This window comes from Ceratotherium simum, chromosome 27 (genome assembly GCF_057802395.1).
Source record: "Ceratotherium simum simum isolate JZ-2026a chromosome 27, ASM5780239v1, whole genome shotgun sequence".
NCBI classification, from domain to species: domain Eukaryota; kingdom Metazoa; phylum Chordata; class Mammalia; order Perissodactyla; family Rhinocerotidae; genus Ceratotherium; species Ceratotherium simum.
In genome coordinates, this window is record NC_141926.1 from 11,646,805 (window position 1) to 11,718,478 (window position 71,674).

Below are 71,674 nucleotides of genomic sequence, written 5' to 3' on the forward strand. Positions count from 1 at the left end.
GAGAGTTATACATGCGTTATCTCACCTGCCTGTTGCCCATCCTCTGTACCCCCACATCTTATGCTGCTTCTATGCTGACACCCACAAACTAAGGCAAGACAAACCACACAGTCATTTGAACAGAGGAAGTTTCATATAAAGAATTACTAAATTGTGACAGGGAAGAAACTACAAAGATATAAAGAGAACTCTAAAGCGTATTCCGGGGCTGAGGGAGAGTGTCCAGGGAAGGACAGACTTGGAAGGGGGTCCCCTCCCCAAGGCTGGGGTTCAGACATGGTTGGAGGAGGTGTGGTTGCAGCCAAAGGATGGTGGAGAAGTTTGCGGGGTTGCCCGGGCCAGACCTGAGCCACAGTCTCCGGGCAGCAAGAAACAATTTCCCAGGGCACAGGAGAGCTGAGGCTGGTGGGCAGGGGCGCAGAGAGAGTCAGAGAGTAGGGGGCCCACTCACTGGCAGGGTGACGCGTAGTCTGGTGTGCACTGCACCCATGATGAAAACTGTTCAGGACAGAGGCCAGTGAGGCTGGTGGACGTCAGGTAGGGGAATCAGGGTGCTGGTAGTGTTCTATGGACTGAAGGTTTGTGTCCCCCCCGAAATTCATATGTTGAAGCCCTAGTTCCCATTGTAGTGGTATTTGGAGGGGAGATCTTTGGGAGGGATTAGGTTTGGATGAGATTGTGAGGGTGGAGCCCCCATGATGGGATGAGTGTCTTCATTGGAAGAAAGACACCAGAGCCCTCTCTCCGCCACGCGAAGATACATCAAGAAGGCGCCAGACCAGGAAGAGTCCTCATCAGACACTGAGCGTGTCCGCTCCTTCATCTTGGGCTTCCCAGCCTCCACAACTGTGAGAAATGAACGTCTGTTGTGTAAGCCCACTGTCTATGGTATTTTGTTATGGCAGCCCCAGCTGACTAAGACAAAGTGTCGAAGAAAAACCAGCACTGGACACTCAATAAAGGTGGCAAGACAGATCGTATTCAGACGAGGGCAGTAGGGGAGGGAGACTCCAGTGTAGACTGAGCTCCACTCCACCTGGGACAAAGCTGACTGAGGTTTGTAAAAAGAGAAAAGAGAAGGAACAATAAGGAACTTCGGGCTATGTGGAAGAGGAAGATTCTAGAGGAAGGTAGGTGGAGAATTATTGAAAATGGTTTGGCAAGGTGGGTTGTATACAAGGTGTATGTTGTGAGACAATGTACATTTCGTGGTTTGGTAGAATTGTGTTTTCTTGAGGAAAGACTCAGCATGGGTCTAGGGTCACCTTTATGGACACGGCCTAGTGCAGGTGGAAGCCAGGCTACAGTTTGGCCAAGCCTCTCGGCACAGAGTTCAGGCGAGTCCTTTGTGCCTCGTGGAGTTCAGAGTTCACAGGATCCCGCTCACTGGCAGGTGAAGCCAGGCCTGGGCTCTACTGTGTCCAGATCAGGCAGGCATGTGGGGCCACTGGGGCATTGGGAGCCTGCTAGCTGGCAGGGCAGCATGCAGGCTCAGGTGCATGGTATCCCCATCAGGAAGGCCATGAGAAACAGCCTTCCTGGCCTCACAGGGACAGCGGTATCCCTGTTCCCCCTGCCCTCAACCATCAACCTTGGCTCTCCTGTGCCCTGGGAAATTGTTTCCCACTGTCGGAAGACTGTGGCCCAGCTCTCACTCAGGCAGCCCCACGAACTTCCGCTCCACCCAGTGGCTGCAACCACACCTCCTCCAACCAGGTCTGAACCCCAGCCCTAGGGAGGGGACCCCCTTCAGAGTTTGTCCTTCGCTGGGCACTCTCCTTCAGCCCTGGGCACCTGTAGCATTCTCTTTACATCTTTATAGCTTCTTCCCTCTCATAGTTTAGCACTTCTGTACATTAGACATCTGCGGCTTATTGTGGGGTGTCTGTCTCCTGATTGCACCCGGAATGATATAAGGTCTGACTTAAAGAATGAAAGTTCTCAGCCAAGCAAGCTTGGGCAATGGTGGACGAAAGGAAGTCCAACAGGCTTCTGGACACCCAGGTTACCGGAAGCTTTTAATATAATGTGCAGCATTCACCAGACGACGGGCCACTTCTTTCATTGAGCCTGGTGAGGGATTAATGCTCAGTGTGGGATGGGCTCCACCACAATAAAACATTGTCACAGAAACCAAGAGACAGAGCTTACATGTTTGTGAGCCTTTCACTTCTTTTTCATTTTCTATAACTCTAGTTAAATCAATCAGTAAGCTAACGTACTCACCACCTACTTTGTGCACAATGTTTTGCTACATAAAGCTAAGACAGCTTCCTCTCAGGTAGCTTAGACATAAATTGTACAAGGTTAACTACAAATACAAAAGTTAGGCAAGAGATGCTATATGACAGTATATTCATAACTACAGAATGGGTGGTGGTGAGTGCTCAAAGGTGAGGAGGGGAAAAAGCCACACATTTAGTTGTATTGACAATGCTTCCCAAGCGCCGACTTATAACCCCTTTTTCTTTCCCTCCTTCTCTTCTCTGCTCTTTGTCTTGACCTCATCTTTTTGTAGCAGCCCTATCAAAGTAACACTTTATATTGGCAGAGTGCACATAGTTCTTCTCTTGAGCTCATATGATTCCCCAGACACTTTTTAAGGGCATTCTGAGCTGTTTTTACTCACACTTGTGACACCAAATATGTGGATTTTCCATACCAGCAATCAATCCCCCAACTTTCCAGACCCCAGCTGGGTGGCCTACAATTCAGTTCCGTTCTGACACTAACTGCCCAGAGTGAGTGCAGAGACCACAGCTTAAGGGCTCAGTGCCATGAGACTACCTCCACCTCAGATGCCAGTCTCAAGTCCCAGGTTGTCACTGCACTCCTGACCAATTGACTATAAATCGGGGGTTCCCCTGAACCCCTCCTCGGGTTCAATAATTTGCTTGAACGGCTTACAGAACTCAGGAAAACACTTTACTTACTAGATTACCAGTTTATTATAAAGAACACAACTCAGGAACAGCCAGATGGAAGAGATCTATGGGGGAAGGAGATGGAGTTTCCATGCCTTCTCTGGGGTCACCACCCACCACAAGAACCTCCACGTGTCCACCAACTCAGAAGCTTTCCGAATCCCATTTTTTTAGGGATTTTCATGGAGCCTTCATTATGTAGGCATATTAAATCATTGGCCATTGGCGATTAACTCAATCTCCTGCCCCTCACCCTTCCTTGGAGATTGGGGGATGGGGCTGAAAGTTCCAACCGTCTAATCACAGGGTTGGCTCCTCTGGCAACCAGTCCCCATCCTACAGCTATCTAGGGGACCACCAAGAGTCACCTTATTAGCGTAAACTCAGGTGTGGTTGAAAGGAGCGCATGAATAATAAAAGATGCTCCTATCACTCAGGAAATTCTAGGCATTTTAGAAGCTCTGTGCTAGGAACCAAGGACAAAGACTAAATATACATTGCTTATTCTGTCAGACATGCAAAGCCGCATGCACTGTGCTAGGGCCAGAGATACAGAGAAACACAGTCTCCTGGTGAAGACAATGTCAAGGGATGACTTACAGGGCAGGACAATAAGAGCAAAGCTGGGGGTAGCCAGGGTCTTGTAGGAGCAGGGAGAGAGGCAGGTAATCCCGGCCAGACATAGTGTGGTAGGGGATGAAGTAAGGGTGGGATCCAGGAGAAGGACTGCCCATCAGGGACATGGCATGTGATAAATGCTTCCTGCAGAGGGAGAGATTCAGGGCAGATCACTTTCAGAAGGAGCCATGGTCTCTCTTGGGCTCTGCATGGCATATGGACATCCCTTCCAATTAGACTCCTCCTCCCAGACCTGGCGGGGTGACCACATGAATGAGAGAGAGAAGGAAAATCTTCCATGGCCTATGACCCCTTTGTAAGAAAAGCATGCATAAAGTGTTGGTAATTCGGGACAATACGTTACAACAGAACTGAAAAATTGATGGATAAACCTCAGGTTGGGGCAGAAAAAGAGATTTATGTCATCCACCATCAGCATGAGCAACATAATTCGACACACTGGCAAATTTAATGAAGTGAAACCAACCAGCAGGATTATGTTGATGAGTCTCCAATAAAAGTCACAAATGTCAACATAAGCCACATCATTTTGATGACATGGATTTCTGCATTGCCTTCATGTGAGCACAAATCCTGAAGTTCTTTGGAGAGTATTATTATTGTAATTATAACTTTCCAGGGAGATGCTGAGGTGTCTGACCCCCAGTCACGTTCTTCCTGGTTGTTTGAAACCCTGATTATCTCGTGCCTTCTGCTGTAAGCTGCCGCCAAGGCCCAGACAAGCACGGTCACGCACGTGTCTCTTTTTTAGTACGAAGTGCACTGGGGACTGCCACCTCTCCAAGCCAGGCAGGCCCCTTATCCCACACGCCCTGCCTTGCAAACCCACTTAGCGTGGAGTTTTATTAGGAAGTTTAATTAGCAGAAAACAAATAAGTGGGGATCCCCCCTGGAGCCCAGGCTGCGTCCCCTGCTGGGGTCGGATGTGTCTGAACAAGTGTTGGCTGGTGAGGCTTTTTGCATGAAGGACAGAGGACAGATCTCCTCCTAAAAAGAGATGCAGGGAAGTAAGTTTGGCTCCCTCTCGGAGCCTGAGTGCCCAGAAGCCCGAGCAACAATCCTGAGGTTGACTGGGGACTGTTTATGTCACAAGCACAGCCCAAACCATGCGATGGGCCCAGCAGTGGAATGTGTTGACCGGCTGAAGTCTGGGGCAGGAGTTGTCACGGCTTCCTCCAAGAGAACCTGAGCTTTGTGGGCGACAGGTGAACAGCTGAACCAAACTCAAGATACTGTCATGAAGGGGGGCAGGAAAATGGAAGCAGGGTAGGCAACCACGTGTCCATTAAAAGTGCAAAAGGAAGACAAGAAAACCAACTTTTAACGAACGCTATCAAAGCCGGGTGCTTTGACGTATGCTAGGCTGGTGATCCATTATAAACTCCACAAGGTGGGTACTATTAGGGAACTGAGGCTCAGAGAAGTTAAGAAACCTATATACTGTCACACAGCTGGCAAGAGGTTCAAAGCTAGGTCTATCAGATTCCAAAGTCCATGTGATGTTTCCATTGAGTCTTTGTCTAAAATATACTTTTACTTTCATTCAAGGTGAGGGATGGGAAGGCTACAAGTTTGGGCTAGGCTTATTTCTCTCACGCCATGTGCACACAGCAGGTCAGCTGAGGCTCTGTGCCATGTCATTGCTGTCCTCACTCTGAGACCCAGGATTCTGGAGCAGTCACTCTCAGAAATATCGCTGGTCTCAGTGCTGGAGGGAGAAGCTCTGGAGGGTCTCACCTGGACGATCAAATTCTCCAGCCTGGAAGGGACACCATGACTTCCACCCGCCACTCAAGGGCTAGAACTAGCCCATCGCTACTCTCAACCACAAGTCATCCTACCTACCTACGCCTAGAAGGCCAAGAGCCAAAAAGTCTGGGGAACAGTACTAACAGCTACCAGATTTGAACCAGATATGAGGTTCTCAAACCAAGTGCTATGGACTGAATGTGTCCCCTCACATTCAGATACTGAAATCCTAACCACTAATGTGATGGTGTTGGGAGGCGAGAACTTTGAGGGGTAATTAGTTCATGAGGGTGGAGCCCTCATGATGGGATTAGTGCCCTTACAAGAAGAGACTTGAGAGCTTGCCTCCCCCCTCTCTGCTCTCCCCCAGGTGAGGATACAACAAGAAGATGGCCGTCTGCAAACCAGAGAGAGGGCTCTCGCCAGACACCGCATCCATGGGCACTTTGATCTTGGACTTGCAGCCCCCAGAGCTGTGAGAAATAAATGTCTGTTGGTTAAGCCCCCATCTATGGAAACTTGTAACAGCAGCCAGACTTGACTAAGAGACCATGTTCCATGGAGGTTCCTCAGGCCACCATAGGGAGCAAGGAGAAGCCCCATCTCATTCCCTACGTTCCATCTTTATTTATATAAAACTCAAATTTTTCTATTAAAAAGCCCATATATGTTTACATGAGGAAGGTTTTTGTTCTATTCCTTTTAAGACTAACTCTGGGGTCCCTGCAGCTCTAACGTTCTGCACCCACAGGTCCCCACCAGGCCCTGATTAGCCTTGTGCTAAGATAGAGGTTCTCACCTTGACTTCATCTTAGAATCACATAGAAGCTTGTAAAAATCTCAATGATGCCCAGGCCTCACCCCAGACCAATTCAATCAGAACCTCTGAGCTTGGAGCCCAGAGACAAGCAATGTGGTAAAGCCCCCCAGACGATTCCTGGACGTACCGGAGTTGAGAGTGGCTGTTCCAGGCAGAGCCCAGAGGAAGCCCTGAGCTCTGTGGGCTGGTCCTTGTCTCCCCGGGGAGGGCTATAGGAGAAGCCAGGATGGAGTCTTGCCTCAGCGAAGGAAGACAAGACGTGAGCTGAGGGAGGTTGCAGAGAATGGGTAATTACGCTGACTAATGGTTCCAGCTCCTTCCCAGGGGCGGGGAGTGGGCGTGGGAGGAGTGTCCAGCGGGAAGTGCTGTCATGCTGGGCCAGGCCTCAGGAGGGGTTCTCTGTGAGCTCGGCTGCTGAGGAAACAGGAAGCTCGTCTGGAGCTGGATCGCCTCCCACAGGTCCCAGGTACTCACACAGGCACACACCCGCACACTCACACACACAACACAGGCCACACACACTCACACACAGATGCATACGTACATACACACGTTCACACACACATTTGCACACCCCCTACAAACATACAAACTCACATACACATAGACAACATCCCACACACATACACACAAACACACACACTCATGAATCTGCACACATACATACACTCACATATGTAAATATAAAAATACACCTTTATGTATAGATGCACACATACATACTTCCACACACATACTCTCCACACACACACACTCACTCTTACATCCACACTTACACACATCTTTTTTGTTCCACAAGAAAGAGAAAAATCAAATTTTACGATAAATGAACCTCAGCCCTTGCCTGGTCCAATTCTGACATCTTACATGTGAGGAAACGAAGCTCTGGAGAGGGTCAAGGAGTGTAAGACGCTTTCTTGGTCCTGGTCAACTCTCCTTAGCTCTAGAAGGTATATTAGAAGGATTTTTTTTTTTTTTTAAAGAATCTCTTTCGCCAAAAAAATGTTACTGAGGACTTTTCTCTTGGTTGCCAAGAGAGAAGGGGCACTTATGCCCTCTCTTCCTAAGCAACTTGTCCAGCAAATGGGGTGATAATCCTTCCAACTCCCTGGGTCCCAGTGAGGATTAACTAAGATGCTTTGTGCAAAGGGGCCAGGGCCTTTCCCAGAGGTTCTAGAGGAAGCACAGCTGGCCAATTCAAAGGTTTCTCTGTTGAGGGGGATGGATGGGCTGAACAGAGACACAGAGATGTGAAGGCAGAGCAGGGGAAGGGAGGAGGGACCCCTGGCTGTGTGGCAGAATGGCATTTGAGAGTGAGGTCACCGGGAACACTCTGTTTATATGCTGTCTGTGCACTTCATGTTTGCTATGTGACCTGCTAATTAAACCTCCACACGCACCTGGGTGGTGAGAGTACTGCTGGTATTTCAGGTGCCCCCAGGAGGGCTGGGAAGGGGGTGGGCAGTGGGGAAAGCGAGGACCTGTTAACCTGTCAGAACTGAAATTAAAAAAATCTGTCTCATTACCCTTTAAGTTATAAACGCAACGCATGTGTGTTGCGAATAATTTCCAGTCATACAGAAGTCACTCGCTCTTCCTCCATCCTTACCTCTGTTTCACTCAGCAGAGGGAACACTGTTAGAATTGTTGTGTCATCCAGACACTTTTCTACCTGGATCTGCAAGTGTAGATATAAATCCATAAATAGATGTTTGATTTTTAAAAAATGAATCATACTCTAGGTCCTGTAACTTGCTTTTGTAAACCTAACAATAAATCATGGACATTTTTCCATGTCATTGACACCCATTTCTGAAATAGAATCCACACCAGGAAAGGCAAGGTAAGCATTTAATCATGGACATTTTTCCATGTCATGCGTATCCACTCTGAAATAGAATCCACACAAGGAAAGGCAAGAAAGGCATTTAATCATGGACATTTTTCCATGTCATCGATACCCACTCTGAAATAGAATCCACGAAAGGAAAGGCAAGATAGGCATTTGATTCTTTTACTTATTAATTGGCAAAATAATGTGATGGTGCCCTCCATAGGCACCTCCAAAGGCAATCAATGGGTTTTTCGAGTATTTTTTTGTTCGTTTGTTTGAGTACCATTTTGAACTCAAAGATTTTTATACATTCATTCTGCTTCCATTTATTGCAATCATTGTTTATTGATTGGTTCATTGATTGATGCTCAAATTCTTCCACCTTTGGCCACAGGAGCCTGCTTTTTTTTTTTTTTTTAAGATTTTATTTATTTATTTTCCCCCCAAAGCCCCAGTAGATAGTTGTATGTCGTAGTTGCACGTCCTTCTAGTTGCTGTATGTGGGATGTGGCCTCAGCCTGGCCGGAGAAGCGGTGCATCGGTGCGCGCCCGGGATCCGAACCCAGGCCGCCAGTAGCAGAGCGCGCGCACCCAACCGCTAAGCCACGGGGCCGGCCCGGGAGCCTTCTTTAGTTGACTCTCGGGTCCTTTCAACAGACCTGGTAGTCTTTGATGGCTTCCTTGCTTTAAGGCTGGACAAGATGTCCCAAGCTAATCTTGTACATTTCCTTCTCCAGACCTAGAATCAAAGATCCCTGATTCCCTTAGTAGCAAATAATATTTAGAGACCCCGATCTAGGGGGTAGGTGTACACATTGCTACTGGGTTGGTTTTTTTCGTTACTGACATGATAAGCATTTAGGTTCATTAGTTTCAGTTTTATTTGTATATTTTAGAGATCATTTTGTGTTATTTTTCTTTTTTTGCTTTTGTTTTTTAAAAAAATGTAAAATGTTTACATTTTCTGGTCAAAACTACAAAACAAGATACATTCAGACAAGTCTAGATTTCTTGCTTTTTTCATCCCTCCTGTTCTATCCCTTCTCTTATAGGGAAGCATTTTTAATTAATGTTTGGTTTATTCTTCTGTTATTTATATTTGAAAATATAGCAAATATGCATATGTATTTATCATTTACACACACATATATAATTTTTTGTGTGTGTGTGAGGAAGATCAGCCCCGAGCTAACATCCACGCCAATCCTCCTCTTTTTGCTGAGGAAGACCAGCTCTGAGCTAACATCTATTGCCAATCCTTCTCCTTTTTTTTTCCTCTTTTCTCCCCAAAGCCCCAGTAGATAGCTGTATGTCATAGTTGCACAGCCTTCTAGTTGCTGTATGTGGGACACTGCCTCAGCATGGCCGGACAAGTGGTGCGTTGGTGCGCACCCGGGATCCGAGCCCGGGGCGCCAGCAGCGGAGCGCACTCACTTGACTGCTAAGCCACAGGGCCAGCCCCTCACACACGTATATATTTACACAAAAGATAACATATTGTACATTCTCTTCTGTACGGAGAAAGGTGGTAGCTGAGCAAAGGGACTCTGGGACCACCTTACCACTTCAGCCAGAGCAGCCACACTTCTGTTCTACATATTTGGCATCCATATCAAATTTGGTCTGAAAAATGGTTCCCACTACTAAAAGAAAAATCCCAAGAGAAAATGGCCACAAGTTAACCCAAACCCACTGATCTGAGAGAGGCAGTTTGGATGGCACATGCTTCATGTTAACTTTGCTAGGCTGGGGAAGTCTTACTGCTTGGGGTTGCCTCAGCTTGAGTCCCAAGAAAACCCTTGTGGGAGGAAAAATCCTCATCCATTCAACAGTTGGGCAAAGGATCTGATCAGTCATTTTTTTCCATGCCTTCATTTGAGGGAATCTATTATGCACATTTATGAAACATCTTTAACTCTGAGTAAGGGGACAAGAAAATACAAACAAAGGAAACTGAAGCAGCTGCTAGAGTTTGAAGCAAGCTGACATTTTGCATTGCGTATGTAAAATTAAACGTGTTTTCCAGATGGGGTATTGAATTAGCTCAAGAACTGGCAGCCCAAGGGAAAGGAGGTATGCAGGCTGACTTTCTTTTGCTATTTGCCATACCCTCTTCTGCCACCTGGAAAATTACTCTTGCTTGTGAAAGTGCACAGGCAGCTGGCATGAATTCTGTGCATACAAAGACTTATGCCATGCACACGTGCAGGCCTCACTGGACCTGTCATGGCTGTACGTCTGGTGCCTGGTTCTTAGTAAGTGCTCAGTAAATATGTTTAGAATGGATGGATGAATGCAAATATTCCTCTCCATCCTCATGAACCAAATGGAAAGGGGTCAGAAACTTAGGTCATCACTCTGAAAAGATTTTGTTATGGGCTGGATTGTGCCCCCCCCCACCCAATCATATGTTGAAGGGGTAAACCCCCCAGGACCTAAGAATGTGTCTGTATTTGGAGAGAGAGTCTCTAAAGAGCTGATTAAGGTAAAATGATGTCATACGGGTTGGCCCTAATCCAATAGGACTGGTGTCCTTGTAAGAAGAGATTAGGACAGAGACCTGCATGCGCACAGAGGAAAGGCCGTGTGAGGAACACAGGGAGCAGACAGCCATCTACAAGCCAAGGAGAGAGACCTCAGAAGAAACCAGACCTGCTGACACCTGGATCTTGGACTTCCAGCCTCTAGAACTGTGAGAAAAGAAAATTCTGTTGTTTAAGTAACCTACCCTGTGGTATTTTGTTATGGCAGCCCTAGAAAACTAACACAATTGCAATCTAGGCGATATCAAAGAAACATTTTATATGGATAGCATTTCCATTCTCACATCATATAAGCCACAAGGGAATCGTTCTGAGTATGTGTTCCATGATGCTGGGAAATCCAAAGTGTATCTCTGGGACTGGCCCCGCTGTAAGAAAGCCCTTTATGAGGTCATCATGCCACTCTGGCCAGATCTCCGCAGAGCGAGACATGCAAGCTTCTAAAGACACTTGAGGAGCCACCATGCCTCACTTTGCAAACCCTCTTTTAAGAAACATCATTGGCAGAAATCTATTTGACAGCATCAAGAGGAAGCAATGCCTCCAATATTTGAAAACCCTGAGAACACTGCAATATGATGGATTTAAGACCGTGTATTTTGGGGAAACCGACATCCCTGAAAGTCTTGTAACTGGGGAAGATTTCAGTGATGGATATTTCATGCAGACTCCAACGTGGTGTATTGTGCATGCTGGTGGTCGTCAAGGATGGGTGCCTTGGAAATATCGAATGTTCCTAAGAGATGAGTTATGCATCAAACAAGAAGACAGCCTCTTTTTCGAGTTCTGTGATGCAGCGAAGAAGGCCTACGGGAAGTGTGCCATTGTGGTCAAAGAAAGAAGGCTTCAGGATGAGATGAGGCCAAAGGAAGACAAAGAGTCCGAGGCCCAGGCCCATGTCCTATCGGTCACTAACTTAACAAGCATCATATGTTGCCCTGAGGTGGCCAAGTCCTGTGGTCACGAACTACTCTCTCTGCCTTCCTCTTACAATTACCTGAACCCTTTAGACTCAGCCTGGTCTTCTCTGAAATGGTTTATCATCAATAACAGAAAGGAGTTTTGTTTGCAGTCCATTGACAATGTCTATTCTTACCAGTATATACTTTTCAGCGATTTAATTAGCAAAGGGATTGACAGGATAAACCCAAGCAAATGGAAAACACTAACTAACAAAGTCCGGAGGTGGGAAAACTACTATCTTGGTAAATTTTCTTAATGGTCATTCCTCCAACAAGTGGTGGGATCGTGCCACAGGCATGGTCTTTAGCAACTGCATTGGGCTCGATTCTGGACCACTGCAGCCAAAGATACTCCAACATCGACCTCACAGGGATGCTGTGAGGACTGAGGTTGTTAAGGGTGTTGGCAAAATGCCTTAGGTTTACCGAATGTTTTATTAAAGCTTGTTGGTAAATTAGGGATCTTGACTTCCGTCTTGTTAAGGCCACTCAGGGCTATGTCAGTTGGAGGATTAGAGCTAACCTAGCCTAGAGGAGCTTGGCGGTGAGCAAAGCTAAAGGTTGTGTGGTCAAAATTTCAGTCTGAGGAACAAAGAGGACCAAGTGTGTAGTCACAAAAAAGTTGAAATTAAGTAGCGTGCCAACCAGTTTCAGCCCACCAATGTAATCCACAGGGAGCCAGCTTGCCATCAGCTGGAGATGTGGTCCCGACGGGGGCTGAACATGCTCTCTCCTTCCCACTGCTTGAAAGCAAGGCAGCAGAGGGTGAGCAAGAAGCATCCAAGGAGGTGAAACCCCATCCAGACCCTCCCAGGCTAGTTGGTGGTCCTAATAAGGAACCGGGAAAGCTATGGTGCAAATGGGATGTGGTGGGTGAACAGGTGGAGTGAACGGGGTCCTACAGAACCCACTTAGCCAATCCATCTCCCTTCCCAACCCCAAGAAGCCCAACAAGAGGTCATAGACCTTGTCATGGAGTTGCAACTTGGGACCCCGATAGCTGAGGCCTCTACAGCTGCTACAATAGCACCCTATTCCAGTCTGGAGCTACTGCTGATGTAGGTTGCAAGGATTTATGGGGATATTTTTCACTTTTATAGAAAAAGGCCTGCCTCCTATTAGACATATCATGAAGTGCACTCTTGTTCATATATGTTCAGGCAGTAATTTCACAATAGAAGTAATCCCTCCGGGGTGTGTCAAAAATAACTTCTGAACATTTCTGCCCAACTCCTAACAGACTTGCCCACTTATAAGATTACGAGGCCAGGTTCTTGCTGACCAAGTGCAGAAGGCATCAGATTCTTTGCTTGTCTCCCCATTGGCCGTGCTTTCCTCCTGAACCTCCCCAGATTATTCAGAAAAGCTTTGTCTAATGAAATAGATGTTCAATGCTTTTCAGCAACTAAGTGGTGGACTTCTGCAGTATTTTGCTATCATGCATTTTATCTGGGGATGAATTGCACCTACAACTGCCAACCTCTCAGAATCAGGCAGTGTCAATTGTTGCACATCCCACTTGATAGCCAACGTGCTGTATTAGCTTCTCGTGGCTGCTGTAACAAATTACCACAAACTTAGTGGCTTAAAACAACAGAAACTTATTCTCTCCCAGTTCTTGAGTTCTTAAGTCCAAAATCAGTTCCACTGAGCCAAAATCAAGGTGTCAGCTGGGCCACGCTCCCTCCAGGGGCTCTAAGGGACAATCCATTCCTTCCCTCTTCTAGCTTCTGGTGGCTGCTGGCATTCCCTGGCTTGTGGTCACATCACTCCAATCTCTGCTTCCCTGGCCACATGACATTCTCCTCTTCTGTGTCAAATCTCCCTCTTATAAGGAAGTTCGTGATTGCATTTAGGGCCCACTTGGATAATCCAGAATCTTCTCCCCATCTCTCAATCCTTAACTTAATCACATCTGCAAAGATTCTTTTTCCAAATAAGGTAACATTCACAGGGTCCAGGGATTAGGACCTGGGGACCATTATTCAGCTGCCCACAAGTGCTAAAGAAAATCTGCTTCTGCCAACTGAAATACTGCACTCCCCATTGGCAGTGAACCTGGTACGATAACTTTCATCTTGTGGGACATTTGTGTGGGCTTTTTCACTACCTGTGTCACATATGTTTTAGAATTTAAGTTCCTCGAGAGCAAGTAATAGGACTCAAACCTTCCTGGTGACTTCAATGCACTGGCCCCGTGCAGGCCCAAGTGTGGGTGGCCTGGGTTTGGGGACATGAGTGCATTTTGCCTCTATATCACATTTATCACAACCTACCCCAAGTTCTGTAGTAATAAGCACTCACAGCAACACCTGCTTAACTCATTTAGTCCTCACAGCAGCCTGTGATGTAGGAACTACTGTCTTCTCCATTTTTAGATGGGGTAAACTGAAGCACAGAGATTATGTAACTTGCTCCTGTGCAGAGGAGCTAAGGTTCAAATCCAGAGTTCACACTTAGAACCATTATTCACGCTGCCTCTCTACTAACGAGCAGCTCATTGCATCCTTATTACAACTCCATCAGGTCGGTTCTAGCATCTTCCCATTTTACAGATGAGGAAACTGAGACCTCGAGTGGTCACTCAGCCCGTCAGATTCTAAAGCCCATGAGCCTAACCACCAAGCCTGGCTTAATCATTGCAGCCCAGCTTTTTCCTTTTCACTCCCACAGTCCGCATGGCCTAAGGCCCACCTCTGACCTCAGATGAGACATCAGCTAGCAAAGTGGCCATCTCCACCTGGACACTGCAATGAAGAAAATGGTTTTCAACACAAAATCGAGGAAGAGGCGGAATACCTTTTAAAGACACGTTATTTGGCAGTGAGAAAACAATGGAAGGTTTTTAGGTTATCAGATGAACAAGATAAACCAACAGGAGCTATTTGCGTTTGAAAACCAAAAAGGTCTAATAAGTCGAGTTTCGGGTTCTGTTCCTTTGAGACCTTGTTTAATGGTTAGGCAGGCAAGTAGAGGAAGAGAGATCAAAAGGACCACCTTTAATGTGAGATTTGGTTATATAATATTGTATTCACAATTAAGAAATGCTGCTTTACACTCAGCATGGAGACTTCCAGCAGAAAGTATTGGAAAGTGCGCTGGGCGTTGGGGATTGGATGGACTTTGTCAGAATCTCAAGTTTCCAGCTTATTAACTATGAGATTTGGGACAAGTTACTTTACTTTCCTGAGGTTCAATTAACTCACTGGTAAACTAGGGTTGAGGGCTTTAAAATGCTTAGCACACGCCAACCCACTGCATCATGTCTGGTCCCTCCTGAGCGCTTAGTAAACCGAAGCTTGTGTTATTATCACCCAGCCTGAGGTTCCAGCAAGTGTGTCTACAATTAGACCTAACATCGCTAACCTCATTTCCTTTTCACTCTTTGAGGAAAAATCTTGCTTCTTCTTATCATCAGGGCATAATAAGAGTAGACACATCTTAAGATACTTTGATCAAAGGAAACTTTGTTCTCTGGCATTTCTTTTAAGACCATCTGTGATCGGTTAGGGAATTAATGATAATAAAAGGTTTCTTCTGGTGGAGTGGACAGGGAGGATGGTGAGTATGGCCCAGAATCTCCTGGGGAGCAGCCATGTGTTGCACTTGTATGAAATAAACAGTGGGTGACAATGACAGCAACCCTGCCTGTGTGGACACGTCCTCTGGAAGAGACTTTATGATGTTGGTGGTACTATTCTCCTGAGCGATTGGCTGATGGAACTCCCATCCTCTCTGGCTCTTGCCGTCACCAACAATCACATCCCCACTCCCTTCCCACGGGCCAGGGGGACTCCTGAGAAGCTGGTGGTGTGCTGGAATTTGGTGCTGCCCCAGAAAGAGCCCAGAGGTGAAGACTCAAAGGGAGCCAGATGCCCCTGGCTCTGGCCTTGTCCAACCGAGAAGGTCCAATCACAACTGGGTTGATGGAGCCATGCCCGGCCAGTCAGGGAGCTGAGCTGCCCACCCAGGCCACACACACTCCTTCCATGTGTGATTGTTTTACGCATACAAATCATTTTTCCATACTTGACCTCATTCAGTTCAGACAACCACGCTGTACAAAGGCAGAGCAGTGATCGCGAAGCTCATTTTATAAATGAAGACAAGGCCAGGCAGTAACTGACTCACCTGGGGGCATGCACGCCTGTAGTGATGGGAGGCTTAGGACTAGAACCCATGACTTCCTATCAGGAAACCCTTGCACCCCTCTCTAGCTGGCTCTGTGCGTCAATTAGGGTTTGGTCAGACTATGCGTACCGGAGATGTAACCACAGCGATTTAAACAAAATAGAAGGTACCCCAACCCCACCACCAAAAACAAGAAGTGCCAAGATGGCAGTTCAGGGTTGATAGGATGGATCCATGATCATCAAGAACCCAGAGTCCTATCTTTTCCCTCCACTGTCCTAGACTTGCTTCTTTCCTCAAAGTCATCTCATGGTCCAAAAGGGCAGCTAAACAAGCCATTGCATTAGCATTCCAGGCAGCAGAGGAGAATGGGAGGAAAAAGGGCTCATCTCTTTCCTTTTAAGAGGCCTTTCAGAAAGTCTCAAACAACACTTCCACTTAAATTTCATTGGCCAGACTTAGTCGCAAGGGAAGCCAGGAAATGTAGTCTTTTATTTTGGGTGGCAATGTGGCCAGCTAAAAATCAGGGTTCTATTACTAGTGAGAAGAGGAGAAGGGATATTTAGGTGGCAATGGCCACACTCCCCGCTTCCCTTCCTTTTGGTGCTACCACTCGTCCACTCATCAAACAGGGGTACCAAAGAAAATAAGCTTGGGCTCTCAAGGTGGTCACAGCCTGGTGGGGGGCTACCTCTTGGTCAGCGAGAGGTTGGAGGTCTGGGTAGTGAGGGCTCAGAGTCCAGGGCCTGGTGCTAGGGAGATGGGGGCAGAGCCACAGGGAGAGGTGACACAGGAGCAGAGGCCAGAGGAAGAGCGGGGACTTCCTCTTGGGGGGAAAGGAGGGAAAGAGGAGGGCCCACGCGGGCAGAAGCTTGCACAAGTGTACAGAGGCTACCCACTTCCCCGGGCACAGGGTGTGAGTGCGTGTGTGTGTGTGTGTGTGTGTGAGAATGTGTAAGTTGTGTGTGTGTCGGGTGGAGAGTGGGGAGCAGAGTGAGAAATGAAGCAGAATGAAAGGAAGAGCGCAGTGGGACAGGGACGGGATGGAACAGAAAGCAACAGTGTGCTGCATGAGGAGGCACTGGGGCCCTATTCTAGAGGGACAGGAAACCCTGGAGGGTGTTGAGCAGGAAAACGCCTTTTCAGTTTGGGATGGGGAAGCACAGCTCTTCCCCCCGGGGAGTCCAGTCCTGGCTAAACCCTGTGTGACGTTCAGGCCGGACCGCAGGCAGTTAACAGGCTGTACCAGCAGGGCTCTCGGGGGAAGCCGCCTCCCCACAGCAGAGGTGGTGGCAGCCAGGGCCCTGTGGTCTCTGAGGGGAGCTGCGGTCAGGACTCAGGCCGGCCGGCCACGCCCTTACACACCTGTGCTCCCTGCCCCGCCTTCACTCCTGGCTCTCCAGCTGAGGCCTTGGCCCAGGTCTTCAGGCTCCTCTGCTGACACCTCCTGATGGCGGCAGGGGGACACCTTGAACATACTTTGCCCCACTGCGACTCAGAACCTGGTACTTTTCCTCTCCCAGTCCTTCCTGTTTGCTTCCCACCCCCACCCCAGGGTCCATAAAACTGCTGGAGCCTTCTGTCGGGGCTCAGTCAACGGTGACACGGTGACCCCCCGTCTGCGCAGATGCCCTGACCCTCGACAGGTGCGCCATTCCACGGGGAAACGGAACAGGGGAGCTGGGGCGTCCTCAGGTTTAGACTCCTGCTTGTACCATCTGGCACCCCGGCAGTAAGTGGTTAAAGGCCGAACTCGCTCGTTTTTGGCTTGTTGCTCCTCCTGACACCTGCGAGTTCAGCTCTCTCGCTCTTTCTCCCAGCTCAGCTGAGCTCCAGACCCACAAGCACCTAGAAGCAGGGAGACACTGGAAGCTGGAGGGGAACTGGGAGGAAGGTGCTCCACCTGATGGGAGAAGGGACAGGGGAGAGGGGATTGCAGCACCCAGACCCTCGAGGCTCTGGTCAAGCCCCAGTGGCTCTGCCCATCACACGCAGGACCCCTCCCACTCGGAGCAGAAGGCCTTGCCTCAAGCCAAAGGGGAAACTGAGGCCTCCAGCATGGCTTTCCTCGACTTCCCCTCACCCCTCATTTACCAGGGCCTTCAGTACCTGGTCCCCAAATGGCCCCAGGTCCCCTCCCCACTTCCTCCTGCAGCTGGTCCCCCTTCCTCTGGTGCCTCTTTCAGCCTTGATCCTGCTCAAGCTTCCTTCTTCTGGAATAAACCTTGCCCTCAATCCTGCCCTCCCTACCAAAGTCCTTCTCCCCTCCTGGAAGCTATGCAGGGTCTGCAAAGTTGAGGAACATAGGATAACTTCTTTACAATTTTCAAATAATCAGCTCACTGTTTTCAGGTGAAGTAGCTCCAAATTTAGTTCAATGGGGCTAATTGTGAATCTAAAAAAAGTACAATCAATACATTAGAGTGTCCAAAACATCTGGAAACACAAGGAAAATATTGAAAACTAACCAGTTATTTGTAACTAACACATTGTTCAAAAATGTTTGTTTCCTGCCTTTGCAGGCACCACACACACACACACACACACACACACACACTCTTGAAATAACGCAAATGGCGGTGTTTCCATTTCCTCACGTCCCCCCAGGTCCTCGGCTCACACAGCCTGGCCTCTGTCCTTGTGACCCTCACGCTGCCGTCTTGAAGACTTGTTGACCCACAACTGCAAAGAACGAGAACTCCTGCCTGCCTTCCCTTTCCTTGCATAGAAGGGAAAAGTATAGGCCTCAGAGCGGGACCACCAGGCCTAAATCCTGTCTCTGCCTCTTGCCAGCTGGGGGACCTTGGACAGGACGATTAACCTCTCTGTGCCTCAGTTTCCTTATTTGTGAGACGGGATGAACACAACCGTTGGAGGCAACAGATGTAAAGCACGTGGAGGAGAAATGGCTGAATGAGGCTTCATGCTACGTTCACTCTCTCCTGCTGCACATCCTGCCACTCTGGAAGGCTCTGTCCCAGTCTCAGCTTCCAGCTCATCTCCCTCTGCCCTCTGTTTAAAGCTCAAAAGGAGTCCGAGGACCACCTCATCGGAATCCCCTGGGGGTGTTCAAATCAGGAATTCTGGTCTCTCCCCGACAGGTTCTGAGCAGCGGATCTGGAATCCAGCCCAGGAATCTGAATTTTAAACAGCCTCTCATGCTCAAGGTAGAACCCAGCCTCTGGGTATTTACCCAAAGAACATGAAAACACAAATGTGTAAAGATACATGCACCCTTGTGTTCATTGCAGCATTATTCACAATAGCCAAGACTTGGAAGCAACCTAGGTGCCCATCAAGAGAGGAATGGATAAAGAAGATGTGGTATATATACACAATGGAATACTACTCAGCCATAAAAAAAAAGATGAAATCTTGCCATTTGTGACAAGAAGGATGGACCTTGAGGGTATTATGCTAAGAGAAATAAGTCAGAGGGAGAAAGTCAAATACCATATGATCTCACTCATAAGTAGAAGATAAAAACAACAACAAACAATCACACAGAGACAAGAGATTGGATTGGTGGTTACCAGCGGGGAAGGGGAGAGGGAGGAGGGCAAAAGGGGCATTTCGTGCATGTGTGTGGTGATGGATTGTAATTAGTCTTTGGGTGGTGAACATGATATAATCTACACAGAAATCGAAATATAATGATGTACACCTGAAATTCATATAACGTTATAAATCAAACTCAAAAACATTAATTTTAAATTAATTTAAATTTTAATTAAATTAATTTAAAATTAATTTAAATTTTTAAAAATTATTTAGTATTTATTTAATAATAATAAATAATATTTATTAAATTAAATTTATTAAAATAAAATTAATTTAAAAATTAAAATTTTTATTTTTAAAATAAAATTTTAATATATTTAATAAAATTTAAAAAGTTAAACATTAAAAATAAATAAATTAAAAAAATAAAGTTCTTAAGGTTACATTTCTAAAAAAAAAAGAACCCAGCCTCAACTCTCTTCTCCCTCCAGACTCTGTGACCCCTTGCTTCACTCGGACACAGACCAGACCTGCACTGAAGAGCCGATCTCCACAAATATCCCCATAACACAGTTGGGGCGGCGCCGGAGTGTACAGGCCCAGGCCTGGAAATTGTTAGGAATGAGTCCTACAGACAGCTACGCTTCCCTGGAGATGAGAATTTGGAGATAGCTTGGGGGGAGAGGTAACCCTTTTTAAAGCACCCCAGATTTTTTGTTTGAACTGTTCAGTTCCTGAAATACATTATGTACGTCTCTGTCTCATTAAGCAAAGTATATAAGCACAGCTTAACCTTTTCTTAATGACTAAGGTCATCATCATGAACATCACGTCATAACGTGCGGTGTTCCTGGTGTGGGGCTGTGGGCCACTGTGCGGTCTGCCGCTGGGCGATCATACGTTGAGTTCTCTTAGTCTGCTGCTTCAAGACCGTCCCTCTTGCTCTAAGGTATTTCTGCTGCCAACGGCCTTTCTGCTCTTAATATGTTGTAAGCTTGAAAACCAAAAAAATGTGTTAGGAACGTGGCTAGTAAGACTGAATAGGATCTGGGATCCTGGGGCTCTCCTGTGGGTAGAGGACATAGATTTCAGTTTCTCTCTTTGAAACATCTGTCAGCTACGCAGGGAGTCTTCTTACGGATTCATTCTCAATTATGGTCCGGAGAGTTGCTGGAGAGGTACAGCCCGGACGGGGTCCTGGTTGTGGGCTTTATCAGTCTCTCTATCCACCTACATCCAGCCATGCATGCATGTATCCAACCAGTTATTTAAAGTCAAACTGCAAATCCACTGACTTCATGTATATGGAGTGGCATGGTGTCAATAACTTCAACTGGTGATTGATCACCTCCCCCTAGTGGTAGACGAGTATAAGAAAGGTAACAAAGAAACCCCACTGTTTACAGAAAACCCATGGGCGTGGTCAATGGTTTAGTTCCATCCTTAGGTCATCCTGTACAAATGATCCAAGATGGCCAGATGTTCTGCAAATTACACAAATGAGTTTTAAGTCCCAAAGCCTAGAAAAGCACCTGTGTTTAAAATAAACTTGAACATCTACTGGTTAGGCATATTTACAGTCTTCATGAAAAGCCAACAGCCCCTCCCCCTTAGATTTATGAGGCACATGGGTGAGAGGAAAGGGCGCTCAGGCATAGGGGTGTGATGCCACGCGTGCTGGGAATCGGTGACGCCCTAGTCCTGCAGGGAGAGAAGGAAGTAGAGGCTGAGACCCTACACCAGGTCGGTGGGTCAACTGCCAGGCTGCAGAAGGCACCCTGACAAAGATGAGAGGGTAGGCCATGGCCCAGGGTTGCTCTGGGCCCCACCTGAGCAGGTCAGGGAAGCTTGAGGGCCAGGTCACAGAAACCCAAGGGCATTACTCCTCTGCTCTGGCCATCTGTTCATGCTCCACGGGACCCCAAGCCAACAGGGGCTCCCGTGCAAAGACCTGCAGGGAGGTTGAGGTACAAGCTTCAGTAAAAGCCCCCTTTTGACTATTTTGGGATTTGCAGCTTGTAGGGTCGGGTCTACTCTGGTCTTAGAACTTTGATCCTATGTAAATCCTGCTTTCTAAATCGTGATTAAGAGCATCCAGCAAACAGGAAAATTTAAGATAAGTTTCTCTTTACTCCTCACGTTTAAAATTTTAAGTTCTACCAATCCGGACCAGGGCGGGGTGGCACTCACACAAATTTTCCACGAGGCCTCCGGCAATGGGACCAAACCCTCCACCGTATTCACAGCTTTGGTTACTGCTTCCTCATTCCCCATCCTCTCTGGCTTCTTGAGAAGTGAGAGGACATGAACCTTTTACTAGAGACCGCAGTCTGTTAGGTGCCAAAGTCTCATCGGTGCCCCTCCTCTCAAATCTGAAAGTCTCCTCGGTACGTCCCACCCTTCATCTCATCAGCAAATCCCAACAAGCAAACTGGCGGGAAGAGGACAAAGCACACCCCGTGTCCTCTTATTCCTTCACAACAGGACTCAACCAAGTGCGTTCTTCCGAGACTCGGTACCCATCGCGGCAGGCGGCTCACCCTGTAATCCTCCCTACAAGGACCCTCACAGGTCAGCAGGGGCATCAATGCTCCTGGACGACCTCCCTCCATCCCAACAATGAAAACACACTCGAAAGGGCGACACTGCTTATGGAGGCAAGAGGAGCAAAGGGGTGTATGGGAGGGCAGCAGATTAGGGGACGGAGGGTTGATGGAGGGCGAGCAGGCCGAGGCTTCCATCTCCCACAGCAGACGCCACTTCCCCTACGGCCCAGTCCTCTGTGGAGGTGCACCTGTGACCTGGGGCCCACAGCGAGGAAATGCTGGAAGAGTGTGGGTTTGCAAAAGTCCCTCCTCTCACAGCCTAGGGGTGTGTGTGTGATACAGAGACAGACACACTTTGGCTTATTCCAAAGACCAGAGACACCTTTTTTACAAACGTATTTTATTTTAGTAAACAAAATACTGGTTCTTTTAAGAGCATATAAAAATTCACATAATTTTAAGTTAGAGCTATAGGCTGAGAGTTTATCCTTTGATCCAGCATTCAATAATTAAGTCTTCCTTCTCTTTCTTCTCAGCTGGAGTCCACTCAAGCTGACATTTAAATTACAAAATCTAGAAAAAAAGACCAAAGGGACAGTATGAAATGTCTGATAAAATAACAGCAAATGTTTTACTTGCTCAGCATTAGCCTTTATGTTCAGCCATTTAGATTAACTAACAGAAACCACTAAAGTTTATCAATTAACAAATTGAGTTTTTAGCGTCTTAAATTTCCATCCATCTAGAATTCCCTTTTGTTTAAAACAAGGCTCGAGGCTTTGATGAGCTGCCAGCCTGGGAGGGAGAAGGACCCCGGTGGTCAGTTCCAAGCTCAGCTGAGTGAGCCATCCGTCCCGACTGCACCGACAAGCCTCTGGTGGCGTTTGTGGGAGGTAAGAAGCATTTACGATCACACGCCTAATCTAAGCTTTTTTCCTCTTCTTGGTTTAACACACAAAACAATGACTGTCTGGAAGGGAAATTCAATCAACATTTCAACGAGAACTGCCTTCCCTCACCCTTTTTAATTTCTAAGTGCTCCCTCTTTCTCTACCCCACTCCTGAGTTTCAGTCAATAAAACACCTTTAAGAAAAAAAAGGCAAGGGCCAGCCTCAGTGGCCTAGTGGTTAAGTCCAGTGTGCTCTGCTTTGGCAGCACGGGTTAGGTTCCCTGGCGCAGACCTACACCACTCGCTTGTCAGTAGCCATGCTGTGCTGGCGGCTCACATACAAAAAGAGGAAGATTGACAGCAGATGTTAGCTCAGGGCGAATCTTCCTCAGCAAAAAAAAAAAGGCAAGGTTCCATGACAGTAACTTCCTTTGCCTGGCAAAGGCATGCAGCTCCCTGAGGACCTGTGAGTGGGGGCGGGTGGATGATGAAGGAGGTGAGTACTGGAGCTGTGGCGCCTCCTACAGCTCACTTTCCTGCATTCAGGAGGCAGTGTAGCCGGGGGTGAGACCCAGTGGTTGGATATTTGACCTGAGCTCAATTCTGGTTCTGTTCTTCACCACATACAGTGTGAGCCACTTTTTCAATTGGAATGGACCCCACAGAGTTGTCAGGAGTATATGATATAAAACCTCTGTATGTGAAATGCTTAGCAAAATGCTAGCACAGAAGAATCATTCAATAAGTGTCGCTATTATTACTAATAAGTATGCCCTTACCCTCAACAAGTCTAAAAGTACTGTAACAGAATTCATCTTCACAGAAGCACAGAAGCTCAGCGTGGGCAGGGGTTTTGGAGGTCACCAGTCCAGTGGTTCCTACAGTGACCTGTTGCTGGGAGGCTACATAAGAATAGATGTCCAGACCCAACCGTAGACAAAGCGAATCTCTCTGAGGCTGGAGCCTGGGAATCTGCATTTTTACCAAGCACCCCAGGCAATTCTGACTATTAGCCAGGTTTAGGAACTGGTGATCTAGAATCCCCTACCACCGTATCTGAATCCTCTAATTTTTAGAGAAGCACAGAATTCAACCTGATAAATGAAGAAACTGGATAGCTCACCAGAACTAAGGAGACTGCTAACTGTCATAGGATAAATCTGTAACGGGGTTTAATAACAACTTCCTGGTGCCTGGATGTACTTCACAAACACGTTCTGAGCACCCTCTGTGTGCGCTGTGTAGGTGCTGGGCTATAATGAGGAGTAAGACTTTGTGCCCGGCAAGGAGGTCATCAGGAAGGGCCCTCTAGGCCAAGGAACTGACAAGCAGAGGCAGAGGGGCATGAAAGTCTATCGTGGTCAAGGAATGGCTGGCAGGAGCGTGGGGAGTGGGCTGCAGAAGGGCAGCTGTGACCTGGATTAAGGACACACTGGGAAGGGATTTACATGCCGTACCTAGGAGTCACACTTTACCCTGAAGACAGCAGGGTTTCTTAATCTTAGGTATGGGCAGGGGTTTCAAATGACCTGTGACCCCACCTCCTCCTCACCTGTCTGCAATTTTATACACAATTGCAGGTATTTCTAGTATGTGTGCTTCTCTAGGAGAAGGTCCACAGCTTTCATGAAATTCCCAGGAGTCCTGTGACCCAGCACCTGGTAAGCACCAGAGCTCCCAATAAGGGAGAACCACTGCAGGCTCAGCGCCAAGGTGAGGACAGATCACACGTGTGCCCTGGCTCAAGGGTTGGGATCTGGAGACCTCGCCTTACTCAGAACTGTTCTACATTAGACAACAGGTGGGGCCACACGCCCTCGCCCGCCTTCAGACCCGAGGGACACGGGATTCTCTGAACCCTCCCATCCGTGGATGGGCCTGCCTGACCCCTGTACAGTTCACATCTGCAGAGTCCCAGTACCTTGGATGTCCCTTTAGTTATCTTTCTTCTCTGACTGTTGCTGCTTTCCGGCTTCCAGTTTTTGCTGTTTTGCTTCCAATCTTTTCCTCTGGTACACTTTGACTCCAGCGAACGCCAGGCAGAGAATTAATGTTTTCGCTGCCAAGATATACATCAGCAGGGGCACGTGTTCAAGAACCTTAAAAAAGAAAGAAAACATTCTAAATGTTCTACGATTGATAAGGAATGTTTCTTTTATGGTCCGTCATTCAACAACATTTACCATGCACTTATTATGTAACAGGCACTAGACCAGGTGCAGGGGCTTCACTGGTGACCAGGACAAACAAGGTCCCTGTCCCCACATCGCTGACAGTCTTGCTTTAGCTCTGCCCTTCATCACTCCCTGGCTGCTGGCTGCACAGAGAGGACCACCAGCGGACTACAGACGTAATAAGTCTGGTCTCTCACAACTTGACTGTGTACTTTCCTGATAACCCAGGCCCTCTGCTTCTGAGGCAGCGGTGTGGTCCAGGGCAGGAGCCACAGCCAGGGGGCCTGAGTTACAGCTCCACCTTGCCACTGACTGACTGTGTGACCTGGATCAGTCACTTGACTTTTCTGAGCTTCTGCCTTTTCACCTGCGAAAGGAGGCTGGACCAGACCTTCCTTCTGGATTCTCCAGCTTTAGTACACTATGATTTCCTCTTGGTTCCAGCTACCCATTAACACTGGTACTTGAAGGTAAAATAAACATTAAAATAAAATACAATAAAACTTAAAACATTAGAACTTAGCTACTATTTACTGTTCCTGTAATTTCCTCTTGGAAGGAAGTTTTAACCCATTGGCTAAAATGAAGTCTGGGGAATAACTGGGAATTTGAATGACTCTGCACTAGTGGGCTTTCTTATGAAATCCTATATACCACGGTAGTATCTCAAGGCAAATACTACACTAGTTTTGTAAACATTATTAGTATGACCCGAATGATAATTATGAGCTTTTGGTGTGATTAAAAATTCCTTCCCAAATAAAGTGAAAAGGTATGCTTTGCTGAGTGATTATTCTAGAGGACTAGGTAGGATTTATTCCAATGAAATCATTAATTTGCCAAACATCACTTATTATAACACCAATAGAATGAGATTCTACTATGGGGAGTACATTTGTCCCTCCCTCTAATAGTTTAACTAGAGTTGATTTGAAACTAGTTAGTGAAAACTTTAACTGAGAACAATATGCTCACAGACCTGGAGGACTGGAAAGGATTTTTTTTTTTTGGTGAGGAAGATTAGCTCTGAGCTAACATCTGTTGCCAATCTTCCTCTATTTTGCTTGAGGAAGACCAGCCTTGCGCTAACATCTGTGCCCATCTTCCTCTATTTTGTATGTGGGTCGCCGCCACAGCATGGCTGATGAGTGGTGTAGGTCCACACCCGGGATCCAAACCTGTGAACCCGGGCCACCGAAGCAGAGCATGCTGAACTCAACCACTACACCACGGAGCTGGCCCCTGGAAAGGATTCTAAAGATGAGGTAGTCTACCATCTTGTTTATAAACAAAGAGAGTAAAGCTCCTGGTGGTTAAGAGGCCCATCCATGTCTCACGGCTAATTCCTGATGAGGCCACAGCTGGGACAGAACATTCTAACCCAACCCCTATGCCAAGCTTCTTTCCACTGATTCCTGATTTTCAATGAAACGGAATTAACGAAGTCACAAATTATGTGGAACATGCATGTTCCTATAATTTTATTCTAATTCTTTATGACTCAGCTCTAGATGAAGATTTCATGTAGGAGAGATGTAGCAGCATCAGCCATCACCCACTGGGAGCTTACTGCACTCCAAACGCCTCGCACAGATTCCCCCCTTCAATCCTCAGAGTATCCCCACGAGGCAGACAGACTGTCCTCATTTTATGGCTGAGAAAATGTCAAGTGCGGAAAGGTGAGGGCCTGACCGCACTCTGACTGCTCCAAAGCCTGAAGTCTTCATCACTACACTGGGCTGTAACATACACGGTGCTCTCCCCACTCCTCACCAATTTTACAATTAAATTACGAAAATCAACAATGGCCTGGCTACTGAATTTACCAAAGGCAACTGGAATCACCACCTCTGAAGTTATTTAACCGGTTACTTATGGATATCTGAGGAAGGCAGTAAAGGGATGCAATAGGAATATAATAGATATCGAAAGGAGGACTCCAAATATTTAAACTTTTTTAATTTGACTAAATCAGTAAGAACACAAGGGCACTCTGAGTAGCTAGCGAATAATTTTAACAGTAAAGAATAAACAAAACATATGCACTTTAGAAAGATCACTCTGGCAACAGTTTAAAAGACAAAATGTTACAAAAGTGAAATGCTGATTTGGTTTCCAGGTCCTTCCTCCTCAGACCCATGGCTAACTTCCTCACTTCCCCCAAATCATCCTCTAAGCCATCTACTTTCTTGAAGCTTCTCATTTTAGAGAGAAGAGGCTTGACTCCATGTTTATAAACCAGCTACGAAAGAAAAGTGTGTTAAATGCTATTTTATTTTATCTCCTTGGAGGCAAAAATCATCAGTTTGTTGCACTACACCTCTTTCTATGTTGACTAGGATTTTCCAGGCTAATTGAGCCCTGTTCATATTGGGAAAAGTTACTCTCTTGCTTTGCATCTTGTTACTCTCTCAATCTATAGATGAGCCACTGAAGTTCTATTATGATGGACCCTACATCATAGGCCACAGTTCCCGTGAGCTAAACAAGAAACTTAGCTTTAGGAGGTACAGACATGTCCATCTCAGTCAGAAGTTAAAAAACCCACTGAAATAGAAACACATCCACAAATGGACACAGCTAAGTGGTTTCAGTATTTACTTTCTTTTTAAAGGTAATGGAGAGGACTCGAAGTTTCCAGGACTGAGGGGGGAGAGCAGAGGTAGCAGAGGTCAAGGATGCTACAAGGGCTACAGAAAGGGTTTCAGGGCCCTGCTCCTGCCCTCTTGGGTACTAAGCTTCAGTTGTGTTAAAGCTCTTCCTTCGATTTCTTTCTAACAAACCCCTCATATTAACTTTCGAAACATGCAAACCGGGCCGGCCCTATGGCTTAGCGGTTAAGTGCGTGCGCTCCGCTACTAGCGGCCTGGGTTCGGATCCCGGGCGCGCACCGACGCACCGCTTCTCCGGCCATGCTGAGGCCACGTCCCACATACAGCAACTAGAAGGATGTGCAACTATGACATACAGCTATCTACTGGGGCTGTGGGAAAAAAAAAAGGAGGAGGATTGGCAATAGATGTTAGCTCAGAGCCGGTCTTCCTCAGCAAAAAGAAGAGGATTAGCATGGATGTTAGCTCAGGGCTGATCTCCCTCACAAAAAAATAAAACATGCAAACCTTCAAGGAGGTAAATGAATAAAATATTGTTGGGGTGGACTAGGTGTACACCAATTTTTTAAAATAAAACCTCAATACCTGTGTAATGAGAATGGCTGACTTTTTAAATAACAAGGCCACACTCTGCGGCTAATGCACAGACAGCGTTGACTGTCACTGAAGGCCACAGGCCCCCGAGCCAGAGAGGGAACGTACTAGGGGCTATCCAACTCTTCAACCTCCTGGGGCTCCATGCAGTCAGGGCACAAGGAGAGACCACTCCTTTCTGACACTACAGGGAAGGGCCCCCTTTTTAAACATGAGGCTGCTCCCAGGTAGCCATGGTACTGGGTGTCTGCCCCAAGTTGGGAAGGTTTCGGCAGATTTTGTTCCTGACACAGAAAGGACTCCTTTTGTCCCAAGCAAGACTGGCCTGGGTGGTCAAGTGGGTTGACGTCACTCCACAATTAAAAAGAAAGCTTTCTCTGTGCACTGCCTTAGACCCGTGTGCATCAGCATTACCAGGGGACTCATTAACCCTGAAACTCCGGGGCTGGGGGAGTGCGCACTATGCCTTCTAAGACCGTGGTTTTGCTGCAGCTGAAGTGTGAGCGCCACAGCCTCGAGGCATGAAGCACAGGGCTCTGAGCCTGCCGACACGGCCTTCAGCACCAGTTACTGCCTGCCATCCCTTAGGCACTGCAGAGGGCAAAAGTCCTTCCCTGAATCTCACTCCCCACTGCTTCTGCTTCTTCCCCTCACATCCTCTCCCAGCCTCTCACCAGGAGCTCTGGAACCCAACACGCGCTAAACAGACGCTCCTCATGTTCTTTTTTTTTTTTATAATTTTATTTATTTATTTTTCCCCCAAAGCCCCGGTAGATAGTTGTAGGTCATAGCTGCACATCCTTCTAGTTGCTGTATGTGGGACGCGGCCTCAGCATGGCCAGAGAAGCGGTGCGTCGGTGCGCGCCCGGGATCCGAACCCGGGCCTCCAGTAGCAGAGCGCGCGCACTTAACCGCTAAGCCACGGGACCGGTCCACACTCCTCATTTTCAACCCTTCACAGAATCCTCCTTCTGCCTCCGTAACTTCAACCAGGCTCTTCTGGAGAACAGTGCCCACCACCCTCCTGCAGGGCCCCAGACCAAGGAGCTGGGGAAGGAGGGGAGGCTGTGTTCTCCTAGCTCCCTGATCCTGCGTCCCCACCTTTCTGGTTCTCCTTGCAACAGAAAGCTACTGGATGTTTTCAACAAAAAAATGCTTACAATAATTGAAAAAATACATACAATAAGATCCTAAGTTTGAAAATACATACTTTGCACTTATATATATGGAAAAAAATCCTGGAAGAAAATACAGCCATCTCTGGATGGTGAGACAATGCATGAGGCTTTTCTTTGAGAGGGTGTCCACTGACTTCTGATCTGCCTCTGAATATTTTATACTTTTCAAAGAATCTACAATAAACATATATTTTAGTGGCTGCTCTCTTAGCGAATCTCCACCTTACCCCACCTACTTGAGAGATTTAACATGACACTCTCCTTTCCCCCTGTAAGACCTGCTGACTGTTGCCCACAGCCCACTGAACAGCTAACAGGAACCTCTTTGGTTACCCTTCAACTTCTGCTCCCACCAGCTAATCTCATGTTTTACAGGGGTCAGTTGTGTTTATTCCCCAGCCAGTTTAAGTTGTACTTGATGTTATAATAGATAATTTATTTAAACATTGACACTTACAAAATATGACTACGTAAAGAAAAAGTTATTTCCATGAAAACGAAATTAAATGCTTTGAAAGACTCAATTTGAGTTTTAAAAAAATGCTGTTGGCAACACAAATGTAAAAGATTAGGGAGGAAGAACATAAAATTTGGAAAGACTTTGTGTGTAGATTGCTTCATAAGATCTCAATCCACTTTAAAGAAACCAAAATGTGAAACTGTAGGTGAAACTTTAAAGGCGTGGTTTTTGCAAGAAAAGTGAGGCAGATCTGACGTCAATGGAGGCCTTCTCAAAGAAAAGGCCTAGCCTTCCTCCAAAAGTCTGATGAACAAATGTACATTTATATGTTTTAATTTAAAGTATTAAATATTATTATGATTCCTGCTTTAATCTTTTTCTTTTTAATCCACCTACCTCTACAGAACTGTTATTCTAAATTTTTACAGTCAGGAGAAAGAAAAAAATCCAAGCCCTAAATGTTTAAAACTATTCTCACCTTCCAGTTCATGTTGGACCGGCTGTGAATTCACTCCCGATCAATGCAGGCTGACTCAGACAGGCATACGAGAAAGGGAGCTGGAAGGTCAGATCTCACTGTTCTGGTGAAGAGAAGAAATAGGTCAGTTGGGGTTTTCTAGAGCAGACCACCTTAGTAAGACTTCTTTTTGATGGAGAGAGAGGGCACATGAGCAAAGACAGCAAGCTGTGCAGAGAGGAGGGTTAAGTGTCCCCAACAAGGTGACCCGGAGCCTGGTGGAAAGCAGATGGCTTGGGTGAGGGCTGAGACACCCTTGGCTCTTGTTGAGCAGAAAGCTCTCCTTGCTACTCTTCGCCAGGGATGGGAGCCCGGGCCCAAGTGGAGGTGGCAGTGCTGCTCCTAAGGGGACACGTGCTCCTACTCCATTCATGTTTGCACATAAGAGCCCAGGTCCAAAATCTGTACTTCCACACACCTCCTGCCCTGAATAAAAGCTGGTTTGTGGATGAGTGTCTTTCTGTTTCTCAGGTCCTCTGAGTGTTAATTAAGCTAATCGTGGTTTTTAAAACATATTTGGAGAGAAAGAAGTAATGGGGGAAAAAACTGCTCTAAGAAAGCAATTCATATCTAGAATTCCCTCTAAAACGTGAGGGAGACCTAGGAGAAGGTGAGGCAGGAAGTGACAAGGCAGGGACACAGCCGGAGCACAGGATTTGCTCTGAGGCCTCGTATGTCACTATTTTTAGAATATGACACGTAACCCAAGAGTCAGAAGACTTGACCTCTGGATGAAGAACCTACATACTCTGGAAAGTGACTTCCCTCTCGGGGCCTTGGTCCCATCTGTAAATGAAGAAAGGGGGTGTCAACTACATGGGCTTGAGGGCCCCTACTTTTCCTGAAATTCGGTACCTTACAGTATAATCATCATTGCTTCCCTTTATTGTGCTGGCCATGTTCAAGTGCATTAGATGCATGAACTCATTTAGTCCTCACACCAGCCCTACGAGGTAGAGTTACTGTCTCCACTTCAGAGACGAGGGAACAGAACGTTTACGTAAAGCACCCAGGGTCACACAGTGGGGACTGGGATTCGAACCCACTCACTCTGGCTCCAGAGTCTTATCCTGATGCAGGCAGAGAGATCTGCATTCAAAAATCACAGGGATGCTTCTTTAAATGTACTGAGAATTAAGAAAAGCAGCAGAAAATTTCACAGACCTTTAGAATGGGAATAATAAAATGAACTTCAGGAAAGATGTTTTATACAAACTTTCACTTACAAAAGCACCTGAATATAAAAAGTTCATAGCTCATCTATTCAAGGTCACACAGTATCTTGAAAACAAGCTGGCAGTTGGCACAAGACAGCCAAGTTTTCCCCATGACTTTTTCAAAGTCAGATAGGCTAAGGACAGGAATTTACACCATAAATCTGTTTAAATGTGATGACGGTGATTGAAGGTGCCCATTACCTTCGTGTATAAATGTCCTGTTTGTCTTTAAGCAGCAGTAGATTCTGACCCGCACTGGAGAAATACGTTCCCAACAGTTTTAAACTGTTGCTAGAATTTTCACTTTGAGTAATCTCTAATAATCTCGGGGATTAGCCACGTTGTAAATTAAAATAATATGCTTAAGGTTATGCAAATTTTATTTTTACAACTCCTGCTTTAACTGAGTTGTGTAAAATCTGGTAGGTGGGTTTGGCTGTTCCTCACAAATTTTCTGAGGCCAAATTATATACCTGAATTGAAGTAGGTAAGAGATTAATTCCCAAGGTCATAGACAAGAAATAGGTCCAAAAAGCTTATAGGAGGAAATAAACTAAAAAGAACACCCAGTGGTCTGGCCCTCTGGCAAACATGTACTACGCTTAGTGGTTGACCTTGGACAACTCAACTGGCCTCTCTAAGCCTCAGCTCCCTCATCTGTAAATTCTCCTTCAGACACTGGATTGTAAACACTAAGCCCCATGCACAGCACACGTAAAGCATTAAATAAATAACCATTATTGTCAGGACAAATATCCCTCCTTCTACTAATGGAAATACCAAGCTGAAAAACATAAACGAGTGGTACGCAGGGCAAAGTGCAGTCACTGCAAGACAGCAGGACACAGTATAAAAAATAACAACTTGAGGACAGGGAGAACTGCAGATCTGGACTCTAATCCTGGTGACACCAGTGGCAGGGCATGTGACCTGGAGCAAGTCAGTAACCTCTTTGAACCAAAGTGTTCTTACTTCTAAAATCAGAATCCAAAGAACTCTGCAACTCTGGAATTCGTTAAGTCACCATTCTCTCTGATATCACAGAATCTGACTGTAAAAATATACTGGCAGCTGCCTGAACTTCCCACGAGAGTGCTAAAATTCAAGCTCTTTAGGAAAGAAACATATTTAAAATTAAACCTGCAAGCAGTGGAAGGGGTGTAGTGAGGGTGGGAGAGGAGAGGGCAGATCAAGCCCGCTCATTCCCACCCACTGCCTCCAAATGATAACCTTTCCCCAACTCCCTCCAATTACATGCTCCCACTCAGCCATTTCTGCAGCACCCTGCAGGATCTCAGCAAATGAGGACAACTAAGAAAGCTAAAAATATCAGCAGGCTATTTGCTCTGCTGCCATATGCACACTGGATGCAACATTAGAAACTGGAGGCAGCTGGTATCTGAGGGCTGAACTGCAAAAGCCTACAAAATGGGGACAATTTGGAGAGGCACAAAATCTACGAAGTGCAGGACATTTTCAACTTCCCCTGGAAATATCCACAGTCTTAGCTTAAAACTCAAAAAGAACAACAGCTTAGATAGAAATAGTTTCATTTCCTTTACTGCAAAAATATCCTAATTTTTCCTTTGCCAGATTTCTCCTAGAAAACAGAAAAGCTATTCGCTTATTTTGGTTAGGCCAATTAAAGCAACGTGGACACTGTATTGTCCACAAATAACGTTTTCTTCTTGGCACACCTAACAAACTCAAGGGTCTGTCTGTCCCTTGGCGTCTAAGCTCATTCCAGCCAGTAATTTGGCTGTGTCCTTAGTCTGAACTTTCCGAAGCTGTTCTCATTCCCAGTCTCTACCCTTTTCTCTCCAACCCTCCACCCGATCATTTGAAGTTAAGGGTAGGTGAGGGGAGGAAGGGGTTCCGGGCGAACCTTAGGAATCACTTGGTGGACCTCTGAGCCGCACTGCCCGGTCAGCCGGGGTTCCCAGCGCCAGAGGGGCTGGGCCTCAGCCTGGACACTTGGAGAGGGACACCTGCCCCGCTCAGACCCCAAGATGAGGACCAAGGACGGCCATTGCTTCCCTCACCCTTCCACAGAACCGGGCGTCCAGAACATTCGCTCGTCCCCCAACACCCCCGGGAGACCAACACCCTCTGGCTGCAACCACCTCTGGGCTCCGCTCGGACTGCGTGCCAGCCTAAACACGCCGGCGCCGGGTCCGCGGATTTCTCGGCGCCTGGACAACCGGGCCAGGCCGGGGCGCTCCGTGGGTGGGGGCCGTGGCGGCCGTCACCCCCCAGGTCCCCATCCGGGGAGCTGGCGCCGCGCAGCCGGGGGCCAGCTGGCGGGCGTCCTGAGAGAAAGCGCGTACGCGGGGCCGGCGGCCGGATTCCCAGTGCCCCAAAGAGCTGCCCTGCTTCGGGTCAGGATGCCGCTGACCCAGACGCCACCCACTTACAGCTCCAGGCCGCGGAGGCTCCTGTGCCTGGCTGACTCACAAACCACGACTCCCACAATGCCGCGGGGAACTACAAGTCCCGAAGAGCACCGCTCCGCGCCGGCGCAGTGGGCCCGGGCCGCCTTCGTGGGCGCCACGCTCTGTGCGCCGGCGCAGTGGCCTGAGCGGTGTCAGGGCGGCTGCGATGAGGCTCGTGGGTCGGCGTAGGACTGGTCCGGGGCGAGCCGCCGGGGCCTGGACCGGGTACCTCCGTCCAGGCCTGGGGCGTGTTCTGATTCTGAATTTAGCTGAGCTGGAGGAGGACGGCGGCAGAGAGCCGGGCGTCGCGGGGCCCCTCGGTCCTCAGCTGTCCCGCATTCCCTGGTTGCTCCTCGCAGCTGTGTGCGACTGAGGACACGTGGGTCACCAGAAGTTTCCAAATTTAGCGTTCATCTTCGCTGACAAAATGCATGCATTTTACTTTGGGATAGCGGGTGCTCGGTACTAGGTTCCCAGGTTGCTTCATTCAACAAAAGCTTAGTAAACGCGTGCAGAGTTTGAGCACACTCAGTCCCTGCCCCAAGGGAGCCGCAAATTGGACACCCAGATACAAGGGAACGAGAGGGAATGTTCACAGAGCTTTTACTACTGCTCGGCTCACTCGTCTGTGAATGAGGAAACTGAGGCAAAGGGAGGTTAAGTGGCTGGTGCAAGACAACGCGCGAATTGCATTGGCATAATCTAGATTTGAACCCGGGCGGTCTAACTCCAGATCCATTATGGCTTTTTGTGGTGATGAAGTACAAAACGTTAGGGAGTGCAGAGGAAAGGACAGACTGAGAGGTAGGAGATAGTAACAAATAGCTTTGTTCCTTAGAACTTGGAGACTATTGCCTAATTGAGGTCTCATAACAAGCCTATAAAAGCACATAATATAATTATGTCCGTTTCACAGCTGAGGAGATGGAGACCCAGAGATTAAAGTAACTTGTCCGGGGTTTAAAGCCAGCAAGTGCCAGAGCTGGGACCTGACTCTGGGTAGTTGGGATCGATACTCTTTTGGGGCAGCCACTACGGTGAGTGCCTTTTCAAGTCGCTTCTGAGCTACCCTGTAAGGAGTAAGTGGCACTCAGGTCATATGGAGCCAGTAGACCAACCAGGAGGAACTCTGAAAACAGAGTGGAAAAGATAAACAGCAAGTTGTTTGAATTGGCATCTTTAGTTGCCGCCGGGTTGAAAGTGGCAAGCCTGGGGCTGGTGGGAATTCACACGGGAGTGGCAAACGGCGGGGTAGATGGTTTCAACAACTGTATACTCAACATACTTGTAAAGATTCACAAATTCCCATTCCCCAAAAGTAAAGTTGGCTGATTACCATCTATGTTACTCCCTATACGTTCAGTGATGATAATAAAATTTACTTAATTGAGAAAACCTAGATTTTTGTCCCTCAATTTGTTTTCGTGTGTCAAAGATAAACAAAGCCAGGCACGAGTTAAAGTGTTAAGGATAGACTTTATTGAGTAACTATTGCCACAGGGAAGAGGGTTGAGCATGAACTAAACTCAACTTGGATTTGTGCAGAAGTAAATGGAAATTTTAAAGGGAGAATGAGGGAGTGGAGGCCCTTGAGCAGAATCAAGGAAGTGGAAATTTACAAAAAGCAGGGAATTGGTCAATCTGACCTGGGTTTGTTAATAGGCACTTGTCTGGAGGAGAAACAAACTTCTATCTTTGTGACCAGAGACAGTGGTGCAAGTTAGAGCAAGGTGCCCATCAGGCAGGGAGAGTTCCCTCTTTGAATGGTGGCATTTCACAGAGACAAGGCAGTTCTGGGTGGTAAAAGATTTACATCTCAAAGTGGGAGAGAAAGGAGAGATTTACATCTCAAAGTGGGAGAGAAAGGAGAGATTTACATCTCAAAGTGGGAGAGAAAGGATTTACAATTGCAAGCTTTCTAAAGCAATTGTTCTAAGAGGGGGTTTAGGGGTCTGATTTGCCTGTCAACAGGTTTTGGCTGGAACAAACAGTAAATTCTGGCAGCGTTGAGCTTTCTCAGGCAGACAGTCTAAAGGGGGCTGGGTCTTCTTGGAGATGCAGCTTTGAGCTGTTAGAAACTATGCTAGTGTTTGTTCAAGTCTCTTACTGTGGGGGGTGGGGGGTGGGGATAAAATGGTTTGTGCCGAGAGTCTGCAGTGTTTGTAGGCCAAGGTTGTGGCCTAGAGAAGAGGGCTCAGAGGAGCCTGACCAGAGTTTGGTCAAGGAGACAGATAGTCTTTGTCAGCTGGTAGAAACCTCAGATCCCTGTGTGGGATCTAAACTGAGGCCTGGATTTCGTAGCCTGGGTTGCTGCTCTGGGCACACTGTGATGAATGTTCTGTGTGGAACAGCATTTCTGGGTTTCTGATCTAAGGAAGGAAGCCACTCTGCCATCTCTGCTCTTAGAACATGAATGGCTTTCTCTATCACTGTATTTAATGCTTCTGTTAGCATAATTGCACATTTGTTATTAGGAAACAGATACCTTGTAAATATCTCACTCTAAAGGGATAAACCTTGTAGTTGATGTAAGACATCCTACAAGCGTGCCTTGAAGAAGGGCTCCTTTTTTTGAATCTTGTCTTAGTGCCCTGAGACTTGACGCCCTGCTCACAATTGCTCTGACTTGGCTGAGCAGATGGGGAGATGGGGGAGGAGAAAAGGGTCAACTAGGAGGCACAAAGCTATGGCCCCATATCCCTGTCTTCCATTGACTTCCTACTCTCAGCTACTCTGAGAGAGTAGAATGTGACCCAAGTTAGGCCTGCCCTCCTGTCCCTGCTGTAGCTCTGCCCACTTTGTGTTGATCTCTGTTATAACCTTGTCACGTTACATTATCATGATGTTTATGTATCTGACTCCCTCTCCCCTGAGTGTGTTCCTTCACCTCCAGGAGGCTCGTACATCTCTATACTCCTGGGGTCTAGGCCAGTGACCCAGATAGGTAGATGTTATATCTTGCTTATTAAATTAATGAATGAAGTCTCCTAATCTGTGGACTGCAGATTCCTCATCTAGAAATGAAATGATCTCTCAAGAATATGATGATTTCAAAGGTGCCTTCCAGCCCTGATATCCTATGATATCGTGAACCCCAAGGTGTAAAGTATTAAGCAGTTACTGTCTAACTTTTCAACAGATATTAGCAATTTAGACACTTTCTGTACCTTTGGTCTCTCAAAACGTAAGTGAAAATAAGTAATTGTAAATAGAAAATAAGTTGAGTGAAAAGAATAAGTTGTTTATAAAGCAATGTTATAACTTTTTATTTTTTTCTAAAATAATGAGAACTATTAAATGTTAGTTTTTTGACAAATTTGAAATATTCGTTTAAAAATGTTTCTGTTGCACCAGATAGATCTTAAAGATTCTACTTTTCTAGTGTGGACTATTTGCCCTAGTAAAGTGTTTGTTCTGTCTTCAGACTTCCAAATAAGCTAAATGCCAGAAAAACAATACATGTAAAGTAACCCCAGGATCCTATTCATTCGTCACTTCAAATTCTACATTCATGAATCAGTAAATAAATGCTCCTATGTCAATCCAGTAGCAAGTGATAGATTTTTGAACCCCAGCTTCTGGGTAATACATCTGGGTTATTTATAAATTGAATTAGTCATATACAAAATAATGTTTCGTGAGAAAGAACATTCAAAGATTGGTTAATCTCTCCTTTGTGCCCTCACTGCGACTGCACAGGCACTTTACTTAAATTGGGCTTTATTTTCACTACTGACATTGATTAAAATGACATTGACATTGCACAGAAAGTAAAAGAGGTCTTCAGCATGAAATATTGCTCGGATGAGAAGCATAAATCACTGAGATTGAAATGTCACCTGTCTTAGTTGGCCAACCACATGCTCTCCACGAAAATTCTCAACAGAGAGCGAGGAACTTAATGTCTTCTAAGCAATGACAATTCGAATTTGCTCCGTGGCACTGGCATCTCTTCATATCTGGAGGTCAAAGGTTGGCTTTATGGCTTTCTCGCTTGTCAAGGAGACATTTGGAACTCTGTTGCACCCATGTTCTTGTGGATGGTGGCCTTTGGTTCTTCTAGATTCAGAATTTGACTCCTGTACTTCTCTTGCCAATCCTCTACGATGTACTGGTGGTAGGGGTCGTTGGAGTGTTCTCGTCTCTTGGATTTCACCGTGCTCACCAGGATGGCTACAATGATGAAAGAGAACATGCCAATCATCACCATAAGGTACAAGATGACATAGTAGAAATTCTCAGCTTCAACTTTGGCTTGCAGGGCCTCTTCCTCAGCTGTCGTGTTCCTGCGCCAATTGTTCATATAAGTAATGAAAATCCTTTTGAAGACATCTTCCAGTGTCTGAGTCAGATTGGATAAAGTAGGCATATTTCCCTCCTGCTGCAATTTAAATCATAAAATAGATGAACAAGGTTAAGAAAACTGATCTTTTCTGCAATTGGCTTCCTTAAAGGATGGAGGGAGGGGCATGTGAGCGGGGAAGTAATATTTTTTCTTCTTAACATGGCTGGTGATTGACTGAATGCATAGTTTGTTATTCTTTAAACTTTTCATATGCATTTTTTGCATGCATGATATTTTACAATAAAAGTTTAATGGAGGACATAAAAGTATATATAGTATGATGCAATTTGTATATATAAATAAATGTGTACATGCATATGAAAATGGAAAAAAGCCTGGAAATAAATAGTTCAAAAGATTAACAGTGAGAGGTATGCTTAAAGAAAATTCTTTTTCTTCTTTATACTTTTCTCAAGTTCCAAATTTTCATCACTAATCTTACATTAGTTTGTTTTTGAATAGATCAGTAACCTCACAACAGCTAGCACAATGCCTCGTTCATAACAGGCATTCAACGAACATCAGCTGAATGAAGCAGTGTATGTCCCATGTTTTTAGAGAATTATGGGGCAGAAGATTGCACGGGGTGTTGACAGACTTTGCAATTTGTTTCATCTCCTATGTGTAGGCAGTGCTTTTTCCAGGTATCCCAAAGAGATGAGTGTGTACATCCATATTTGAAGGAAGTATTTTAGTTAAGTGATACAAAGAAACAACCTGAGAGATCATTCATATTCCTCAAATGCAGCTCTCATCTCTATCCTCATTATCACTGCCCAGCCACCACATCTCTCACTGGAATGATACAATGCAATGCCACACAGCTTTCCCCAAAACCATCTCCTTGGGGTCACATCTGCCCCTCACTGCCCTGCACAGCCATCAATGTGCTCTTTTTATGACAGAAATAGGGTGGGATCATTCCCTTGCTTTTAAAACAATGCAATATCTTCCTGTTGTTCATAAAATAAAGTCCTAATTTCTTATCGGGTTGTACCTGGCCTGGCCTGAGGTGGCCCCTGAGCACCTCTCCATTTACCCCACCCTCATGCCAGTCTGGTCATACTGGCCTTCCTTCCTCCGAGTCAATAAATGTTCTGCTTCGGGACATTTGCACGTTCTATTCCTCCAACCTGGAATGCTTCTGCCCATCTCTACCTTCTGCTACCTCCTCCCCCTTACAGTCCCAGCTTAACTGTCACTTCTGAGAAAACTTCCCCGTCCCTGCTCTCAGTCACTTCCCACCACCGCCCACACCACCACCACCACTTTTCGCCAATAGCATCTTATTATTTTTCCTCAAAGCACTCTTCACAATATGTGGTAACTGTGCAAATATATCACTGGTGTGTGTCTGTGTGTCTGTGTGATTATTGGCTTCTGGTATCATCTTTCCTTCTCGATTGTCATCTCCACGAGGACAGGGCTCACGTCACCTTTGTCTACCTTGTCATAGCCCATGTCTGGCACAGAGCCTGACACACAGTAGGCACACGATGAATGTCTGATGAATAAATTAACGTGCCAGGCACAAGCTAGGCATTGGAAATGCAGAGACGATGAATATGAGCGTTCTGTCTGTGGAAGCTCAGTGTAGTGGGAGAGACACAAACAAATGACAACGCAAAGTGCCAAGACTTGTAACAGGTACGAATGAAGTGATAGGGAGCTCAGAGAACACAGCTGAACGTGGTTCATAGATGGGCATGTAAGTGTAAACAGAACCAGAAGGACTATAGGCAAGAAGGAAACCTGTGATTGGCTGGGACCTGCGGTCGCCCCAGTCGATAAAAGCCCAAATGACCAAACCACGGGTTTGCCTAATACCGTTCTGAAAGCAATGTCTCCTCTCTTTAACGTGTATCCTCCTTTCCTCCTATGAAAAGAGATTTTTCAGATCGCCCCACCTGGGAAAGGGACATAAACAAACTTCCAGGTTTCTCCTCAGAACATGCTTTCCCGACACTTGCCTCATTTGGAATTACTGTGACTAAGATAATATGTGTTTCTTGATCTGTTTTAAGTTCTATTATTCAAAGAGCGCAGAGATCTTCCTCTCCCTCTCCACTCTATGCAAAGCCTAGTGGGTTGAAAAGAAATTTAACAAATAGATGATTGCCCCAAAGCACATGTCACGCACATTTTCCAAGCAATGTAACAGAGCAGGGCTTTTTCCCCCTTAAAATAATGCAGTTCACTGAAAGAGCATAGCTAAGCTGGCTTTAAGCCTACTCGAGACTTCACCACTGGCTCCTAACCCTTGGAAAGACAAGGTCTACTCATTTTCGGGGAGTTCACACTTATTTCATCAATCAAAATACAACCACCCCTACCCTCTGTACTGTGTCAGGGCTGGTCTTACAGATGTGATGGGGCAGGATGACTTCATCTGTGAGTGTTCCCACCCTCCGTGTTGGCCAACCCTTCTCCACGTTGTCATCCAATAAAGCAAATGGTGATTTTGCCAGCTCGTCTATCCCCCTGCTGCACCCCAGAGAACATTCAGTTTCCTTTTGTGAAAACAAATTGGAAAATGGGTAGAACATAGAGACAACTGAAAAAGAACCAAAGAGCTAAGTTTACAAAAGTCTGGTAGTGGGGCAGAGGAAAGTCACAGGGATGGGCACTGAGGGAAGTTGGTGTGGGAGAGGGTCTGAGCAACTGTGGAGAAGGAGGAAACTGAGAAGAGGAAGAGTGAACCTCTTCTAGGTAGAAAGTCAGATCCCCTGTAGGGTTCTTCCTGAGATGCTGTCAAGACTGGAATTATTCTAGTTGTTTTTGCTTACGGGACAGTACTTCTCTGAAGCAACTTCAGTATGCACTGGGTCACATGAGGCCCTGCCTTGTATCTGGGCTCCCCCAGAGAGGTGGTGGCCTTGCAAGCTCCTAAGTGACTTGAGCTCCTCTGCCTACCCTGCCTCCCATACATCTCCTTTGTGGGCTGTGCCCCTGCTTGGAATTCCACCAGTGACTCCTCTGAGTGGGGGAAGTAGAGGTCCCAGTGCGATATAGGAATGACAATAGTATAGGCCACGCTCACTGTCAATATTGTTCTGCAGATGTTTTCACCAAGCAACTGGTTAGCTTTTCACCACCTGTCAAAAATCTAGGTCAGATCCTCAGTCATAAGAAGTGCTCGATCAGTAGACCCCTGTTCCTTCGGGGCTTTGAGAGAATGGCCGACATAGGAGAGGTATGTTTTGAAGCTTTGCAAGCCCATCTAGAATGGGGCGCCTCAAGGGAAGCCTCAAGATTCCACAGCTGGAACAGGGATGGGGCACTTTAAGTATTGAGGGGGAGGGGACATGGGTTCCAAAGGAGAGAGGAGGGAGCACTGAAGTAAACTTAGCCTTCTAAATGACTTTTCCTGTGTTGTCCTGCAGAAGGAAGAAATACAGCTTCCACAGGACAAAGGAGCTGAATGCCCCCTGACTCACATAAAAATGGTGGTATGCTCTTGTAGTTCCAGAAACCTCATCCACCAGCTTTTCCCCGACTACCCAGTCTGGGTTGGAGATCCCCTGCCTGTGCTTCTTCATGTTTGTTTGCTTGTTTTCAATTATGCGTTTATTGTGTGCTCATTCATACAATGCTCAAAACCACTCTATGACATTGGGATTGTTACCTCCATTTTACAAGCAAGGAAACTGATGTTCAGAGAGCGTTAAGTCGTTTGAATCATAATTACACGAGAGCCTGAGCTGCTAATGGGTGGGGACTGTTTTATTTGTCTTTGAATCCCAGGGCCCTACACCGGGGTCCGTACATAGTAGACCTTTACTAAATGTTTGGTGAATGAATGGATGTTTCTCTCCTGTGTACTGTAGAATTCAACTGGAAACTACCAGAACAGTGATTCTTAACTTATTTGCAGGGGAGGGGAGGAGAAGGGTTTGCAGATCCCTTGAAAAATAAAACAATTTGATTTTATTTTTCCCCAGAAAAGTGTACATATGTACATACGAAGCTCTACGTTCACGTCCAGGGGACTCCTGGGCCCCGTAAAGCCCATTCTAGATTCTCTGCAAAAAATAGCTTTGAGATGAGGGACATCAGTGCCTGATTCCACTGGAGCTATTTGGGTTTGTTTCAAGGTGTGGGCACGGCAGCGTTCACCAACCTGTTAGGGCTAATACTACTGATTCTTCGTTCAGCTCTTCTAACGTGGACAAAGGCCACTGCTGAGCAAATCAGGAGGTACTTTTTGATAACACTTAATCATGGAGCTGAAAAGGGCCTATGGGGATTAAGTCCCTAAGTGCAAACCTCTGGCCAGGCTGAAGAAGTCAAGTCCAAGGGGGATTCACTTTTTGAACACTGTTGCGTGAGACATGACTAAGCAGACCGTTGTCTGTTCCGGAACCACAGGAAAAATACAAACCACAGTGTGTGAAAGCAATTTCATTGGTGGAAATTATGCTAAAACAGATTCAAATAGATTTACATTTCTGATATCCAGAATAACTATTTAGCTGGTAGACCTTGACCATATTTGGTATACATCCCTATTCCTCCTCTGTGTAGAATAACATAATCGGTGTTTACTTCAGTAATGTAAAGGCAACTATTATTCATGTTCTGTTGAACCATATGAAATTGCTATTTACGTAGGTTAAAAATGGTCATATATTGGCAATTTCATATGATTTGACCTAATATATACACACCTATATTTTCAGGCATTTTCCATAAATAGTTCTTGCTCAAAAAACAGGATGGGCCCCTAGAGATAATTTAGGCTGGACTGCTCATTTGGCGAGTGGAGTAACAATAGCCCACAGAGCTTAAATCACTTGTCCAAGGTCACAGGGCTTGTATGTTGGCCACATGCAACTTGGGACTAGAAACCCAAGTCACCCAGGCTAGTGCCCAGCATCCACTCTGTCCTAGCAGAGGTCACACGTTCCAATAACTCCCTGTTTACATCGCCTGTAGCTGGTCAACTGAGCAAAAGAAATGAGACAAAGACCATGGTTTGAGCTCGTGCACATCAATTAGTTGTGCCCTTTCTTCAGGACACAAAATAATTCCCTAATTCCAGCTGTGCCTGTCATAGTGTGTGTAATTCATGACAAGGGCAATCTGGAGACTATGAGGAAAGTAACGCCCACTTGATTCCCAGATCCAAAGTTCTCTTTTCTTGAAAGATGGTGGATCTTTAGCATCACCTGAGCCTAAAAAGGCAGCAAAGTCTTTCATTTTTATATCAAGAATAGAAAAAAAGATATGATTATCTACATTTGCCATGAAACGCCCATAAAAAACTTTCAAAATTTCATCCAAAGGCAATTATTGAAGAAATGGGTAAGGAAAATACCACTGAAAAAAAAGAAGAAGAAAAAGAAAAAGACAGACGGAGATAGAGAAAAAGGGAGGGAAGAAGGGAAGACTGGCCAGGTCTTACACCATGAAAATCATTCCTTCTATAATTTTCTGGAAAAGGAAAATAGATGGCTTCATTACTTAATTCCTCAAAAAATAAAGAATTTGCAAGGAAACTTACCGAGGCAGTGTGTGAGCAGTGTGAAATTCCTTGCTACAAAGCCAGGCTGTTCTGAACCTTCTTGTAGGTGTTGGCGAGCTCTTCTGGATTGTGCATAAATCTCAGTCTGCCGGGCACCTTCAACTTGGAGCCAGTTAAGCCTTTGGTAGCTGCAGTCTGCAATCCTAGGCTTTTATGAACCCAAATGTTTAATCTAATCTTATGTGGAAAGTTAAATACTGGCCAGCAGTTGAGAATTAACCTTGGAGTCACTTGGAGTCTGGCATTGGGCAGAGGCAGTGCAAGTTCCCTCTTCAGGCCCCATAAGGCCAGCTTCAGCCAGGACAGTGCCTGGGCACAGTGACTGACCCTCCCAGGAAAGTCTCAATGGACAGCACCATCCCTTGCCAGAACTTGTATGGAGGGAAAGCATCCCAGAGAGATGAGATGAACATGGCCATCTCTGGGCGGTTGGTGTGGGCTGAGGGGAAGGCCAGTATGATTGGAGACAATCACCCCTGTTCTGACCACCTCCTCATAAGCCAAATCTTGTTTAAACACTCCTCTCTTGGACAATTTCCAAATCAGTTTATAAGAACATTATTGTTTTTTAAAATAAAAATTGGCCACATAAAAGGACTATATGGAGGAGATGGAAGCAAGTCCAGCAAAGTATGTAAACACTTCAAAAGAGCTAAACAAACTCTACTTACCGAAAGATCCTTTTCTATCATGGTGGGAGTCCTTGGAATTGGGCAGAGTGGGACTTAATAAGAGCTAACACTTATTGAGTATTATCACGTGCCAGGTCCTTCTCAGATGCTTTTATTGTATTAGCCTCATGTAATCACTGCCACAGCCCAACGTAGAAGGTACTATAAACTTTACAGCTGAGGAAATCCAGGCACAGAGAGGTCAAGAGCTCAGGATGACATAGAGGCAGAGCCAGGATTTGAATCCACTCCTGAATGGCGGCTGCAGAAGTTACACTCCACCAAAATCACTGGAGAGTCATAGGGCTGGCCACGACTCTGTAATGTTGAAGCTGTGTAAAGGAAAGGCAACTTTATTTTACAACAGGATTTTCTCGTTAAATGGTGCTCTGAACAATGTAGTTTGAAGTACGCAGGATGGCAACAGGAAGATGGCTAGGATTTTAAATTATCTACAAATTATAGCGGTTAACACAGTAGGTATGATCTAAAGAAATACAAGGATCCCCATAACTCCACACCATTTGTCCTCACTGTACTCTACAGTGTAGATTGCCGTCACTGAACAAGGTAAGGAAAACCCATCCAAAAAGGAATGGGTTGATGGTCCAGTTGGGCTGCAAGTGTCTCCACAGAAAACGGAAGCAGGACCTTCTAATGGCTCCCTGGGAAATTCCATCGGGGTGACTGTGCCACCTGCTGGTGGAAACAAGGAGCAGCGGCCAATCTCCCTCACTCCTAAAGCAGCGTCTTGAATTCACCTAGTGCAAGTTGAGGAGAGTCAAAACAGTGTGCAAGTCGACACTTCGGTGATTTGAGTCAGAACTGGAAAGTAATATATCCTGGAGGCTAAGAGCTTGGCTTTGCAGGCTGACAAACCAGGAGAGCAAATTACTCAGCATTCCTGATCTTTGGATTCTTCCTCTGTAAGAATCCTCCTTGGATTGTCATAAAAATTCGATGAGATAACGGATATAAAGCACTTCGTACAGAACCTGACACATAGTAAGAGACTAAATGCCCTATAAATATTCATTTTTGCTATTTTTTGGAGGGAGGGGTAGGGAAAGATTCACCCTGAGCTAACATCTGTTGGCAATCTTCCTTTTTTTTTGTCCCTCCCCAAAGCCCCAGCGCGTGGTTGTATATCTTAGTTGTAAGTCCTTCTGGTTCTTCTATGTGAGCTGCCACCACAGGATGGCAACTGACAGATGAGTGGTGTGGTTCTGTGACCAGGAAACAGACCCAGGCCACTGAAGCGGTGAGAGCACTGAACTTTAACCACTAGGCCCTCAGGGCTGGCTCTGCTATTATTTTTAAGAGAAACAAGCAAGGGCCGGCCCCGTGGCTTAGCGATTAAGTGCGCGTGCTCTGCTGCTGGCGGCCTGGGTTCGGACCCCGGGCGCGCAGGGACGCACCACTTGTCTGGCCATGCTGAGGCCGTGTCCCACATACAGCAACTGGAAGGACGTGCAGCTATGACATATAACTATCTACTGGGGCTTTGGGGGAAAAAAATAAATAAAATTAAAATTAAAAAAAAAAAAAGAGGAACAAGCAAGAGGACACGGCAGTGAGAAGCAGAGCTTGACCAGACCTGCCTAAGAAAAGAATGTTCTAGCACTGGGTGAAGAGTAGATCCTTGATGGTTTAGTTTTATATAGCTCTTCCCCATGCCCTGATACACAATTCACACGACTGGAATGAGAGGGGGCCTGAAGAAATGGATGCAGAAGCAGAGGGTAAATATGACCCAGGTATCCATTACAAGCTGGAGAAGAAAACGGAAGGGGGACAGAGCTGTTTCATGTTTCACCCTGACAGGCATCAGCCCCCGGACCTCTGCACGAGGCTCTCAATAGACCTACTCTGCTTTATCCCCAACAGGAAAGGAAAATGGCATCTGCCCAGAAAGCAATGTATGTAAAAGCAAACGTTCTCTTTGAAAATCAAATTGCAGCCTACATCTTTTCAGAGCTCCTCTGCCTACATATGGCATATGTTTTTAAAACCCAGGGAGTTGAGTCTGCTTTTGGATTTAAAATTGGATATTATTCACTCTGACATCCAGCACTAACCAAAGCCAAAATGCCTTCAAAAGAGAAGAGCTCTGGGAGACTTTGTTTAGAACTGAGTCTGCCTTTCAAGCTACCAGTACTCTTCATAGGGCACTACTATGGATACAAACCAACAGGCTAACAAGACTCCTTAAGTATAACATAACTGCTAATGACAAATAATGGAGAATGCAGAAAATGGGCTAATTGTCTTTGGAGAACTTCAAATCAGTTAGTGCCTTTCTGCTTCAAGTGAATCCTGCTAGGGAATATCCTGCACGGGCTCTATCTACTGACCACCTGTTACCATAGGTAACTCTACATCCACACCCTCCTCCCTCCTCCACACCCTCCCAGTATAGATACATCCCAATTGAGGGTTAAATCCAACTTCAGAGTTTGCACTGTTATGATGATAGAAATACTGTTCCTTGATTACCCAAGAAGTGAGCTGTAATGACATCTCTCCTATACAAGTTTTTGTTTTTCATGGAGTTAATGATTATTTCATTTTTTTCATTTTGGCTTAGCTATCTTTGGTATCTTAGATATCAAAGCTATCTTTGATAAGGGGTATCTCTTTCTATACCCCACAATGGTCCAGCATCATTAGTCATTAGGGAAATGAACTTACAACCACAATGAGATATTACTACACACCTCCCAGAATGGCTAAATTTTAAAAAGACTGACAACTCCGAGACTTCATGAAGATGTAGGGTAACTGGCACATTCATACATTGCTGGTAGGAGTGTAAAATGGTGCAACTGCGTGGAAACAGTTGGGCAGTTTCTTAGAAAGTCACCATGTGGCCCCAACAATCTCACTTCTAGATATTTACCCAAGGTAAATGAAAAAAGTATGTCCACACAAAGACTTACACATGAATGTTCGTCGCAGCTTTATTCATAACAGCTGAAAACTGGGAATAATCCAAATACCCCCAACAGATGAATGGGTAAATAAACTGTGGTATATCCATACAATGGAATATTGCTCAGCAATAAAAAGGAACAATCTAATGATACATGCAATAACATGGATGAATCTCAAAAATATCTTCTGAGCAAAAGAAGTCAGACAGAAAAGAGGTCATACTGTATGATCCCATTTCTAGAAATTCCAGAAAGGGCAAAAGTAATCTATGATGATAGAAAGCAGATCAGTTGTTTCCTGGGGCCAGAGGAGGGGAAGTTTGACTGCAAAGGATTGAGTTTTGTGAAAAGCTGGCGCTTTTCACATGTGGATGACATCCTCTCACTGAGGAACTACTGGGATTTTCTTCTTCTCTAAGCCACAAACAAGCTCTACCATTTCCGACAAACATGCCTTCACCAAGGACTCCTCAATCATGTGGGGCTTCTTTTATTTAGCAATGAAAGAAGCAAATTGTAGGATGCTTCCAGATGCTGCTTTTGTGTAGAGCAAACCAAATTCTGTTAAAGTTTATTCTCTTCAGATGGAGCTTTCACCCAAGATGCTTCCCCAACTTTGCTGGCGTCATCCTTCTGGGGATGAGAATCTTGCCACCAAGAAGGAGTGGGCCTGTTCTGCAATGGAAAGCCAGAGAACATCTCAGCTTCCTCGTGTTCCATTTTCCTCCAGTGAGGCTCAAAGTGCACAGAGGCAGATGTCATGGGCCTACTGGCAGGGTATTGTCTTAATTTCTGTTTATCTCCGGTAGCATATCTTCCCAGGTGCATTAACCTGGAGTGAATGAGACCTTACCATCATACTAGGGTTATTTATAAAGATGATTTTCAAAGAGGAAAAGAATCAAAACAAACAAAAAAGAATCCTCAGCATATGGGCCACAGGTATGTGGGGATTAAAACTGGACGGAAAGGTGAGCAGAGAGGCCTGGAGCTCAGGGACAGCATGGGGCTCCATGTCCCCCAGGAGCTGTGGGAGGCCCGTGGTCCCTTGTGGGGAAAAGCAGATCAACCCAGGCAGGGGAACAGAGGAGGGGGTCTCACGAGCAAACTTTGCTTTCTAGTTTTGCCAAGAATCAAGCCTGTCTTTTGGCCTCTGCTAAGAACCCAGGTTCCTGTTCGTGCCTCCAGCAAAATTCTTTCCAGATGTATCCTTGACAACATCTCTCCTCATTCCTGAGCCCTTCATTTGGGCAGATGGTTGAGTGGGTTTTCTCTGGAACTTCTGTGTCTGCTTCAAAGACAGAAGCCCGGGATGGGGAGTGTCCAGGGCACTAAGAGTCCCCACATACTCCCTGGGAACACCTACCCCACCACCCCATCATCATGGACTCCCAGCCCTGCTGCCCTCCTGACGCACTCAGGTTTGGCTTCAATGGGGACATCCGCCAAACCCAAGCACCTGCTCCCTCAAGAAATCTTTTCTAAGATTTCCCTCTCCTTGAAAATTTAGAACAAACCCATGGTTCCTTGCCTTGTCTTGGAGAAAACTATCTCCAAGTCTCTCCTGGCTTCCAAAGTGTGGTAGCTTTAAGAATTTGCTTCACTTCACACCTTTTAGGATGGCTCTTACCAAAAAACAAAAAAAACAACCAGTGGGATGGGGACGTGAAGAAATTGGAACACTCATACACTGCTGGTGGGAATGCAAAATGGTGCAGTCACTATGGAAAACAGTATGGAGATTCCTCAAAATATTAAAACTAAAACTACCTATGAACCAGCAATCCCAGTCCTGGGTATTTATCCAAAAGAATTGAAATCAGGATCTCGAAGAATATTAGCACTTTTGTGTTCATTGCTTCACTATTCACCACAACCAAGATGTGGAAGCAACCTCAATGTCCATCAATGGATGAATGGATGAAGCAAATGTGGTACATACATACAATGGAATACTATTCAACCTTTAAAAAGAAGGAAATTCTGCAACATGTGACAACATGGATGACCCCAAAGACAAATACTGCATGATTTCACTCCTATGAGATACCTTATTTTAAAATAGTCAAATTCAGAGAATCGAAGAGTGGAATGGTGGTTGCCAGGGGCTGGAGGAAGGTGGAAACGGGGAGTTACTAATCAATAGGCGCAAACTTTCAGTCAAGCAAGATGAATAAGCTCTAGAAATCCGCTGTCCAACATTGTGCCAAAGTCAACAATAACGTATTTGACACTTAAAAATTTGTTGAAAGGGTAGATCTCATGTTAAGTATGCTTGTCACAATAAAATAAAATTTAAACAAAAGAATTTGTTTCGGATTCACAACCTCAAGGAGAAGGCACAACTTTACTGAGTATCCAGAAAAGGGATGGCCCAGGGGAATCTGCTGTCCACTTCTGGAGAATTCCGGACGACCACTTCCTAGTTGATGGTCTTTCAAGCCTGACTAGGCAGGGTGTTTATCACAGGTTCCCCTCTCCTAGGGCTAGAGAAAGAAAATCTAAACCAGAGGCTGTGGTGTTCAGAATGACCACAGTGTGTCCCCACAGCGCTGTCGATAGGGCATGGCTCACAGAGCAGCCAAGTCCAGAGGTGTTCAGTTCTGCGTGTCAAGATGGCCTTGCAGGGCTCTGGGTGGGCGGAGCTCTCCTCCCTGCCTGCTCTAACTGCCCACAGCCCTTAGCAAGGCTTCGGGCTTATTTTTTTTTAATTTTATTTTTTTTTAGAGAGTGATGAATACAACTATCCTATACATTTTTTTAAAATTGTTTTTACTTTGAAATCATTATAGACTCAGAGGAAGGTGCAAAAATGTTGAGTTCCACGTATCCTTCACCCAGCTTCCCCCGGTGGTGACATCTTCCATAACTAATATAATATCAAACCCAGGAAATTGACATCGATACAAAGCTGTTAACAAGACCACAGACCTTATTCAGATTTCACCGTTTTTACCTACACTTTTGTGTGTGTGTGTGTGTGTGTGTGTAGTTTGATGCAATTTCATCTGATGTATAGATTCATGGAACCACCACAATCAAGGTATACAGAACTGCCCCATCACTACTGAGGAACTCCCACGTATCCCACTTTACTCTTGTATCTCTCTCTCCCATTCTCTATCCCTGGTCACCCTATTAACTTGTCATTTTGAGAGTGTTCTATAAATAGGATTATCCAGTACGGAACCTTTGGAGACTGGCTTTTTTTCCACTCAGCATAATGCCCATGAGATCCATCCAAGCTGTTGTGTATGTCAACAGCTAGTTTCTTTCTATTTCTGAGCAGTACTCCGTGTGCGAATGTCTAACCTTTCACCCGCTGAAGGACATTGAGTTATTTTCAGTTTTTTGCTATTGTGAATAGAGCTGCTATGAACATTCACATTCAGGTTCGGGTGTAAACGTACATTTTCGTTTCTCTGAGATAAACGCTCAAGAGTGCAATTGCTGGGTCATATGGCAGATGCATGTTTAATTTGATAAGAAACTGCCAAATTCTAGAGTTGCTGTACCAGTTGACATTCCGACCAGCAAGGAGTGAAAATTTTCGTTGCTTCGTGTCGTCACCAGCAAAGCTTTGTGTTTTGTGCCCACGGTTATTAATCCCTAGGATTCCAGAATGTTAGAACAATATGGGGCCTTAAAGATGATCTAGTCCAGCCCATTGATTCTACCCAGGGAGGAACCAAGATGCTTAGAAGGAACCTGACCATCATTTGCTCTCTTCATTCAATTCTCCTATTATTATTACCACCTTCCCTGTTTGCCCGGCCTCAGGCAGAGCTGTCTCCTCTTTCTGATGTCTCTGGAAACTTGTCAAAGGTGGGGCAGGACCTAAGGCCCTTGTTCAAGCCTCAGGGGAAAGTCTGACCCAGGAAATTTGACCTTGTGCTTTGCTGTGGTTGAAGAACCAGGCTTCCCCTGCACTGTTGGATTCTTGTGCTGCTCTTAATGCACCACTGCATTGTCTTCTCCCAGGAAATTACTAACAGCACCAAAGTTCAAATACGATCTGAATTACAGCCCACAGCCAACTTCCCCAGGCTCACCCTGTCCCCTGCCTCTCAATAATGTCAACCGCCATTGCTACCAGCTCAGCTACTCCCATTTATTGAGCACCTACTGCGTGCCAGGCAGTGTGCGAGGCACTTTACGTACCACGCTTCCAGGCTTTACACCAATCTGCAAGATTAGTACAATGAGCCCCATCTGCCAGATGAGAAAAAAATGGCTACAAAAAGTCATAATCGCTGACTTTTAGAATAAAAGTTTTAGAATAAAAGAACTAGGTCTAAGTCGTCCTTTTACACAACCACTCACAGTGCAAAATGGATAAAATGTTGTTTTGGGTGATCAAAGCAGCCTTTCCTGTCATTGTCTAAGCTTAAACATGCAATGTGCCTCCCCTCTTCGGTTTTATATCTGGAATTTGGGTATCTGACACCAGGTGGCGCCAAAGCTGAGTGTCTTCATAGCGTGGACCAGCTAGACATTTCAAAGACCTCGGCTTAGTCTCACATCACGGTGCATGCTTCCATCTCAACTATAGCATTTCTAGGACATTAAGCTCTTTATTAAAATAGCAAAGATTTTTGCTTTCTTAAAAATCAAATCACTAAGTATTAACATCTGCACTTCTTTCTAAAAGGGTTACTCTTTACAGCAAAAAGTAAAAAAATACAACATCTAGGTAGACTGTAGAACCTTTCCACTCAACATCAATTGTTTTAAATTGCTGCTTATTCTAGCTTTGACTTTTCCGTGTATGGATGCTCCTGAAAAATAGATAACTGTCCCAGACCCTCACAGCATTTTGAGTGATTAAAAGCCATGAATTTCTTTGCAGTTCTCTGTGGAGACGAAGTTAAACCATAACTGCAGTTCTGTACAACTGAGTTTGTTTGAGAGTAATTTAAGAACTGAAGACCTCTTGTTTTGCTGGTCCATGCCCAATTCCTCATAACCTGCTGATTTTCCTGTTTCTCTCTATGTGGATAAATTATTTTCTGCTTCTTCGTGTTCCCAGACTAAAACGTGAAAGGAGAAAAACAGCTAGTTCATACACGCTTCATGTCGCAATGACCTCTCGTTTTCCTAATTCAGATATTTCTTGTACAGGTGTTTTTCTTCTTCCTAGTTCTCTTTTCTTTAAAGTTTCAAGTAGGGTGACCAACTCATGCTGGTTTCCCTGGGAATTCTTTTCTGTCCTGCATCCCGGGGATCCCTGTGGTCCCAGGCACAGTGGGACAGTCTGTGAGTTTCAGTTTCAGTGAAACTTTACTCAAGAACAGTTTTGAGTAAAAGTTAACTTTGAGTTTTAAAGTTTCAGCTTTAAGTTTGAGTAAAGTTAACATGCATTGAATTTAAGATTAAGATTCAACTTCAACCACTGTAGCAGGCTTCATTCTCAATCACAAGCCTAGTATTCATTCATTCAGCAAACATATATTAAGTAAAACTCAAGTCCTTCTGCCATCCCAAATCCATCTATGCAACTCTTAATGTTCCCACCTTTCACTGCAGTTTTTGACACTGACAATTTGTGTTACACGTCTTCTAAGACCCACAGTGCTGAACACAGCATCTAATCTGAATAGATGCTTCATTCATAGTTATTAAATGAAAGGAAAAAAATGAATGTCCCTCTCCCCTTGCAGCTACGCTTCTCTGTGGTTCCAAGTATGTCATCAGCCTAGAAACTTACAAGCCCCTGCTTGAAGCTAAAGAAAGCTCTTAGGAGGGAGTAGCAATAGGGACGTCATGTTGTCACACGGGTTCCTGGGACAGCAATGTCCAACAGTTTTTAGAACCTGCCTCAAACTTCAAAATTTTGCCTGTTACCTTTCTGGGAATAAAATCTCCCCAAGTTTCTTTTCTGTGAGGTTTATATTTATATTCATGAGAAGCCAGCATTTAGGAGGGACTCATAACTCAGGAGCAGTCTTCATTTTGCAACAGACCTCAAAATTTCAGAAGAGGAGGTAGTGGCTGCCGGAGTGGGGGAGAGGAATTTTCCTGAGAGATTGTCCTCTATTCCCAAATAAGTTCTGTCTCTCTTCCCCAGCCAGACTCTCTATAAAAGGGAAAACTGGACAACAGGCCGTGGGGAAGGAGCATGTCCTGGCAACTTTCTGTGAAACGCGTACACCATGCTGTTTACAAATTCCTGCAGCCAGCCCCGGAATCCAAATGTAGACAACTCTGTTTATGTAACTAAAATAGACGCTTATACCGTGTGATTAAGGTGGTCTGGGAGTTGCGCCACAGTGAGGAGACATTTGCTGCAGCTGAGGCCAGAAGGGAGTGCGGGACACAGGGTCCCCTGGGACCCTGGGCAGGTATGGAGTTTTTTAGACTAGTTTTCTGGTCCAGAAAGCTCCCGGAGTGGGCACATTTAAGATACAGAGAGAGCCAAGAGAAGTCACAACCCGGCATCCTTTGTTTACTGTCAGCAACAGGATGGAGTTCTTCATCCAAGAGGGACCAGCCCAGGACTGTCCCCTTCCAGCTGGGGGCGCTAAAGGGCCTAGACCAGCCAGCCCTTCTCTCAGCACAGCATTTGGAATGAAGCCATCATCCTTCACCACCAGGAAAAGACTTGTTCCAACATATGGTTCCAATCAGCCACCCACTGCTTGGGTCAATAAGGAGACTCGAATGTTCTAGGGTCTGGAGGTGTACAGCCCAATAAAAGATTCCCTCTAAACCCTAGTCGCAAACTCACCATGCCCTTCACACCTCTGGACCCCCGACCTTGTGACTGGAATGGCCTTCCTCCATGAGACTCATTCTTTAAGACACATCTCAAGTGTTGTTTCTTCTGCAAACATTCTCCCACCCCTCCCCACCCGGAAGAAGTCATGGTTCCCTCCTCCAGACATGGAAGTCACCCATCTTTAGGTCCACCCACCCCCCTCACAGGTGAGCTCTTTGGAGTCAGAGTCTGTGTCTAGTCATCTTTATACCAGCCTTGACCCTGGCATAGACTCCAGCATGGGCAGTCCTGTGGGTAAATGGCTTGTCTTTCTGAGTCATGGGAAGACAACGTCCAGCGGCCATAGGACAAGAGCAGGAACAGAGGTTAGTTTTGGTTAAGTGCCAAGGAAATTAGGGCCAACTTCCTTGACAGCACCTCCCCCCAATCTAGATTAAATCCCATTCTTATATGTTTGTACCCCATACCAGTGACTGCCAGAGCATCTTATGTGTGCTCACCCCCCTACTGAGGGGCAGAGCTGGGTTTTATCCCCAGGCGTCTGGCCATGGCTCCCTGTGCACCCCCTACTAAGACTTACCCTGACAGTATTCAATTATTGTGTAATTATTTGCTTACTGTCTACTTTCCTGTTTCACTCTCAAAGAGCAGAAAATGTATCTTCTTCTCTACTGTCTTCCCAATGCCCAGGCCAGTTGTCTGGCTTAAAGGGAACGAATGAACTAATGAATGGATGAACTCATTAATCAACCGAAGGAGGCCTGGAAGAGCTTAAGAGAGAGAGCCTTAAGCAACCAAAATCCAGGTCGCCTTGAGGGAGGACCAAGCTGGAACTCGACGGTGGCCCACCACAAAAGGTGTTTCCGGGGAACAAAGAGTAACTGTTCTTTGCTCGAATCAACAGCATCTTACAAGGCAATGGTCAGAGGAAAAGGCAACAGAAAAACCCCACAGTTTTCAGTGGAGTGTCGTTTTCTCTTTCTCTTTGGAAAAAATAAACCCAAGCGTTCTTCACTGAGTTCTTAAGGGGGAAGTGGGTGGCTGTGCATGGAGCAGGAGGGAGAAAAGTTCTCGACAGTCAACATCTCTGATCTCAGATGCAGACTCAAGGAGAAGGAGGCCCTGGTGAAGTCACACTTGGATGCCAGGCTCAGTGTGAGGGAGGGCACCGAGGCTGCCAGGACAGCGTGGGCACACACAGGGGGCATTCACAGCCCCATGGCCACAGCACCTCCCACCCGCCCCGTGCACCTCCAGCAGCAAACAGAACTCTCTGTCTTGGTTCCCGAGTCCAGCCTGCACAGAATTAACTGTAATAATTGGCAGGTGGGCCGCTGGCTTCTGGGTTTCAATTCACCCAGGGCTCATGAAAAAAAACTGGATGTTCCACCGCAGCCAGTATTTAGCTTGGGCTCTGAGAAGCTTCAGCTTTCCATGACAAGAAACAAACTGTGTGGCTGCTGCAGCTGCCCTGGGCAAACGAGAACTCCAGAACAGCCTTGGAGAGAGAGGCCCCCTTTGGCCAAAAATCAGTTCGCTCCTTGGGGAAAGAGGAGGAAATAGTCCTTGACCTGCTGCCCTTCTCAGGAGTACAAGACAATGGAGAAGAAAGGAGTCTTTCTGGGAGCCTTTTTTTTTTTCTTGGGAGAAAGGGAGTGATCATCACCTCCAGAGATTTTCCAGGGCATGATGCTCTGGTAATCCTTTACGTGAATACCTATGATAATCGGAGTGTTTATACCAACCCACAATGGAGCCACCATTTAACAGTATCGACTGCCCACAGGACAGGAATCAGCCACCTCCACTGCTCTACTTCTGTTATTTGCCCATTTCAGACATCACTAATCAAGTTATTTGCCCATTGCAGACATCACTAATCAACAGTGGTTACCTTTTCTCCCGAGCCTTAGACATGGACTCAGAATCCTTTTCAACACTACACCCCAGGAAGCCATTACAAGTTAATAAGAGTTGGCATGAGGGCTGAAAATGCTTGCCACTTCTACTTTAGTAACTCAGAAGAGGCCAAAGTGATAATCTCATAAGAAAGTTTCTGCAAAGACAGGAGTCAAGTGATGTCCTACTGTGGGACTGTGGCTTTGAGGCCACTTGCTGCCCAAACAGAGAATCCTTATCACTACTCTCCAAAGATCAGGCTCTGACGATGATCCTCGGGGAGGGGAACACTAGATGGGATTTCACGGGAGACCCAGGCACGGTGGCCCAGGGCTGGGACAGCCAATGCCAAGGGCACATCCTTTCTGATCATTGCACCTGCACGTGAAGCTTGTCCTTCAAATGGAGTTTTTCCCTCCAATCTGCTACAGTAGGGACAGAGCTGGCCAGCTGCCCCATCCACAGTGGATCCTGGCCATGTGTCTCCCCATCACTCTTTCTAAGCAGAACTGTTTGGCCCTTTTTTGTAGGAAACTAATGTGTAGTGCTGATGTGAGTGGACTCCAGCCTCCAGGGCTGGGAAATGCTGAAGAAGTGGCTTTCTTTGGGGTCAGGCCTGCATTCTCCATAGAGGAAAAGTCCTTTGTTCAGGCTCCAGGTAACACCAATTCTTCCTTTATGGACAATTGTTCTTGTGACCTTTGGGCTTCCTTCCAATGGGCTCCTAGGTTCCCTTTCCCATTCCTGTTTTTCCATACATTAGAGACCAAAGCCTAAAGCAATTGCAATAGTGCCTCCTGCTGCTCAGCCTGAGGCCAGGGAGGAGCTTCCTCTGCCATCTCAAGTTGGGTGCTGTGTCCCGAGCTCTTCCTACTGCCCTAAGAAGGAGGGAGACTGGCAGCCCCTCCCTCTCTCTCACCTCACTGCTTGGGCTCCTGAGTCACACTCCCTGGAATTTGGGGAGTCACTTTAGCTTTCTTAGGCTGCTTCCTCACCTGTAAAATGAGAATAGTGATACCACCTCCTAGGATGGCTACGAGAGCCAAATGTGATGGTCTACACGAAATACCCAGCATGCAGTAAGCGCCCAATGGATGCAGCCTATTATTAATATGGGGTGGATATTTCAGCGATGACATCTCTCCCTTGGATTTCTTTAAATTGTGGTAAAATAATATATAACATAAAATTTACTATTTTGCAGTGTACAATTCAGTGGCACTAAGTATCTTCACAATGTGCAACCATCACCATGATCTAGTCCCAGATTTCTCATCACCCCAAATGGAAACCCTGTACTGACTAAGCAGTCCCTCCCCATGAGCCCCTGGCAACCACTAATCTGCTTTGTGTGGCTATGGATTTGCCTATTCTGGATATTTCAAATAAATAGGATCATACAATATATGATCTTTTATGTCTATTTCTTTCACTTAGCATAATGTTTTTAAGGTTCATCTATGTTGTAATGTATATTGGTACTTCATTCCTTTCTTTTTGGCTAAATAATATTCCATTGTATGGATATACCATATTTTGTTTATCTATTCATCTGTTGATGGACATTTGGGTTCTTCCCACCTTTTGGCTATTGTGAAAAAGGTGCCGTAAACAGTCGTGAACAAGTTTTTGTTTAAACATCTGTTTTCAATTTTGGGGGTATATAGGAGTGGAATTGTTGGGTCATATGGTGATTCTATTTTGACTTATTAAATTCTAACTTATTTAAAAAATCACCAGGGCTGGCCTGGTGGTGTAGTGGTTAAGTTCGCGCACTTCGCTTCAGCAGCCCTGGGTTCGTGGGTTTGGATCCTGGGGATGGACCTATGCACCACTTGTCAAGCCATGCTGTGGCGGCGTCCCATATAAAGCAGAGGAGGATGGGCATGGATGTTAGCCCAGGGCCAATCTTCCTCAGCAAAAAAGAGGAGGATTGGCAACAGATGTTAGCTCAGGGCTAATCTTCCTCACAAAAAAAAAAAAATCACCAAACTGTTTCCACAACGGCTCTACCATTTTACATTCCCATCAGCAACATATGAGGGTTCTAATTTTTCCACATCCTCACTAACACTTGCTATTTTCCCTTTTTTTCATTCCAGTCATCCTAGTGTCTGTGAAGTGGTACCTCATTGTGGTTTTGATTCGCATTTTCCTGATGACTAACAACACTGAGCATCTTTTCATGTGCTTGTTGGCCATCGTATATCTTCTTTGGAGAAATGTCTATTCAAGCCCTTGACTCATTTTTTAATTGGATTGTTTGTCTTTTTGTGGTTTCTTCTGTGAATTTTAGGTCATTTTCTAATCAATGGGGTCAGGAAAAAGATTCAAAAGACATGAAAGTGTGTGTGTCTGTGTGTTCAAACTGCCTGTACAACCTGGATGTGCAGGGACTAAAACTAGTTCCTTTATTTTGTTTAAAACTTATTTGTCTTCCTTCCGGGTCTCTACTGCTGGTTAATAGGGAAAAGATGAATTTTTAATCTGATCTGTTTTATAACTTAGATCTTAAAATTTAAACTACTCTCGCAGTTATGTTCAGTCTTTCGAGGAAAAAACAAAACAAACCCAAGTTTTAAGCCTCTGAGATTTCTCTTCCCTGGCCCCAAGATGGTCATGGCCTCTGAGAGTAGGGGGTGGTGGCAGTTTTGTAACCTCAAGGCAGAGGGGACATCTCAGCATCCTTGATGTGGTAACTTCCGCCTGCTCTGGACTCCTGGGCAATGTCCCTTGTCTGCTGGTTGAGCCTCACCATGCCAGAAATGATGGCCAAAGGCTGTGGCTGTGTGGTCAGTCTTCTCCTCTTGGCTCCATCAGAGGCCACCAGCTCCTGGGACTCAGCCTCCCTTTTGAGGGAGGCTGTGACTTCCCCTGCGCCTTCCTCACAGAGATTGCACCCTATCCCAGCCAGACCCTTGGTTCCTCCCGAGTCTCACCTTCACCCCAGGTAAACCAAGGACAGCTCAAGAAAGCTAAAGCCTCAGGGCCTTCCTGCCCAACCACCCTGCACCACCAGGTTTGCACAGATGTACTGCCCCCAGGGCAGCTGCAGAATCCTCCCAGAGCTCCAAAGAGGGAGGAGGAGGAGCGACAGCACCCTCGCGGCTCAGAGGAGGGAGAATTCAGGAGGCGGCAGCCAGATCAGCGCTTGAAGGATAGAGGAAGCACCTTGGGGTGGGAACTCTGCTTCTGAGTCTCCTTTGCTCCTCACAGCACCTGACACAGTGTTAGACAAGGAGGAGGTGCCCAAGCCATCAACTGCTTGAGCTGACCGTGAGAGGTGAGAGCCCCGGGAGGCTGAAGGCAAGAGCTCAGTGGCTACTTCTCTTTGAATTAGAGGAGCATTCAAATGGCCACCCCAAGCCCGCCTCTGTCATTGACCATGACCTCCTCTAACCTGCTGCCCACAAACTGACAGATGTACAGGGTCTATATTTAAAACCACTCCCTGCCAGTCTTGCAGGTCAGAAGAGGGTATATCTCCCTCCTCTTTGAAGCTAATTCTCCCACTTGTGCTCATAATTCCCATCCCTCCATCTTCTTGGACCTGGATCCCAGGAGCTCAAAGAGAGGATGCCCTGCTCAGAGCTGCAGAGAAGTGGTCGACCAGTTGGCTTATTGCTGGCTCCTAAGGGCAGAAACTGGTGAACCTTCCACTGCCTGCTGGTTTTGCCGCTGCTTGGTAAATGTCCTCATCCTGATCTGCCTGCCAGCAGACTACAAACTCAGGAGGATTTAAGGCTCTCTGTGACGAGGCGGGTAAAGACTAAGCCTTCAGCCCAAGCAGCCCTCATTGGAGCAGGACTTATGAAAGAGGCTTGAACAAACAAGTAATGAGAATGGTCAAGAGGACACAATTAGTGTCTGAGAAAAGGACTCCCTGGAATTAAAAGAAAACTATTTTTTACTTTAAAAGCCCAGGAAATAAACTGAAAAGAGGATGATCACTGCTGAACAGTGAACTAGAGGTCTAGAAGATCAAGTGAAAGAAATAGCTCATAATATGAAAACACGAAGAAATGGAAACCAAGAGAAAACAGTCAGAGACAGTAGAGGAGAAAACAGGAGACATAGCATTCAAATAATAGAAGTTCCAGAAGGAGAGAGAGAGAGAGAAAAAAAAAAAACAGATGGAGGAGAAGTAATATTTAAACAAATAAGAAAAGGAAATTTCCATGATCTGACACAAGATTTAAGACTGTAGGTTGAAAGGCCCGAGTCCCAGGCAGGATGATTTTTTTAAGGACACACACCTAGCTATAATTGGTGAAATCTTGCAATTCTAAGGATAAAGAAAATTGTTTACCAAGATGAGAGAGAATGAAGAGATAGCAAGGGAGATGCAAATTTTTCTTGCTACATCTTTACATTGTTTCAGTGGTAAAAATGATTACTCATTATCTTAAAATTGACAAAGAAAATTATTTTAATTCCGTCTCCTGATTCTCATTTATCTATGAACCCTCTTAGCTCGGCATCTACCGACATGCACAGCGCTGGACCCAATGCCTAATTGTCCTGTTTTCTTGGCTCTGCCCCTCACACCTGGGCCCTGGCCAGCCTGAGTTCCTTCAGACCAGCAAGCTCTTCTTGTGCCTTTACTTTGAGCCTGGAACTGTGCTTGCATTGAAATGCAAAGACACATAGGCATGGTTCCTACACTCAAGGAGCATTAAGTCAGGTTTAAGCTGAATTTGCTCCATTGGGTCAAGCCTCTGGACCTTTGCTTTTCACTGATTCTCAGGGGAAGTGGTGAGATCATAAAAGATCATGCACATTTCTTCCATCAGCCTGCCTAGGACCTCCTTCAAAGGAAGGTGGCCTGACATTATATCCCTGTGGTTTCCATGACAACCCCAGGATGGCACTTCCTTTGACCCTGCTGAGGTTCTTCTGAGACAAGATGGATGACTTGGCCTCCCTGCACCCCTCCCAACTCCCTTCCCCTCACTTTGCAGCCACCCTCTACTTATGTCCCCTGTATCACCCCAGTCACAGTGTATGTGGGGATTCCCTTATTCTCAGGAGCACATTCTATATCTGAATGTCAACTCACCCCCTGGGCTCGCTTTCCAAAGATAATGGAAAACAGTCCTCCAAAACAGGCCACCTTGAAGCAGTGTCATCCAGGTGGGACAAGAGACTACTTGAAGTTAAGAACCAAAGAGAGAATTAAATGAAGGAGCTCCCTGAATAGGAGGGTTTCCCCCCTCTTCTCTGGTGGCTTTCTGTTAAGGGGAGAATGACAGGGATATGGAAAGGGAAGCCAGTAGGGGAAGTAGCAGGGAGGAATGAAAAGGTGGCCTCTATAGAGGGAACTACGGAAGGCCACCACCCAGGATACTGACCCGCAGTGCCAGGATCTGCCAGCGGACAGCTCAGGAGGGTTGCGAGTGATACTCAGTGGAGCCGGAACATCACCATATTGGACAAAGTAGAGTTTCCAATCACCATATGTGGCTGCAGAGCTAATGCATTTGCATGTCCGGAGGTTCCTGGCTGGGTAAAAGGGCACAGTTTCCCAGGTGCTCAATGACTCTGAGTGACACCAGATACACCTTGAGCGCAGGGTAATAAACACACGCTCCCTGCTTGTTTGCCATCTCCCCTCCCTCCCTTCCCATTCCAAAACCCACCTCTGATTCCCCCTCCACCTGTCTGGTCAGAAACTGGCCAAAGCCCAGGGCTTGGGACTATTCTTAACCCCAAAGCTTCTTTTCAATTCTAGAGGCCAAGAAACAAGACCATGGGTCAGGGCTCCTTCCTGCTCCCTGAGGTATGCAGCTGAGTTGGAGCAAAGATCCCAGAGGCCCAAATGAGGAAATGTCGAGGCACCCCAGGGCAGCTCAAGGCCACGTTGCCAACACTGGCCAAGGTCTGAGCCAAAGGACATAAAGAAACAGGCTTTCCATGGAGAGTATCTTCAAGGATTTGCACTCCTGCCCAGTTGACAAAAGCCCCAAAGTGTTGGCCCAGGGAGGGAGTGCCAGCTTTCTGTTTAGTCTGGCACTGATCTAACAGGCCTGCAAGGATCAGCAAGCTGTGAGCATGGATTTCAAGGCCCCTGAGTACCCATGTTTATCTTCAGGCTCAGATCCAGGAGCTCAGCAATGTGTCCATTTCAAAATAATAATTACAACAATAGCCTGTCTTCAGTAAGATGCAGACTTTGAAATCCATGTCAAAGTACAGTAGAATAAAACACCCTAAGAACAAGAGAATTTGCCTAATAACTATGGTGTAAGAAGAACAGAATTTATCATATGAATTCTCAGAATCCATGTGGGCCTCAAACACCTCAATAAGAAGAGGATGTGAAGACATTATAATTGGAAGAGATAATTAGGGAAATGACTGGAACATAATGTTTTGCAAAATTGGGTGTTTCAGCTGGTTCTGGTCATTGGACAATGGAAGCACCAGCATTTGGATATTCAATTACCTCCCGAAGCTGAGGACTAGTTGAATATATTTGGTTCCGGAAATGTCCCAATGAAGCAAGAGAAAAATGGGACAAAAGGCTTCGCCAGAGGCCAAGCCATTCTCACAGCTGCAGAAATGAAAGACCAATCCCAGAGCACCCCCACACCACACCAACCCCAGCCCCCATGGGGCCTTAAGAGAATGCATGAAGCAGGGCTTAACAACAGCCTGGGAGGGCATACGAGGCATTCACAAGACCCGCAAGAAGACTCCACTCCTAGGTGGTTGGCCCACTCACCCCTATGGCACACCGTGTCTGTCTGGCTCAGAATGAGAAATACTGAAACCACCTTTCTGACTGTTGGTGCCAGGCACCCAGGCACTTACCCATTGGCTTCCCGGCCTCCTTACAGAAAAATGCCAACTTCCCAACCAAACACTGACATTCTTGGCAGAGAAAAGACTTATTATTCCACCTGAACCAATGAGAAACAAAGCCAGTCAAGAAATTTGCCTACTGGGATTGCAAAGCTTTGAATGCCATCAGTCATGTGGAAAATGTTGAGCTGAGCCTGGCAGAGTCCTCCAAGGCCTTCACGCAAACAACAGAAGGCTGCTGAGAGCTTTCAAGCCCACGTGGAGGCGGAACCACTAATCACAAAACCAGGCACTGGCCTCCTCCGATGGCCCTAATGAGGACCAGGTGACCACGGATGAATGCGACCACACTCGTTTGCATTTGTCAAATCTGAGATTACTGCAAAACCTGGAATGAACGAGCCTACAAACAAGAAAATCTATCTGTCCAGGAGCTGGAAAGAATAGGATGTGGAAAAGGCGGGGGGTGTCATCAATTACTTGTGGTTCTCGGAAAGCCAAGAATTATGCTTGGAAGTACAACTTCTGAGCATCTGGAGAAATCTTTGGTCAGCATCCTAAGTCTTCTGGATAATATCAAAATCGTTCAGACCATCCAAGCCGGGCCAGATGGAGGCAATATTGTGTAGCATGCAAACTTGTCTTGGGCTCCTCTCTGCCCTCCTCCCCCTACTTCTTGCCCATCTTCCTGCTGGTCTGTGCCTCCCCCCTCCACCACCACCACCACCAAGAACAGCTTAGGGTCTTCCCTTCTCCCCTGCCAAAACCTGCTCCTAGGAAAGGATCTGATACAATGATCCTTGCACTGATCACAGGGCAAGTATTAATGTGTTTACATCATAATGGGAGTAAATGCCATCAGGTAAAATTCTTACTTTGGAAACTGAGGAAATTAGCCAAGAGCAGAAGGAAGTGAGAGTCACAATGACATAACCAAAAAACGCTTTGAAGGAGAGAGGAGGGACACCACCCAGCTCCGCCGTTTACTTCTAGTGGGGCCTTGGGCGTTGGCCCCCTTCTCTTGGTCTCAATTTCCTCCTCTGTATAAGGAGGGATGTGACTTAAGTGACTCCAACATTCCTTCGATCTTGACCAGCCCAGGGGCGGTGGGTCAGCGGGAGCTTCTCATGAGCCCCTGAGAGGTAATTGGGCATGTTTACACAGATGTAGAGATTCCATAGGTAGCCTGCATCTTCCACCCCAAGAGATGTCACACCACTTCTGTGGAACAGCCTTCAGGAAGGCCGACCGTGGGCATCTGCTGGGCCCTGGGGGACAGGGCACAAGCTGTCACTCTCACAGTACCAGGGGAACATCTAGGTGTCATATTGATGGTTTGATAGTACACATGCTGGGGCTTCTCCCTTGTCCCTGGACAGTAGTTGACTCCTTAAGGCCCCTCCTTCAGGTCCTAACTCCTCGTGAGACATTGTCTCAGCCCCGCTCCCCATTCTGTCTCTCTGGGTGCCTGGTCTAGGCGTACCTTGGTTTTACTGCCCTGCAGGGGTACCACTCACACTGCAGGTTATACAAATGGCTGAGCTTTGCCAGGGTGAAGGACGCCCCCTGGATTGTGCAAGGCGGTGTCCCTGCCTTCTCCTTCAAATTCTTCCCAAGCAATATTGTACACATCAGAGAGTTCTATAGACCTCTGCAGACAATTTCATTTTCATCATTGGTGCTCCTTTTCCCTCATGGCAAGAAGCTCATCTCCCTCATCTTCATCTCTCTCTGAGCCTCGCAAAAGACTGGACATCTCAAAGCATTCCATAAACTCCGCCAACTTGACCAGACTAGAAATCAGGGCCACAAATGACCATTCCTTGCTATTCATAAATTTTGTGGGTTTATTTTTTTTTTCATCTGAGAAGTATTTGGGTGTCTGGGAACGAGTTTTTAAAATAACTTTTTATAGCTAATGAAGAATTTTAAATATCCTTTAGAACAAAAGGCCTCTTTGAAGCCCAGTCCACAGAACATCAACACAATGGGCACCCTGTTTACTTGCTACAAATTGTTTATTTTGCTACAAATTGAATGCAGAGAGAGAGCTTTTTGTGCCTAGGGTTGCAGAGATGTCAGCCTAGAAAAGAATTCGAGTAACCTCAGCCCCATTCCACATACTCCACCTCAACTATGTGCTTTGGAATGATGTTGTGTTTGGAGCAGCTCTCCATCGGCTGATTTGGCCCTGGGGTGGGGTAGGGGATGGGTGGGTCTCTCATGATAACGTATTTTAGATCCTAGGGTGAAAGAAATGGATAGAGCAATTCAGTACTTTTCACCTATAGACAAGACTTAAGATTTCATTTAGGGATGGAAGGGAGGACATGTAGGAAAGAGGGAGAGAGAAGTGCTCTCTCCTCATAGCTTACTGTGGAAGTCCTCCTCTAGCCTCTCCCCCACCACCTGCCCCCCAGGGCCTGGCATTAGGAAAACACACCTTCCCTGCTTCCGAGAGGTGGTCTAAATAGTCTGGATGACCACGCTAATCCCATTTTTCTCCCTCAGTTCGCCCTACTTGCTGTCTGCTTCAGGCTGAATTGTGTCCCCTGCAAAATTCATATGTTGAAGCCCTGACCCCCAGTACCTCAGAATGTGACTGTATTTGGAGACAGAGCCTTCAAAGTGGTGATTAAGTTAAAATGAGGTCATTAGGGTGGGCCCTAATCCCATCTGACTGGTGTCCTTATAAGAAGAGGAAATTTGGACACACAGAGAGACGCCAGAGACGCACACTAGCAGAGGAAAGACCACATGAGGACACAACAAGAAGACAGGCATCTACAAGCCAAGGAGAGAGGCTTCAGAAGAAACCAAAGCTTTCGGCACCTTGATCTTGGACTTCCAGCCTCCAGGACTGTGAGACAATAAAATCTCTGATGTTGAAGCCACCCAGTCTGTGGTATTTTGCTGTGGCAGCCTTAGCAATTTAATACACTGTCAAAAGAACAGAGACCCTGGAGGTCTCTCCAAGCTTCCGTTTCCTCTTCTGTACAATAGAAATGTCTGCCTTGCAGGACTCTTGTAAGGGTTGGGATTACAGATGACAGGGCACCTGGAGGAGAGTCTGACAAAGAGCAGGCACTCGCTAAATAATCCTGAATGTTAAAATTGTTGTTCTTATTAGAGACCAATCAATGTTTATATGTTACTATGAGTCCTTACCAAATGTCATTCCTAGAATCTCTCTCCATTGATTTGATGATTTAGTACCAAAGAATTGAGTGTTTTTGGCAACCCTTGAGATTTCACCCTCTGTGGGCCACTATGTTGCACAACTCCAAGGGGTTCCTTCACGGCGTTTCTTGCCCCTAAATCAATTCCCTCTTTGTGACTTTACATCCTCACCAACATCATAGAAAGTCAATACTTTACAGCATCCATTGACAAGACAAAGCTTTGTTGAAAGTTTATATAAATTATATCCACTAGGCTACTCACCTTCATGTCAAACTCCAATAAACTGGTCAAGTATGATGTTGCTATGATATAATCTGTTTTCTCTACTCCAAAGAAATATTTTTTTAAAAGTATTGGTGATTCTGTCTTCTTGCATACCTGTACTGTGCGACATGCAAGAGAAGGCAGGCCTGCACAATGAGCCTTCTTTTATGCAGTAGGGTTTCCAGGGACACTACGACCACAGGTAATGATGGGTTACATCCTTCACCAACAGTCCAGGCCATTGATCTACATTTAGTTTGCTAGTCCTTGAAAATACGAGACTTTGACCAGCTCTGAATTTAAACCTCCAATCTGATAAATTAGAATCTCTCTGCAAGTTCTCCCAACCAACATTGGCATGGATCTTGGTTGGCCACATACCATTTCTCTACCTTAGTGTCTCTAAATGAAAGAATCCTCTTAGGCCTCAGTTTCTGATGGCTACAAATTCTCTGCCTGGGTTCTCCTTTTGGACCAATCTTTCTATAAATACCTGGGCCCTGTAAAGTGGGCTCACCACGGTGGCTATTTCAGATTTCCCCTCTCTATTTCAACGGGATGGGACACAACAAACACTCGGTGAACCGTGACAGCAGAGATAAATGTACAGTTATATGTTTAATTACTATTTTTCAACTTTAAATATATTCTCTCATTCCTGGCTGATAACATCACCCCTTAGATTGTAGAGAAGGCCGTAGTCATGAAAAGTGAGTTGTCTTCATTTACACCAACTATCACGATCTGTCTTTGATAACTATTTCCCTCCATGTCTGACATCTTCTCCTTCCACCCAGACTCAGGAAAGCAGTGTCCCTCGCTCACCCCAGGGCCAACTGCCTGCCTGAACTCTTGTCCACTGTCTACCCTCACCTCAAAGGACCTTCCTCTCACATATTTCTTAGCCTCTCCCTCCCCACACACAGGCTGCTTTCTGACATTACAAAACCATCTTCTCCTGAACCCACTGCCCTTCCCCAGCTGACCATTTCTCATGGCCAAGATTCTTTTTTTGTAATTTAATTCAATTTGATTTAATTCAAATTTTTAATTTTTATTGGGATATTATTGACATATAACACTGTGTGACTTTAAGGTATACAACACGTTGATTTGATACCTTTATGTATTGCAATGTGATTACCGCTGTAGTGTTAGCTAACACCTCTATCATTTCTATTTTCGTGGTGAGAACAATTAAGATGTCGTCTCTTAGCAACTTTGAGCTTTATAATACTGTATTGTTGCCTATAATCTCTCTGCTGATCTAATAGGTCTCCAAGACTTATTTATCTATTAGTTTCAAGTTTGTACCATTAAATAATATCTCTGTAATTCTCCCACCTCTAACCCCTGGTAACCATCATTCTACTCTCTCAAACTTTTTATGAGTTTGGCTTTTTTAGATTCCACATATAAGTGAGATCATACAGTATTTGTCTTTCTCTGTCTGACTTATTTCACTTAGCATAATGCTCTCAAGTTCCATCCATGCTGTCGCAAATGGCAGGATGTCCTTCTTTCTCATGGTTGAATAATATTCTATTGTATATTTATATATATACCACGTCTTCTTCATGCTAAGATTCTTGATCACAGGGTCTCCACCCACCACCACATCTCATAGCCACTTGTTTGCTCCTGAATGTCTGAAGTCTGATTGCCGTGCCACCACTCCACCAAATGAAACTCTCAGTCCCAAGGCCAAAGATGGAGCCCCTAGGTGAGCTCCCACTCTGGGGAGGGAGACAGAAGAAGCACAAGGCTACAGGTGGGAGGAGGATTGGCCAGGCTTGGTTGAGACACTCCTTCTCATCAGAAAATTACAGAATCACACACAGCAAACTTCCGGGCAGTATAGACAGCACCTGGTCAACTGCCTGCTTGCTGAAGGTATCACTTCATTTCCTTCTCTGTGATCCATGACTTCTACCACCCATATCACTCCACCCCAAATGTGTCAACCCACCTCACTCATCTCCCATCTCCTCTGAGTCTTCCCCACCTCTCTCCCAGTCTAAGCAAGTCCCTCCCCCAGCACCTTTCCACATGCCTCAGAGACCCCCGCAGCCCCCTGTGCACTGCCCCATTGCGTTGATGAGCACCACTGAATATTTAACACAAGCCAGGCCATCACTTAATTATTCTGTCCTCTTAACAATCCTGTGAGTTAGGTACCATTGCCATCTTCATTCCCATTTCACAGGTGAGGAAACTGAGTCCCAGAGAAGCTAAACTATATTTGCAGGATCTCCCTTTTAAGGGAGCCAGAACTCAATTGCAAGAGATCGGGCTGAACCAAACATGTCCTGCCTCATGTCTATATCTGTTCCCTCTCGTTCTCTGTGTCCACTGCATGGCTCTTGGGTAAGAAAGACTCCTCTTCCCAGGGAAATCCTAGACAAGAGGGGCCTGTCGTTTCCCAGAGAGCCCCGAGCATCTGGGGAAGACCATGACATTCACGGCTGGGACCCCTGACCCCTTACTCTCCCTCCTGGATTCTGCTTCTTCTCCATTTCTTCTCCTACCACAAGCCAGCTATGCTGCACCCACTTCTGCTGAGTTGTCACCATTAGAGAGGGACCCGACTTTGTCCCCAAGAGGCAGAAGAGAGGAGCAGTTGTGCCATGGGCTCCAAGTGGACTGTCCAGGTTCAATCCTGGCTCCTCCACTTATTCACTCTGTGGTTTGAGGCAAGTTACTGAACTTCTCTGGGCCTCAAACTCCACATCTGTAAAATGGGGCTGGGAACAGTATCTCCTTCCCTCGGAGGCTGTGAGGATGAAGTGGCACAGCATAAGCACTGAATAAGGATTTGCTCTCATTATTTGCGCTCGTGTGGTCCTAAGGAAATATCCCTTCTCTTAGAGGTAATATTTCAGTAGGAGGCTCTTAGAGGTGGAAAAAGCTTGAAGAGCTAAAGAAATACAGCTCTAACAGTAGAATCTCATGTACCACGGAAGGCCAAGAGTCTTTCCTTGCACTCTCCAAATCATAGCACCAAGGCAGCTACCCACATGGTCTGACCATTCGCATGGCCCAAGTAACAGCCACCAAGTTGGTTTGCACAAAGTGGCCGGTCCTGTCTTGCCACCATTGACTCAAGGTTTTCATTGGTCAGATGTGCAGGGGAGGTTCTTGTGCTACTTATATGAGCTCAGTGGAAGATTTATCTCTGCAGTGGCGACCATCACCCCAGAGGAGCAATGAGGGAGGGCCAGGGCATGGCCCCAGGCCAGCTTGCTATGCCTTGCATGAATTTTGGCCACGGGGTGGGAGCAGGGTGAGAGAGAGTTGTGCAGAGGGAGAATGAACAGCTCGGGTTTTTTGGGTTTTTTTCTCATTTGTTTTTTTGTCCATGCACAGTTGGAGCTGTTAGCGGTCCCAATCGTGACGTCTTGTTTATTGATTCCACAGGCTCCAGGATCAGAGCATGATGAATATCACTTTTCCACTGGGGCTAAAGTCACACGGCCAAAAGAATGAGGCAATCATCCAGAAAACAAAATTGTTTTTGTCTGAATGTGCCATTGGAGACACTCGGAAAAACAGGCTCTTCAGGTGATTATAGAACTTAAGCAAAGCCAGGCTCTTGCTTGAATTATCTGCATAATTGCCTTAGGTCTCCAGTCGGTCCATGCAGATGTGACCTCGGGAATCGTCAGCTCACCTAAGTGAGCACATTCAAAGTAAGGCAACGGTAGTAATGATGCCAATTTAATAAAGGAAGAACCAGGCTCTACGGAGCATCCGGCTGCAGCAACGGTCTGGTGGTTAAGGACTTGTGTTTAAGGACATCCTTTCGGCAATGGGTTTGATGAATGTTCTTATTGCTAATCATCCATGATAATCCTGGAAGGTGTAATTCCCGCCTTGAAGATCATCTTGGTCCCCAGACCTAGCTTGTCATCTTGGATGTCTTTCCCCTTATTGGGAGATTGCTTGTCCTGTCACTGCTGGAGGTGTCCACCTCAAGCTGGCTCCTGAGGTCAACCTTCTGGGCCATATTGACCAAACTGGACACCATCTTGCAAAGTCAGTGCACTTCTTCTAAGACACCCTTCCTGTCCCTTGTCTTTAGCAATCCAGGCAGAGTTAATCCCCTAGGGTGTCCAGAGCATCTGAGAACATATCCACCACTACCAAAGCCACAGTCAGGACTCCAGTAGGAAACAAGTGGCATGGCAAAATGGGATCATTTAAGGAGGGAATAATTACAAAGATGTGGGTCAGCACCCAGGGGGTAGTGCAGGAATCAGGGCCAGCAGTGTGGATGCTGTCACGGCCCCTCCATCCACCTGACCAGACGGGGGAAGGAGAGGTCCCCAGAACATAGAACGTAAGGGTTGTGCAGAGCAGGCCACCTTGAGAGGAGCTGTGAGGGACACAACCAGCCAAGACTACTTTACAGGGAGGGTCAAGGGGAGTCAGACATGGTGCCACCCTGCTGCCTGCTCTGATCTCAGGTTGGCCACCCCACTAGCTGAACCCAAACAGAAGGCAGAGCCTCCAGGATCCCATCCATGATCTCATTCAAGTCAGGCCTCCAGGACAGAGAGCAGGGTGGAGGAAGGTGAAGAGTGGGTGTCGTAGGGTGAAGAGAAGATATTCCACAAAAATAATCAAAATTCAATTATTAAAAGGTACTCAGCTTGGAAGTTCAGAATTGAATTTCCTTGGGTGTTGTAACCACACTCTATATCCCAACAAGAGTCGGTTGATATAGAACCTAGAATCTGCTGCCCTGACTAGGCTGAAATGATACTTTGACTTTGGGTCTGATAATTATCATAAGCCTAGGAAGGTACAGAAATTACTATCTCTACAGTCAGTGTAATCTCAGGAATGGATACAAATAAAAATATATAGGAAGATAATAAAAAAAATTAGGTCAATGATACTAGTACTTTTATTGTTGTTTTAAGTGTAATTATAACAAAGTATCATTGCAATAATATTCACATTTTTTGAAGCATGTAAAAGAGTCCAATATAGTAGACTTGTGATTTTAATTGAATGATTAAGAAAATTTAATTAAAGAAGTTTGTAATCAATATTTAAATATCAGGAAAATTTTAAGTTTGTAAATTCCTAAGTTTTATGTTATTGGTTGAGTAAGTGGTGTTTGAAGAACAATATTTAATAGGTATATGAGATTAATAAATTGTGCATTAGATTAAGCACACATAGTATTGAGTGTTGCTCTTTATGCTCAAAGACCTCGGACATTTGCAAGGGCGTTCTCATGTTACCATGTTGGACCTAGCAATGTAAGGTCCAACCCAAGCCCCATCATGTCTGTGAGGCTTTCATTGATCCCTCCCGGGATTTCTCATCTTCTAATTCTTTAACTGCATGATCCTCTTTTTTGTGTCTCTGCTACATGACTGGTTCTTGCCCTCTTGTTATTTGGGGCGTGTGTGCCTTGACTTCCCAACTGGACTGTAAACTCTTTGGGAGATAAGCACTTCTCCTGAAATTATCTTCACTTCTTTTCCATTCTCTACTTCTCCAAGTCCAGTGCTAGACGCATATTAGGTACTCAATGCATGCTCGTTATTTGGTTGGTTGTTTTTAGACATGTGTGGAAGGATTCTGTTACACTACAAA

At 45.9% G+C, this 71,674-nt stretch overlaps 3 protein-coding genes across 4 annotated transcripts; 1 reads left to right on the forward strand and 2 right to left on the reverse strand.

Moving 5' to 3' along the window:
* The first annotated feature begins 10,972 nt into the window (after positions 1 to 10,972).
* Positions 10,973 to 12,263, forward strand: C27H21orf140 (chromosome 27 C21orf140 homolog). Its single transcript, XM_087417822.1, is given in 3 exon segments — positions 10,973 to 11,714; positions 12,165 to 12,235; positions 12,237 to 12,263. Coding segments are annotated over 3 exon segments (840 nt in total).
* A 9,751-nt stretch (positions 12,264 to 22,014) lies between these two features.
* SMIM11 (small integral membrane protein 11) lies at positions 22,015 to 33,433 on the reverse strand. 2 transcript variants are annotated; one of them, XM_087418123.1, is made up of 4 exons: positions 33,415 to 33,433; positions 30,036 to 30,138; positions 24,461 to 24,638; positions 22,015 to 22,222 (listed from the first exon to the last, which is right to left on the reverse strand). In XM_087418123.1, exons 2-3 carry the CDS (start codon positions 30,045 to 30,047, stop codon positions 24,474 to 24,476), a joined length of 177 nt encoding a protein of 58 aa, XP_087274249.1. In that variant the 5' UTR covers positions 30,048 to 30,138; positions 33,415 to 33,433; the 3' UTR covers positions 22,015 to 22,222; positions 24,461 to 24,473. The 2 variants fall into 2 exon arrangements, with proteins under 2 accessions (XP_087274249.1, XP_087274248.1); XM_087418122.1 differs by lacking the exon at positions 33,415 to 33,433 and adding an exon at positions 33,177 to 33,279.
* Positions 33,434 to 37,426: 3,993 nt separating this feature from the next.
* Positions 37,427 to 43,688, reverse strand: KCNE2 (potassium voltage-gated channel subfamily E regulatory subunit 2). The gene is made up of 2 exons (XM_014786939.2): positions 43,572 to 43,688; positions 37,427 to 38,104 (listed from the first exon to the last, which is right to left on the reverse strand). Exon 2 carries the CDS (start codon positions 38,090 to 38,092, stop codon positions 37,721 to 37,723), a length of 372 nt encoding a protein of 123 aa, XP_014642425.2. The 5' UTR covers positions 38,093 to 38,104; positions 43,572 to 43,688; the 3' UTR covers positions 37,427 to 37,720.
* Positions 43,689 to 71,674: the final 27,986 nt, after the last annotated feature.

Coding starts and splice junctions, on each gene's coding strand:
- KCNE2 (XM_014786939.2), bottom strand. CDS start 38,092: ATGCCTACTTTATCCAATCTGACTCAGACACTGGAAGATGTCTTCAAA.